The 71376-nt window shown below is 43.9% G+C and overlaps 2 protein-coding genes across 4 annotated transcripts in view; both read right to left on the reverse strand.

The window, feature by feature from the left end:
- Positions 1-32702: 32702 nt before the first annotated feature.
- TROAP (trophinin associated protein) lies at positions 32703-58283 on the reverse strand. 3 transcript variants are annotated; one of them, XM_081320393.1, is made up of 15 exons: positions 58202-58283; positions 57013-57214; positions 54829-54970; positions 53460-53617; positions 50068-50183; positions 48911-48954; positions 47469-47620; positions 46797-46890; positions 46534-46658; positions 44843-44902; positions 43815-43889; positions 41040-41138; positions 39801-40116; positions 37486-37658; positions 32703-35660 (listed from the first exon to the last, which is right to left on the reverse strand). In XM_081320393.1, exons 2-15 carry the CDS (start codon positions 57184-57186, stop codon positions 35589-35591), a joined length of 1800 nt encoding a protein of 599 aa, XP_081176519.1. In that variant the 5' UTR covers positions 57187-57214; positions 58202-58283; the 3' UTR covers positions 32703-35588. The 3 variants fall into 3 exon arrangements, with proteins under 3 accessions (XP_081176519.1, XP_081176518.1, XP_081176517.1); XM_081320392.1 differs by having other exon boundaries at positions 48911-48951; positions 54808-54970; XM_081320391.1 differs by having other exon boundaries at positions 54808-54970.
- Positions 58284-68268: 9985 nt separating this feature from the next.
- Positions 68269-71376, reverse strand: part of PRPH (peripherin) — a gene marked incomplete at its 5' end in the record, with an annotated part of 11167 nt that continues 8059 nt past the window's right edge. Inside the window, 4 exons of the mRNA XM_081319956.1 lie at positions 68269-68413; positions 68669-68748; positions 69263-69312; positions 69981-70201. Of these exons, the coding sequence (XP_081176082.1) occupies positions 68366-68413; positions 68669-68748; positions 69263-69312; positions 69981-70201 (399 nt within the window). The 3' untranslated portion in view covers positions 68269-68365. The remainder of the gene's footprint in view (positions 68414-68668; positions 68749-69262; positions 69313-69980; positions 70202-71376) is intronic.

The raw sequence follows: 71376 nt of genomic DNA on the forward strand, positions 1-71376 counted from the left end.
TTTTGTGCCCAGGGGGTGAAATTTTTTTTTTGACCCAAATGTAAAAATGGACACTAGAATTAGTTTCGGGGTTGAATTTCGTCCTTAAAAATGGTGCTTTTTATAGTTTTTAAAAATCAAGAATTTTTTGGTGTCCGGGCAAGAAAATTCCTGATGCCGGGGTCAGGGATTTTTGTGCCCAGCGGGTGAAATTTTTTTTTTTGACCCAAATGTAAAAACTGACACCAGAATTAGATTCAGGGTTGAATTTCATCCTTGAAAATGGTGTTTTTCATAGATTTTAAAAATCAAGATTTTTTTGTGTCCGGGGAAGAAAATTCCTGATGCCGGAGTCAGGGATTTTTGTGCCCAGGAGGTGAATTTTTTTTTTTGACCCAAATGTAAAAACGGACACCAGAATTACATTCGGGGTTTAATTTCACGCTTAAAAATGGTGTTTTTTATACTTTTTAAAAATCAAGCATTTTTTGGTGTCCGGGCAAGTAAATTTCTGATGCCGGGGTCAGGGATTTTTGTGCCCAGGGGGTGAAATTTTTTTTTTGACCCAAATGTAAAAATGGACACTAGAATTAGTTTCGGGGTTGAATTTCGTACTTAAAAAGGGTGCTTTTTATAGTTTTTAAAAATCAAGAATTTTTTGGTGTCCGGGCAAGAAAATTCCTGATGCCGGGGTCAGGGATTTTTGTGCCCAGGAGGTGAAAAAGATTTTTTGACACAAATGTAAAAACCGAGGCCAGTATGAGATTCGGGGTTGAATTTCATCCTTAGAAATGGTGTTTTTTATAGATTTTAAAAATCAAGATTTTTTTGTGTCCGGGGAAGAAAATTCGTGATGCCAGGGATTTTTATGCCCAGCAGGTAAATTGTTTTTTGACCCAAATGTAAAAACAGACACCAGAATTAGATTCGAGGTTTAATTGCATCCTTAAAAATGGTGTTTTTTATACTTTTTGTAAATGAAGATATTTTTAGTGTCCGGGGAAGGAAATTCCTGATGCCGGGGTCAGGGATTTTTGTGCCCAGGAGGTGAAAAAGATTTTTTGACACAAATGTAAAAACCCAGGCCAGTATGAGATTCGGGGTTGAATTTCATCCTTAGAAATGGTGTTTTTTATAGATTTTAAAAATCAAGCATTTTTTGGTGTCCGGGGAAGAAAATTCGTGATGCTAGGGTCAGGGATTTTTGTGCCCAGGAGGTAATTTTTTTTTGACACAAATGTAAAAACCGAGGCCAGTATGAGATTCGGGGTTGAATTTCATCCTTAAAAATGGTTTTTTTCATAGTTTTTAAAAACCAAGAATTTTTTAGTGTCCGGGGAAGAAAATTCGTGATGCCGGGGTCAGGGATTTTTGTGCCCAGGAAGTGAAATTTTTTTTTGACCCAAATGTAAAAACGGACGCCAGAATTACATTCGGGGTTGAATTTCACGCTTAAAAATGGTTTTTTTTATAGTTTTTAAAAATCAAGCATTTTTGGTGTCCGGGGAAGAAAATTCCTGTTGCCGGGTTCAGGGATTTTTGTGCCCAGCGGGTGAAATTTTTTTTTGACCCAAATGTAAAAATGGACACTAGAATTAGTTTCGGGGTTGAATTTCGTCCTTAAAAATGGTGCTTTTTATAGTTTTTAAAATCAAGAATTTTTTGGTGTCCGGGCAAGAAAATTCCTGATGCCGGAGTCAGGGATTTCTGTGCCCAGGAGGTGAAAAAGATTTTTTGACACAAATGTAAAAACCGAGGCCAGTATGAGATTCGGGGTTAAATTTCATCCTTAGAAATGGTGTTTTTTATAGATTTTAAAAATCAACATTTTTTTGTGTCCAGGGAAGAAAATTCGTGATGCTGGGGTCAGGGATTTTTTTGCCCAGGAGGTGAAATATTTTTTTCTGACCCAAATGTAAAAACGGACTCTAGAATTAGATTTGGGGTTGAATTTCATCCTTGAAAATGGTGTTTTTCATAGAATTTAAAAATCAAGATTTTTTTGTGTTCGGGGAAGAAAATTCGTGATGCCAGGGATTTTTATGCCCAGCAGGTAAATTGTTTTTTGACCCAAATGTAAAAACAGACACCAGAATTAGATTCGAGGTTTAATTGCATCCTTAAAAATGGTGTTTTTTATACTTTTTGTAAATGAAGATATTTTTGGTGTCCGGGGAAGGAAATTCCTGATGCCGGGGTCAGGGATTTTTGTGCCCAGGAGGTGAAAATTTTATTTGACCCAAATGTAAAAACCGATTCCAGAATGAGGTTCGGGGTTGAATTTCATCCTTAAAAATGGTGTTTTTTATAGTTTTTGTAAATGAACATTTTTGGAATGTCCGGGGGACAAAATTCCTGATGCCGGTGTCAGGGATTTTTGTGCCCTGGAGGTGAAATTTTTTTTTGACCCAAATGTAAAAACGGACACCAGAATTACATTCAGGGTTGAATTTCATCCTTGAAAATGGTGTTTTTCATAGATTTTAAAAATCAAGATTTTTTGGTGTCCGGGGAAGAAAATTCGTGATGCCGGGGTCAGGGATTTTTGTGCCCAGGAGGTAATTTTTTTTGACACAAATGTAAAAACCGAGGCCAGTATGAGATTCGGGGTTGAATTTCATCCTTAAAAATGTTTTTTTTCATAGTTTTTAAAAACCAAGAATTTTTTAGTGTCCGGGGAAGAAAATTCGTGATGCCGGGGTCAGGGATTTTTGTGCCCAGGGGGTGAAAATTTTTTTTTGACCCAAATGTAAAAATGGACACTAGAATTAGTTTCAGGGTTGAATTTCGTCCTTAAAAATGGTGCTTTTTATAGTTTTAATAAATGAAGAATTATTTGGTGTCCGGGCAAGAAAATTCCTGATGCCGGGGTCAGGGATTTTTGTGCCCAGGAGGTGAAATTTTTTTTTGACACAAATGTAAAAACCGAGGCCAGTATGAGATTCGGGGTTGAATTTCATCCTTAGAAATGGTGTTTTTTTATAGATTTTAAAAATCAAGATTTTTTGGTGTCCGGGGAAGAAAATTCGTGATGCCAGGGATTTTTGTGCCCAGCAGGTAATTTTTTTTTTACCCAAATGTAAAAACAGACACCAGAATTAGATTCGAGGTTTAATTGCATCCTTAAAAATGGTGTTTTTTATACTTTTTGTAAATGAAGATATTTTTGGTGTCCGGGGAAGGAAATTCCTGATGCCGGGGTCAGGGATATTTCTGCCCAGGAAGTGAAATTTTTTTTTGACCCAAATGTAAAAACGGACGCCAGAATTACATTCGGGGTTGAATTTCACGCTTAAAAATGGTTTTTTTTATAGTTTTTAAAAATCAAGCATTTTTGGTGTCCGGGGAAGAAAATTCCTGTTGCCGGGTTCAGGGATTTTTGTGCCCAGCGGGTGAAAATTTTTTTTTTGACCCAAATGTAAAAACTGACGCCAGAATTAGATTCAGGGTTGAATTTCATCCTTGAAAATGGTGTTTTTCATAGATTTTAAAAATCAAGATTTTTTGGTGTCCGGGGAAGAAAATTCGTGATGCCGGGGTCAGGGATTTTTGTGCCCAGGAGGTAATTTTTTTTGACACAAATGTAAAAACCGAGGCCAGTATGAGATTCGGGGTTGAATTTCATCCTTAAAAATGGTTTTTTTCATAGTTTTTAAAAACCAAGAATTTTTTAGTGTCCGGGGAAGAAAATTCGTGATGCCGGGGTCAGGGATTTTTGTGCCCAGGGGGTGAAATTTTTTTTTTGACCCAAATGTAAAAATGGACACTAGAATTAGTTTCAGGGTTGAATTTCGTCCTTAAAAATGGTGCTTTTTATAGTTTTAATAAATGAAGAATTTTTTGGTGTCTGGGCAAGAAAATTCCTGATGCCGGGGTCAGGGATTTTTGTGCCCAGGAGGTGAAAAAGATTTTTTGACACAAATGTAAAAACCCAGGCCAGTATGAGATTCGGGGTTGAATTTCATCCTTAGAAATGGTGTTTTTTATAGATTTTAAAAATCAAGCATTTTTTGGTGTCCGGGGAAGAAAATTCGTGATGCTAGGGTCAGGGATTTTTGTGCCCAGGAGGTGAAATTTTTTTTTGACACAAATGTAAAAACCGAGGCCAGTATGAGATTCGGGGTTGAATTTCATCCTTAGAAATGGTGTTTTTTATAGATTTTAAAAATCAAGATTTTTTGGTGTCCGGGGAAGAAAATTCGTGATGCCAGGGATTTTTGTGCCCAGCAGGTAATTTTTTTTTTACCCAAATGTAAAAACAGACACCAGAATTAGATTCGAGGTTTAATTGCATCCTTAAAAATGGTGTTTTTTATACTTTTTGTAAATGAAGATATTTTTGGTGTCCGGGGAAGGAAATTCCTGATGCCGGGGTCAGCGATATTTCTGCCCAGGAAGTGAAATTTTTTTTTCACCCAAATGTAAAAACGGACGCCAGAATTACATTCGGGGTTGAATTTCACGCTTAAAAATGTTTTTTTTTATAGTTTTTAAAAATCAAGCATTTTTGGTGTCCGGTGAAGAAAATTCCTGTTGCCGGGTTCAGGGATTTTTGTGCCCAGCGGGTGAAAATTTTTTTTTGACCCAAATGTAAAAACGGACACCAGAATTGGATTCGGGGTTGAATTTCTTCCTTAAAAATGGTGTTTTTCATAGATTTTAAAAATCAAGATTTTTTTGTGTCCGGGGAAGAAAATTCCTGTTGCCGGGGTCAGGGATTTTTGTGCCCAGGGGGTGAAATTTTTTGTTTGACCCAAATGTAAAAATGGACACTAGAATTAGTTTCGGGGTTGAATTTCGTCCTTAAAAATGGTGCTTTTTATAGTTTTTAAAAATCAAGAATTTTTTGGTGTCCGGGCAAGTAAATTTCTGATGCCGGGGTCAGGGATTTTTGTGCCCAGGAGGTGAAAAAGATTTTTTGACACAAATGTAAAAACCCAGGCCAGTATGAGATTCGGGGTTGAATTTCATCCTTAGAAATGGAGTTTTTTATAGATTTTAAAAATCAAGCATTTTTTGGTGTCCGGGGAAGAAAATTCGTGATGCCAGGGATTTTTATGCCCAGCAGGTAAATTGTTTTTTGACCCAAATGTAAAAACAGACACCAGAATTAGATTCGAGGTTTAATTGCATCTTTAAAAATGGTGTTTTTTATACTTTTTGTAAATGAAGATATTTTTGGTGTCCGGGGAAGGAAATTCCTGATGTCGGGGTCAGGGATATTTCTGCCCAGGAAGTGAATTTTTTTTTGACCCAAATGTAAAAACGGACGCCAGAATTACATTCGGGGTTGAATTTCACGCTTACAAATGGTGTTTTTTATAGTTTTTAAAAATCAAGCATTTTTTGGTGTCCGGGGAAGAAAATTCGTGATGCCGGGGTCAGGGATTTTTGTGCCCAGGAGGTAATTTTTTTTGACACAAATGTAAAAACCGAGGCCAGTATGAGATTCGGGGTTGAATTTCATCCTTAAAAATGGTTTTTTTCATAGTTTTTAAAAACCAAGAATTTTTTAGTGTCCGGGGAAGAAAATTCGTGATGCCGGGGTCAGGGATTTTTGTGCCCAGGGGGTGAAATTTTTTTTTTGACCCAAATGTATAAATGGACACTAGAATTAGTTTCGGGGTTGAATTTCGTCCTTAAAAATGGTGCTTTTTATAGTTTTTAAAAATCAAGAATTTTTTGGTGTCCGGGGAAGAAAATTCGTGATGCCGGGGTCAGGGATTTTTGTGCCCAGGAGGTAAATTATTTTTTTTACACAAATGTAAAAACTGAGGCCAGTATGAGATTCGGGGTTGAATTTCATCCTTAGAAATGGTGTTATTTATAGTTTTTAAAAATCAAGAATTTTTTGGTGTCCGGGCAAGAACATTCGTGATGCCGGGGTCAGGGATTTTTGTGCCCAGCAGGTAAATTTTTTTTGACCCAAATGTAAAAACAGACACCAGAATTAGATTCGAGTTTTAATTTCATCCTTAAAAATGGTTTTTTTCATAGATTTTAAAAATCAAGTTTTTTTGGTGTCCGGGGAAGAAAATTCGTGATGCCGGGGTCAGGGATTTTTGTGCCCAGGAGGTAAATTTTTTTTGACCCAAATGTAAAAACGGACACCAGAATTACATTCAGGGTTGAATTTCATCCTTGAAAATGGTGTTTTTCATAGATTTTAAAAATCAAGATTTTTTGGTGTCCGGGGAAGAAAATTCCTGATGCCGGAGTCAGGGATTTTTGTGCCCAGGAGGTGAAATTTTTTTTTGACCCAAATGTAAAAATGGACACTAGAATTAGTTTCGGGGTTGAATTTCGTCCTTAAAAATGGTGCTTTTTATAGTTTTTAAAAATCAAGAATTTTTTGGTGTCCGGGCAAGAAAATTCCTGATGCCGGAGTCAGGGATTTTTGTGCCCAGGAGGTGAAAAAGATTTTTTGACACAAATGTAAAAACCGAGGCCAGTATGAGATTCGGGGTTGAATTTCATCCTTAGAAATGGTGTTTTTTATAGATTTTAAAAATCAAGATTTTTTTGTGTCCAGGGAAGAAAATTCGTGATGCCAGGGATTTTTATGCCCAGCAGGTAAATTGTTTTTTGACCCAAATGTAAAAACAGACACCAGAATTAGATTCGAGGTTTAATTGCATCCTTAAAAATTGTGTTTTTTATACTTTTTGTAAATGAAGATATTTTTGGTGTCCGGGGAAGGAAATTCCTGATGCCGGGGTCAGGGATTTTTGTGCCCAGGAGGTGAAAATTTTATTTGACCCAAATGTAAAAACCGATTCCAGAATGAGGTTCGGGGTTGAATTTCATCCTTAAAAATGGTGTTTTTTATAGTTTTTGTAAATGAACATTTTTGGGGTGTCCGGGGGACAAAATTCCTGATGCCGGTGTCAGGGATTTTTGTGCCCAGGAGGTGAAATTTTTTTTTGACCCAAATGTAAAAACGGACACCAGAATTGGATTCGGGGTTGAATTTCTTCCTTAAAAATGGTGTTTTTCATAGATTTTAAAAATCAAGATTTTTTTGTGTCCGGGGAAGAAAATTCCTGTTGCCGGGGTCAGGGATTTTTGTGCCCAGGGGGTGAAATTTTTTTTTTGACCCAAATGTAAAAATGGACACTAGAATTAGTTTCGGGGTTGAATTTCGTCCTTAAAAATGGTGCTTTTTATAGTTTTTAAAAATCAAGAATTTTTTGGTGTCCGGGCAAGAAAATTCCTGATGCCGGGGTCAGGGATTTTTGTGCCCAGCGGGTGAAAATTTTTTTTTTGACCCAAATGTAAAAACTGACACCAGAATTAGATTCAGGGTTGAATTTCATCCTTGAAAATGGTGTTTTTCATAGATTTTAAAAATCAAGAATTTTTTGGTGTCCGGGCAAGAAAATTCCTGATGCCGGGGTCAGGGATTTTTGTGCCCAGGAGGTGAATTTTTTTTTTTGACCCAAATGTAAAAACGGACACCAGAATTACATTCGGGGTTTAATTTCACGTTTAAAAATGGTGTTTTTTATACTTTTTAAAAATCAAGCATTTTTTGGTGTCCGGGGAAGAAAATTCGTGATGCCGGGGTCAGGGATTTTTGTGCCCAGGAGGTAATTTTTTTTTTTACACAAATGTAAAAACCGAGGCCAGTATGAGATTCGGGGTTGAATTTCATCCTTAAAAATGGTTTTTTTCATAGTTTTTAAAAACCAAGAATTTTTTAGTGTCCGGGGAAGAAAATTCGTGATGCCGGGGTCAGGGATTTTTGTGCCCAGGGGGTGAAATTTTTTTTTTGACCCAAATGTAAAAATGGACACCAGAATTAGTTTCAGGGTTGAATTTCGTCCTTAAAAATGGTGCTTTTTATAGTTTTAATAAATCAAGAATTTTTTGGTGTCCGGGCAAGAAAATTCGTGATGCCGGGGTCAGGGATTTTTGTGCCCAGGAGGTGAAAAAGATTTTTTGACACAAATGTAAAAACCCAGGCCAGTATGAGATTCGGGGTTGAATTTCATCCTTAGAAATGGAGTTTTTTATAGATTTTAAAAATCAAGCATTTTTTGGTGTCCGGGGAAGAAAATTCGTGATGCTAGGGTCAGGGATTTTTGTGCCCAGGAGGTGAAATTTTTTTTTGACACAAATGTAAAAACCGAGGCCAGTATGAGATTCGGGGTTGAATTTCATCCTTAGAAATGGTGTTTTTTATAGATTTTAAAAATCAAGATTTTTTGGTGTCCGGGGAAGAAAATTCGTGATGCCAGGGATTTTTGTGCCCAGGGGGTGAAATTTTTTTTTTGACCCAAATGTAAAAACAGACACCAGAATTAGATTCGAGGTTTAATTGCATCCTTAAAAATGGTATTTTTTATACTTTTTGTAAATGAAGATATTTTTGGTGTCCGGGGAAGGAAATTCCTGATGCCGGGGTCAGGGATATTTCTGCCCAGGAAGTGAATTTTTTTTTTGACCCAAATGTAAAAACGGACGCCAGAATTACATTCGGGGTTGAATTTCACACTTAAAAATGGTTTTTTTATAGTTTTTAAAAATCAAGCATTTTTGGTGTCTGGGGAACAAAATTCCTGTTGCCGGGTTCAGGGATTTTTGTGCCCAGCGGGTGAAAATTTTTTTTTTGACCCAAATGTAAAAACTGACACCAGAATTAGATTCAGGGTTGAATTTCATCCTTGAAAATGGTGTTTTTCATAGATTTTAAAAATCAAGATTTTTTTGTGTCCAGGGAAGAAAATTCGTGATGCCGGGGTCAGGGATTTTTGTGCCCAGGAGGTGAAAAAGATTTTTTGACACAAATGTAAAAACCGAGGCCAGTATGAGATTCGGGGTTGAATTTCATCCTTAGAAATGGTGTTTTTTATAGATTTTAAAAATCAACATTTTTTTGTGTCCAGGGAAGAAAATTCGTGATGCTGGGGTCAGGGATTTTTGTGCCCAGGAGGTGAAATATTTTTTTCTGACCCAAATGTAAAAACGGACTCCAGAATTAGATTTGGGGTTGAATTTCATCCTTGAAAATGGTGTTTTTCATAGAATTTAAAAATCAAGATTTTTTTGTGTTCGGGGAAGAAAATTCGTGATGCCAGGGATTTTTATGCCCAGCAGGTAAATTGTTTTTTGACCCAAATGTAAAAACAGACACCAGAATTAGATTCGAGGTTTAATTGCATCCTTAAAAATGGTGTTTTTTATACTTTTTGTAAATGAAGATATTTTTGGTGTCCGGGGAAGGAAATTCCTGATGCCGGGGTCAGGGATTTTTGTGCCCAGGAGGTGAAAATTTTATTTGACCCAAATGTAAAAACCGATTCCAGAATGAGGTTCGGGGTTGAATTTCATCCTTAAAAATGGTGTTTTTTATTGTTTTTCTAAATGAACATTTTTTGAATGTCCGGGGGACAAAATTCCTGATGCCGGTGTCAGGGATTTTTGTGCCCTGGAGGTGAAATTTTTTTTTGACCCAAATGTAAAAACGGACACCAGAATTACATTCAGGGTTGAATTTCATCCTTGAAAATGGTGTTTTTCATAGATTTTAAAAATCAAGATTTTTTGGTGTCCGGGGAAGAAAATTCGTGATGCCGGGGTCAGGGATTTTTGTGCCCAGGAGGTAAATTATTTTTTTTACACAAATGTAAAAACTGAGGCCAGTATGAGATTCGGGGTTGAATTTCATCCTTAGAAATGGTGTTTTTTATAGTTTTTAAAAATCAAGAATTTTTTGGTGTCCGGGCAAGAAAATTCGTGATGCCGGGGTCAGGGATTTTTGTGCCCAGCAGGTAAATTTTTTTTGACCCAAATGTAAAAACAGACACCAGAATTAGATTCGAGTTTTAATTTCATCCTTAAAAATGGTTTTTTTCATAGATTTTAAAAATCAAGTTTTTTTGGTGTCCGGGGAAGAAAATTCGTGATGCCGGGGTCAGGGATTTTTGTGCCCAGGAGGTAAATTTTTTTTGACCCAAATGTAAAAACGGACACCAGAATTACATTCAGGGTTGAATTTCATCCTTGAAAATGGTGTTTTTCATAGATTTTAAAAATCAAGATTTTTTGGTGTCCGGGGAAGAAAATTCGTGATGCCGGAGTCAGGGATTTTTGTGCCCAGGAGGTGAAATTTTTTTTTGACCCAAATGTAAAAATGGACACTAGAATTAGTTTCGGGGTTGAATTTCGTCCTTAAAAATGGTGCTTTTTATAGTTTTTAAAAATCAAGAATTTTTTGGTGTCCGGGCAAGAAAATTCCTGATGCCGGAGTCAGGGATTTTTGTGCCCAGGAGGTGAAAAAGATTTTTTGACACAAATGTAAAAACCGAGGCCAGTATGAGATTCGGGGTTGAATTTCATCCTTAGAAATGGTGTTTTTTATAGATTTTAAAAATCAAGATTTTTTTGTGTCCAGGGAAGAAAATTCGTGATGCCAGGGATTTTTATGCCCAGCAGGTAAATTGTTTTTTGACCCAAATGTAAAAACAGACACCAGAATTAGATTCGAGGTTTAATTGCATCCTTAAAAATTGTGTTTTTTATACTTTTTGTAAATGAAGATATTTTTGGTGTCCGGGGAAGGAAATTCCTGATGCCGGGGTCAGGGATTTTTGTGCCCAGGAGGTGAAAATTTTATTTGACCCAAATGTAAAAACCGATTCCAGAATGAGGTTCGGGGTTGAATTTCATCCTTAAAAATGGTGTTTTTTATAGTTTTTGTAAATGAACATTTTTGGGGTGTCCGGGGGACAAAATTCCTGATGCCGGTGTCAGGGATTTTTGTGCCCAGGAGGTGAAATTTTTTTTTGACCCAAATGTAAAAACGGACACCAGAATTGGATTCGGGGTTGAATTTCTTCCTTAAAAATGGTGTTTTTTATAGATTTTAAAAATCAAGGTTTTTTGGTTTCCGGGGAAGAAAATTCCTGATGCCGGGGTCAGGGATTTTTGTGCCCAGGAGGTGAAAAAGATTTTTTGACACAAATGTAAAAACCGAGGCCAGTATGAGATTCGGGGTTGAATTTCATCCTTAGAAATGCTGTTTTTTATAGATTTTAAAAATCAACATTTTTTTGTGTCCAGGGAAGAAAATTCGTGATGCTGGGGTCAGGGATTTTTGTGCCCAGGAGGTGAAATATTTTTTTCTGACCCAAATGTAAAAACGGACTCCAGAATTAGATTTGGGGTTGAATTTCATCCTTGAAAATGGTGTTTTTCATAGAATTTAAAAATCAAGATTTTTTTGTGTTCGGGGAAGAAAATTCGTGATGCCAGGGATTTTTATGCCCAGCAGGTAAATTGTTTTTTGACCCAAATGTAAAAACAGACACCAGAATTAGATTCAAGGTTTAATTGCATCCTTAAACATGGTGTTTTTTATACTTTTTGTAAATGAAGATATTTTTGGTGTCCGGGGAAGGAAATTCCTGATGCCGGGGTCAGGGATTTTTGTGCCCAGGAGGTGAAAATTTTATTTGACCCAAATGTAAAAACCGATTCCAGAATGAGGTTCGGGGTTGAATTTCATCCTTAAAAATGGTGTTTTTTATAGTTTTTGTAAATGAACATTTTTGGAATGTCCGGGGGACAAAATTCCTGATGCCGGTGTCAGGGATTTTTGTGCCCAGGAGGTGAAATTTTTTTTTGACCCAAATGTAAAAACGGACACCAGAATTGGATTCGGGGTTGAATTTCTTCCTTAAAAATGGTGTTTTTTATTGATTTTAAAAATCAAGGTTTTTTGGTTTCCGGGGAAGAAAATTCCTGATGCCGGGGTCAGGGATTTTTGTGCCCAGGAGGTGAAAAAGATTTTTTGACACAAATGTAAAAACCGAGGCCAGTATGAGATTCGGGGTTGAATTTCATCCTTAGAAATGGTGTTTTTTATAGATTTTAAAAATCAACATTTTTTTGTGTCCAGGGAAGAAAATTCGTGATGCTGGGGTCAGGGATTTTTGTGCCCAGGAGGTGAAATATTTTTTTCTGACCCAAATGTAAAAACGGACTCCAGAATTAGATTTGGGGTTGAATTTCATCCTTGAAAATGGTGTTTTTCATAGAATTTAAAAATCAAGATTTTTTTGTGTTCGGGGAAGAAAATTCGTGATGCCAGGGATTTTTATGCCCAGCAGGTAAATTGTTTTTTGACCCAAATGTAAAAACAGACACCAGAATTAGATTCAAGGTTTAATTGCATCCTTAAACATGGTGTTTTTTATACTTTTTGTAAATGAAGATATTTTTGGTGTCCGGGGAAGGAAATTCCTGATGCCGGGGTCAGGGATTTTTGTGCCCAGGAGGTGAAAATTTTATTTGACCCAAATGTAAAAACCGATTCCAGAATGAGGTTCGGGGTTGAATTTCATCCTTAAAAATGGTGTTTTTTATAGTTTTTGTAAATGAACATTTTTGGGGTGTCCGGGGGACAAAATTCCTGATGCCGGTGTCAGGGATTTTTGTGCCCAGGAGGTGAAATTTTTTTTTGACCCAAATGTAAAAACGGACACCAGAATTGGATTCGGGGTTGAATTTCTTCCTTAAAAATGGTGTTTTTTATAGATTTTAAAAATCAAGGTTTTTTGGTTTCCGGGGAAGAAAATTCCTGATGCCGGGGTCAGGGATTTTTGTGCCCAGGAGGTGAAAAAGATTTTTTGACACAAATGTAAAAACCGAGGCCAGTATGAGATTCGGGGTTGAATTTCATCCTTAGAAATGGTGTTTTTTATAGATTTTAAAAATCAACATTTTTTTGTGTCCAGGGAAGAAAATTCGTGATGCTGGGGTCAGGGATTTTTGTGCCAAGGAGGTGAAATATTTTTTTTTGACCCAAATGTAAAAACGGACTCCAGAATTAGATTTGGGGTTGAATTTCATCCTTGAAAATGGTGTTTTTCATAGATTTTAAAAATCAAGGTTTTTTGGTTTCCGGGCAAGAAAATTCCTGATGCCGGGGTCAGGGATTTTTGTGCCCAGGAGGTGAATTTTTTTTTTGACACAAATGTAAAAACCGAGGACAGTATGAGATTCGGGGTTGAATTTCATCCTTAGAAATGGTGTTTTTTATTGACTTTAAAAATCAAGATTTTTTAGTGTCCGGGGAAGAAAATTCGTGATGCCAGGGATTTTTGTGCCCAGCAGGTAAAGTTTTTTTTTGACCCAAATGTAAAAACAGACACCAGAATTAGATTCGAGGTTTAATTGCATCCTTAAAAATTGTGTTTTTTATACTTTTTGTAAATGAAGATATTTTTGGTGTCCGGGGAAGAATATTCCTGATGCCGGGGTCAGGGATTTTTGTGCCCAGGAGGTGAATTTTTTTTTGACCCAAATGTAAAAACGGACGCCAGAATTACATTCGGGGATGAATTTCATCCTTGAAAATGGTGTTTTTTATAGATTTTAAAAATCAAGGTTTTTTGGTTTCCGGGGAAGAAAATTCCTGATGCCGGGGTCAGGGATTTTTGTGCCCAGGAGGTGAAATTTTTTTTTTGACCCAAATGTAAAAATGGACACTAGAATTAGTTTCGGGGTTGAATTTCGTCCTTAAAAATGGTGCTTTTTATAGTTTTTAAAAATCAAGAATTTTTTGGTGTCCGGGCAAGAAAATTCCTGATGCCGGGGCCAGGGATTTTTGTGCCCAGGAGGTGAATTTTTTTTTTTTGACCCAAATGTAAAAACGGATGCCAGAATTACATTCGGGATTGAATTTCACGCTTACAAATGGTGTTTTTTATAGTTTTTAAAAATCAAGCATTTTTTGGTGTCCGGGCAAGTAAATTTCTGATGCTGGGGTCAGGGATTTTTGTGCCCAGGGGGTGAAATTTTTTTTTTTGACCCAAATGTAAAAACCGAGGCCAGTATGAGATTCGGGGTTGAATTTCATCCTTAGAAATGGTGTTTTTTATAGATTTTAAAAATCAACATTTTTTTGTGTCCAGGGAAGAAAATTCATGATGCTGGGGTCAGGGATTTTTGTGCCCAGGAGGTGAAATATTTTTTTTTGACCCAAATGTAAAAACGGACTCCAGAATTAGATTTGGGGTTGAATTTCATCCTTGAAAATGGTGTTTTTCATAGAATTTAAAATCAAGATTTTTTGGTGTCCGGGGAAGAAAATTACTGATGCCGGGGTCAGGGATTTTATTTGCCTAGGAGGTGAACATTTTTTTTTTTTACCCAAATGTAAAAACGGACACCAGAATTAGATTCGAGGTTTAATTGCATCCTTAAAACTTGTGTTTTTTATACTTTTTTTAAATGAAGATATTTTTGGTGTCCGGGGAAGGAAATTCATGATGCCGGGGTCAGGGATTTTTGTGCCCAGGAGGTGAAAATTTTATTTGACCCAAATGTAAAAACCGATTCCAGAATGAGGTTCGGGGTTGAATTTCATCCTTAAAAATGGTGTTTTTCATAGCTTTTAAAAATCAAGAAATTTTTGGTGTCCAGGGAAGAAAATTCGAGATGCTGGGGTCAGGGATTTTTGTCCCCAGGAGGTGAAATTTTTTTTCACCTAAATCTAAAAACGGACACCAGAATGAGATTCGGGGTTGGATTTCATTCTTAAAAATGGTGTTTTTCATAGCTTTCAAAAATCAAGAATTTTTTGATGTCCGGGGAAGAAAATTCCTGATGAGGCAGCAAAACCAACTGAATGGTAATAGGGAACATATGTTTCACTTAGTGACGTGTTTCACTTAGTGATGGTCAGACCATGTCAATGGTAACAGCCAGTGCATGTTTAGCTCACTCAGATGTGGCAAGACCAACTCAATGGTAACAGACAACACGTGTTTCACTTAGTGACGTGTTTCACTTAGTGGCGGGAAGGCCAAGTCAATGGTAACAGCCAGTGCACGTGTAGGTCACTTAGAGACCGCAAGATCAACTCAATGGTAACAGACAACACATGTGTTTCACTTAGTGACGTGTTTCACCTAGTGACGGTCAGACCAAGTCAATGGTAACAGCCAGTGCACGTGTAGGTCACTTAGAGACGGCAAGATCAACTCAATGGTAACAGACAACACATGTGTTTCACTTAGTGACGTGTTTCACTTAGTGACAAACAGACCAAGTCAATGGTAACAGCCAGTGCACGTGTAGGTCACTTGGAGGCGGCAAGAACAACTCAATGGTAACAGAAAACACATGTGTTTCACTTAGTGACGTGTTTCACTTAGTGGTGGACAGGGCAAGTCAATGGTAACAGCCAGTGCACGTGTAGGTCACTTAGAGATGGCAAGATCAACTCAATGGTAATAGACAACACGTGTTTCACTTAGTGATGTGTTTCACTTAGTGACGGTCATACCAAGTCAATGGTAACAGCCAGTGCACGTGTAGGTCACTTGGAGGCGGCAAGATCAACTCAATGGTAACAGACAACACATGTGTTTCACTTAGTGATGTGTTTCACTTAGTGACGGTTATACCAAGTCAATGGTAACAGCCAGTGCACGTGTAGGTCACTTGGAGGCGGCAAGAACAACTTAATGGTAACAGACAACTCATGTGTTTCACTTAGTGACGTGTTTCACTTAGTGGCGGACAGGGCAAGTCAATGGTAACAGCCAGTGCACGTGTAGGTCACTTAGAGACGGCAAGATCAACTCAATGGTAATAGACAACACATGTGTTTCACTTAGTGACGTGTTTCACTTAGTGACGGTCATACCAAGTCAATGGTAACAGCCAGTGCACGTGTAGGTCACTTGGAGGCGGCAAGAACAACTCAATGGTAACAGAAAACACATGTGTTTCACTTAGTGACGTGTTTCACTTAGTGGCGGACAGGGCAAGTCAATGGTAACAGCCAGTGCACGTGTAGGTCACTTAGAGACGGCAAGATCAACTCAATGGTAATAGACAACACATGTGTTTCACTTAGTGATGTGTTTCACTTAGTGACGTGTTTCACTTAGTGACAGTCATACCAAGTCAATGGTAACAGCCAGTGCACATGTAGGTCACTTGGAGGCGGCAAGAACAACTCAATGGTAACAGAAAACACATGTGTTTCACTTAGTGACGTGTTTCACTTAGTGGCGGGAAGGCCAAGTCAATGGTAACAGCCAGTGCACGTGTAGGTCACTTAGACGCGGCAAGACCACCTCAATGATAATTGCTTCAGATGTACCAGAAGAAAAAGCGGGTCACGGGAGGCAACAGGAGACTTGAGTCTTTGCAGAGTCTGGCTTGCAATTTTGCTAATTCCTCCCAGTCGCAGGTGCCTTCACTGATCTATTGGGTGTGGCCCAGGTAGAAGGGCGGGGCCAGTCCTATAAAAGCCTGCTGGCTGAGCTGAGCGCTTCAGTCTTTTGGAACCAGCTCTGGGGAAAGAAGCACTGCTGGATGGTGACCTGTCCTGCAGGCTGTTACAAAGGAGCTCAGGAAACCGGATAAGTAGTCAATGGGGAATTTGGGGTGTCTTTCTTTCTTTCCCAGTTTTATTGAGGTTCAGGCTTTTTCCTTTTAAAGTGGTGGGGATGGAAATTGAATATGTTTGGGAGCCAACTAAAAGCTGTAGCAGGCAGGTAACTGTATTTCCCACTGCCTGTTGCAGCTTTTAGTTGGCTCCCAAACATACTCAATTTCCACTCTAAATATTGCAGTTTGGGTGGGAAATAGCAGGATGGACCTTTTGAAATGTCTTCCCACACCCCAGGTCCAGAGTTTTGCAGTCTACTGCAAAGGGCCCTTTAGCTTGCCTGCCAGGTGGTGCTTGTGGGCCCCACTTTCCAGGTATTTAGAGATAAGGTAGGAATGCATCTCTTGCCGAGCTTTTGATTTCTGAACGATTCTCTTGTGTAATTTTAAGAGCAATTTTAATTGCATTATTTATAGATTACCTGTTAGTATTTTTTGAGGCACTTAGATGGTAGAAGAAACAAAAGCTGGATAGACATAAAGCAACTTAGAAATGTACAAATGTAAAATTAGAAATAACTCTAAACCTAGGTTATACCTTAAACCTTAGTCTACTAAACAATAGGAATCAATGTAACCTAAACTTTTAAAGTAGCTAAGGTTAATTGCTGCCCACAGTTATAACATAAAAAAACAGAAATGTAACCATCACTGTGCCTGCAGCACCAGTACTTTTGTTTTTTTAAATCATCAAGGTGCCTACCATGATAAAAAAAAAATACCAATTGAAAATTGGAGCAATGTTATGCCATTGAAATTAGTTCAAATTAAGCTTTGGGAATAAGTTTCAGATTGAAGCTCGGTCAAAGAGATGTACGATTATCCTATTCTCAAATCCTCTGAGGGTTGGGCAAAGAGGAGAGATTTAGAAAGACCTCCAGGGGCCATCTTAGCAACAAAATCCAAAACAAAGTGATAGGACAAGGTAGTCGAGTAGCTTTGCGGCAAGCTAGTGGCTGGTGAAACGCAGAATTGTTCCAATATTTTGGGTCCTATTCAGTTCACACTCTTTTTTCTGAGCATAGATAGGGTCAACTTCAGTAGCTGTTTTGCATTAAGCAATTTAGCAATTTGCATTTAGCCCTCTTTTGGGACAAGAAGCAGTCTTTAACCACCTGTTTCTCCCTCTTTCTAGAATTAGCCTGCTCGATGGATGGACGTAGAGCCCTTCTGTGAAGACCCTTCATCAGCCTGCCTTTTGGAGAAGAGAGATACCAAGATGACCACATTTTCCTTTGTGTGGCGGGACAGCGAGAGCTTGGAGTTTACAGGTAAGGAGCGGGTGATTTGAGTCATATTTCTTAATGGGCACTACTGGGTTGGGTGATGTAAATACTGGCCCCTCAAACCCATTGAAAGCTTTACTTATTTAGGCTTTTTTTGCAGAGTATTCAGCTGGAGTCATCCTGCTCAGAAGACATTGCACCTGCATGTTTCCGGATGAAGGAAGGGGGGCCCCCCATGTCGTCGCAGATGGAGTTACTTGTATGCTGCTGCAGCTGCTGCTACGAAGGAACCCTGGGAAAGAGCTTTGACACGTGCCCAGAACGATTGAGATGGAGGAGAACAGAGCAGAGATTGGGTGGGGTGATGGGTGGGGTGGTTTTTTTGAATGGAAAGCTGGCACAGCTTCCCTTAAGTGTAATGTTTTTTTCTTTCATTCCCTTCCTTGACTTTGGTGCCGCCATTGCTTTAACTTGCTGCCAGCATACCCGCTGTATCTTTTCTTCTTCTGATCTTCAGAGGGCCTGCGTGCCTCGCTTCTGGCACTACCACCCTCTGATGCTTTCATTCCCTTCCTTGACTTTGGTGCCGCCATTGCTTTAACTTGCCGCCAGCATACCCGCCGTATCTTCTCTTCTTCTGATCTTCAGAGGGCCTGCGTGCCTCGCTTCTGGCACTACACCTCTCTGATGCTTTCATTCCCTTCCTTGACTTTGGTGCCGCCATTGCTTTAACTTGCCGCCAGCTTACCCGCCGTATCTTCTCTTCTTCTGATCTTCAGAGGGCCTGCGTGCCTCGCTTCTGGCACTACACCTCTCTGATGCTTTCATTCCCTTCCTTGACTTTGGTGCCGCCATTGCTTTAACTTGCCGCCAGCTTACCCGCCGTATCTTCTCTTCTTCTGATCTTCAGAGGGCCTGCGTGCCTCGCTTCTGGCACTACACCTCTCTGATGCTTTCATTCCCTTCCTTGACTTTGGTGCCGCCATTGCTTTAACTTGCCGCCAGCTTACCCGCCGTATCTTCTCTTCTTCTGATCTTCAGAGGGCCTGCGTGCCTCGCTTCTGGCACTACACCTCTCTGATGCTTTCATTCCCTTCCTTGACTTTGGTGCCGCCATTGCTTTAACTTGCCGCCAGCATACCTGCCGTATCTTCTCTTCTTCTGATCTTCAGAGGGCCTGCGTGCCTCGCTTCAAGTGTAGCCTGCATTTTGTTTGCTTTGCATGGAGGAGTGCATCTGCTTTCTGGAGGCCCGGCCTATTCCAAGGGGGGCTAGACTCACGCATACACTCAGCTTCTTATAAAAACCATAGAAGGCAAGGCAAGGCAAGGCAAGGCAAGGCAAGGCAAGGCAAGGCAAGGCAAGGCAAGGCAAGGCAAGGCAAGGCAAGGCAAGGCAAGGCAAGGCAAGGCAAGGCAAGGCAAGGCAAGGCAAGGCAAGGCAAGGCAAGGCAAGGCAAGGCAAGGCAAGGCAAGGCAAGGCAAGGCAAGGCAAGGCAAGGCAAGGCAAGGCAAGGCAAGGCAAGGCAAGGCAAGGCAAGGCAAGGCAAGGCAAGGCAAGGCAAGGCAAGGCAAGGCAAGGCAAGGCAAGGCAAGGCAAGGCAAGGCAAGGCAAGGCAAGGCAAGGCAAGGCAAGGCAAGGCAAGGCAAGGCAAGGCAAGGCAAGGCAAGGCAAGGCAAGGCAAGGCAAGGCAAGGCAAGGCAAGGCAAGGCAAGGCAAGGCAAGGCAAGGCAAGGCAAGGCAAGGCAAGGCAAGGCAAGGCAAGGCAAGGCAAGGCAAGGCAAGGCAAGGCAAGGCAAGGCAAGGCAAGGCAAGGCAAGGCAAGGCAAGGCAAGGCAAGGCAAGGCAAGGCAAGGCAAGGCAAGGCAAGGCAAGGCAAGGCAAGGCAAGGCAAGGCAAGGCAAGGCAAGGCAAGGCAAGGCAAGGCAAGGCAAGGCAAGGCAAGGCAAGGCAAGGCAAGGCAAGGCAAGGCAAGGCAAGGCAAGGCAAGGCAAGGCAAGGCAAGGCAAGGCAAGGCAAGGCAAGGCAAGGCAAGGCAAGGCAAGGCAAGGCAAGGCAAGGCAAGGCAAGGCAAGGCAAGGCAAGGCAAGGCAAGGCAAGGCAAGGCAAGGCAAGGCAAGGCAAGGCAAGGCAAGGCAAGGCAAGGCAAGGCAAGGCAAGGCGTGGCGTGTTTTTCATAGCTTTTAAAAATTTGATTTTTGTCTTGAGGTGAATTTTTTTTTGACCCAAATGTAAAAACGGATGCCAGACTTAAATTCGGGGTTGCTTTTTGTCCTTAAAAATGTCATTTTTCATAGTTTTCACAAATGAAATTTTTTTTGGTGTCCGGGGAAGAAAATTCCTGATGCCGGTGGTCAGGGATTTTTGTGCCCAGGAGGTGAATATTTTTTTCCCCGCCCAAATCTAAAAACGGACACCAGAATGAGATTCCGGGTTGAATTTCGTCCTTAAAAATGTCATTTTTCATAGTTTTCAAAAATTCAGATTTTTTTGGTGTCCGGGGAAGAAAATTCCTGATGCCGGTGGTCAGGCATTTTTGTGCCCAGGAGGTGAAAAATTATTTTTTTCCCGCCCAAATCTAAAAACGAAGGCCAGAATGAGATTCGGCGTTGAATTTCATCCTTAGAAACTGTGTTTTTCATAGCATTTAAAAATGAAGATTTTTTTGGTGTCCGGGGAAGGAAATTCCTGATGCCGGTGGTCAGGGATTTTTGTGCCCAGGAGGTGAAAACTATTTTTTGACCCAAATGTAAAAATACACGCCAGAATGAGATTCGGGGTTGAATTTCATTTCTGCTCATTTCTCAAGAGGGCTGGTAACATGTCTCCATTAACTGTGGCACCTGTGGAGCCCGTGGCTGCATTTTTATGCATAACAGAAGGAAAAGACAGTCAAACGGTAAATGTTATACAGGTAGTCCTCAACCTGCGACCACAACTGAGCCCAAAATCTCTGTTGTTAAGTGAGACATGTATTAAGTGAATTTTGCCCAAATTTATGACCTTTCTTGCCACAATTGTTAAATGAATCACTGCAGTGGATAAGTTAGTAACCTGGGTTATTAAGTGAATCTCGCTTCCTTATTGACTTTGCTTGTGAGGTCACAAAAGTGTCCCCCATGAACGTGGGACACTGCAACCATCATCAATATGAGTCAGTTGTCAACATCTGAATAATAATAATAATAATAATAATAATAATAATAATAATAATAATAATAATAATAATAATAATAATAATAATAATAATAGAGTTGGAAGGGACCTTGGAGATTTTCTAGTCCAACTCCTGCTCAGGCAGGAAACCCTAAACCAGGGGTGGCAAACTCACTGCGTCATGTGACGTGTCACGACGTATTGCAATATTTTTCCCCTTGCCAGAGCGGGGGTAGGCGATGCATCCTGCCCGAGGGCCAGCAGTTTGACACCCCTGCCCTATACCATTTCAGACAAATGGCTGTCCAGTCCCTTCTTAAAAACTTCCAGTGTTGGACTATTCACCGCTTTTGGAGGCAGGTTGTTCTACTGGTTGTTCTAACTGTCAGGAAGTTTCTCCTTAGTTCTAGGTTGCTTCTCTCCTTGGTTAGTTTCCATCTGTCGCTTCTTGTTCTGCCTTCAGGCGCTTTGGAGAATAGCTTGACACCCTCTTCTTTCTGACAGCTCCTGAGATATTGGAACACTGCTATCATGTCACCCCTAGTCCTTCTCTTCATTAAACACCCAATTCCAGCAACCATTCCCTATATGTTTTAGCCTCCAGTCCCCTAATCATTGTTGTTGGTCTTCTCCGTACTCTTTCTAGAGTCTCAACATTTTTTTACTGTACTTGGATACAGTATTCCAAGTGTGGCCTTACCAAAGCATTGTAAAGTGGTATTAACACTTCATGTGATCTTGATTCTATCCCTCTGTTAATGCAGCCTAGCACTGTGTTGGCTTTTTTTGGCAGCTGCAGCACACTGTTGGCTCATATTGAAGTGATTGTCCGCTAGGACTCCGAGATCCCTCTCACAGTTACTACTATTGAGCAAGGTACCTGTTATGTACATAGAGTTTATAGCATTGAGCCACTGACACCACCAGGTGGTGACATACTCTATCCAGATTGGCTGGGAAGTCCACGGTGGGAAATCCAGACAAGGAAATTGGTCCCAGGGTCACCTGGCTAGGTGTATATGTAGGACCAACAGAGGCCTTTGTTTCAGTCTGGTATGTCCATCCAATAAAGAGTGATCTGATGCTGTAACCTGTTGTCCGAGTCATCCATGCGGTCCACGTGGTCCAGTCTAGCTATATAGCAGTGGCGATGAGGATGGGATGCTGTTCCCATCTGCGCTGACTCAATAGCAGAAGTCTACGAAGTAGCATTGCTGGACTGTACGCATCATGGCAAAATTTGGACAAACAAGCGAATTCCGCTTCAACATTGATGAGCCCGAAAGATGGGAAGCGCACCTGGGTCAGATCGAAGGGTTCCTGCTGATCAACCGGGTCACGGAGGACTGGATGAAAGCGGCAGCCCTGCTGTGCCTCAGCGGGCAGGATGTTTACAACATAGCCATTGGATTGTGCGCTCCGACACCCGTCGCGACCCTTCCATACGCGGAACTTATGGAAAAACTGGCTGGCCACTTCATGCCAATGAGGGCTCCAATCTACTGGCGTTTCCAGTTTAACCAACGCATCCAGCGTCCAGGGGAGACAACAGCACAATACGTAGCGGCGCTGAGACAGGCTGTCCATTCTTGTAAGTTCACTGATCTCGAAGATAGAATTCGAGATCAGGTTGTATTCGGGCTATGCTATGAGATCATCAGCTCCATCAGAAAATCCTAGGAAAACCTCCAATGAACCTGCGAGAGGTCCTAGATGAAGTAATGGCCCACGAGACGGCCACCAGCCCCGGCAAGCCAACACACAGTTCCAGCAGCAGCCCAGGTGGGACAGTCCATTGGGAGTCCGTTGTGTTCAGTGGAAGTGAACAGATGGACGAAGAGGCAGAAGTAGATGCGGTGCATCATAAGCCAGGAAGACAATCAATGTGGCAGGACATTGACGGAAGCCATTGAAAAACCCCAGCAGCCAGCAAAAGCAGAGAACAAAGACCTTCCAGCGCCTCCAACCAAAAATGTGCCAGCTGCGGAGGGAACCATCACCGAGCAACATGCAGATTCCGCTCCGCGAAGTGTCGCTCCTGCGGCAAGATGGGGCACATCGCAGCCATCTGCCGGAATCGCAACAGGGACAGCCTGAACGAACTCCAAGGTATGGCATCGGCATTAGAAGGTACTGGGCCCCCGCGGTGTTGGTCACCAAAGTCAGGGGGGAGCCGAGGAACCGTATCGCACATGGACATCCTTCATTTGCTCAAACCAAAAATCACGATAGAGGTCCATCTGCAAGGTGTTCCTTGCACGATGGAGCTAGACTCAGACTCCGCTGTCTCAATAATCTTGTATGAGACATTTAAAGGCATTTGCAACCGGAACAAGCAGAGGGTTCCTTTAAAGCCCACAAATGTACAATTGTCGGATTTCCAGCATACACCCATAAGACTCAGGGGAAAAGCCACCTTGCTAGTGGGGTTCAAAGAGTTCCAGGGTCCCTTGGACATCCTGGTAACAAGGGCAAAGGACTAGTCTAGTGGGGCTGGATTGGTTCGATGCTCTGGGCATTCCGAGGTAGGTAAAATGAGGACCCAGATTGTTGGGGGCAATTAAGCTGACTTTGTAATAATGCCGCTTGGGGTGTGTGTGAAAGCCCTAATAAGCAGGCATATACATAGAATGAAGGCTACTGCTAAGCTTGTAAGCCGCCCTGAGTCTTCGGAGAAGGGCGGGATATAAATGGAATTAAAATAAAAAAAATAAATAAAAATTTGGCTGGGGGGTGTAAATAGCATCCAAACTAAAAGCCTTGAATCCGTCTGCAAAACGTTTGCAGATGTATTCGAGGACAAGCTGGGCAAATACACAGGCCCCCCCCCTTAACTTCAAGCTAAATCCCAGTGTCCTACCGGTGCGAATCAAGCCCCGAAGAGTCCCATTTGCTCTCAAACATAAAATTGAGAGTGAATTGGACAGACTCGTACAACAAGGGGTGCTAGAGCCCGTGGAAGGGGGAGAATGGGAGACCCCTATTGTAACCCCACTGAAGACTAATGGAGAGGTAAGAATTTGCGCAGATTATAAGGCCACGGTAAACCGGGCCTTGAATCCGCATGCTTATCCCGTCCCGACGGTCCGACACGTCCTCTCTGCAGTTCAGGGCAGCGCCATTTTTGCCAAGTTAGATTTGGCACAGGCGTATCAGCAGCTCCCCATTACCAAGGAAACAGCAGATGCTCAGATTTATTGAGATTTAGATTTATTGAGATTTTTATACCGCCCTTCTCCCAAAGGGACTCAGGGCGGTTCACAGGGCATAAATATAAACAACAGTACAAACATTAAAAGATAATTAAATTAATGCCCAAGTTAAAACCAGAATAATAAAACAAACCTATAAACAACCCAAGTACCCCCATCAGGCCAGACCCGCTAGTTCGAATAAATGGGTCTTCAACCCGCGACGGAAGGATCGGAGGTCTGATGCCATCCGGAGCTCAACCGGCAGTTGGTTCCATAACGCCGGAGCACCCACAGAGAAGGCCCTCCCCCTGGGGGCCACCAGTCGACATTCCTTGACAGGAGGCACCCTGAGGAGGCCCTCTCTGTGGGCGCGCACAGGGCGGAGGGGAGTCGACGCCGGCAGCAGGTGGTCCTCGAGGTATCGCGGACCCATGCCATGTAGGGACTTAAAGATCATAACCAAAACCTTGAACCTTACCCGGAAGACAACTGGTAACCAATGCAGCTCACGGAGCAAAGGTGTAACATGGGAGTACCGGGAAACTCCCAAGACAACTCTCGCGGCCGCATTCTGTACCAGTTGGAGCCTCCGAGTAGTCTTCAAGGGAAGTCCCATGTAGAGAGCGTTACAGTAGTCTAGGCGAGAGGTCACGAGCGCATGAGTGACCGTACACAAGGCCTCCCGGTCCAGATAGGGCCGCAACTGGCGCACCAGGCGAACCTGGGCAAAAGCCCCCCTAGTCACGGCCACTATGTGATCCTCCAAAGTGAGTCGTGAATCTAGGAGGACTCCCAAGTTGCGAGCCCTATCCACAGGGGGTAAAAGCTCACCCCCCATAGAAAGAGGTGGAACATCCCAGGTGTCTCGGGAAGCCGGAATGTACAGCCACTCAGTCTTGTCAGGGTTGAGTTGAAGTCTGTTCCTCCCCATCCAGACCCGAACCGCCTCCAGGCAACGGGACATCACAGCGAGGGCATCACTGGGGTGGTTTGGGGTCGAAATAAAAAGTTGGGTATCATCAGCATATTGATGATACCCAACTCCAAAACCACGAATGATCTCACCCAGCGGTTTCATATAGATGTTGAACAGGAGAGGCGAGAGGACTGACCCCTGAGGAACTCCACAAGCGAGAGTCCTAGGGGTCGACCTCTGCCCCCCTGCCAACACCGACTGCAAGCGTCCCAGGAGATAGGAGGAGAACCACTGAAAAACCGTGCCTCCCACTCCCAATCCCCTGAGACGCTGCAGCAGGATACCATGGTCGATGGTATCGAAAGCCGCCGAGAGGTCTAATAGGACTAGGACAGAGGAATACCCCCTATCCCGAGCCCTCCAGAGATCATTCACCAGAGCGACCAATGCCGTCTCCGTGCTGTGCCCGGGCCTGAAACCCGATTGGTAAGGGTCCAGATAATCCGCTTCATCCAGGACCAGAGGGAGCTGATGCGCCACCACACTCTCAACAACCTTCGCAAGAAAGCGAAGGTTGGAGACTGGACGAAAGTTGTTCAATACAGCTGGGTCCAAGGCAGGCTTCTTGAGGAGAGGTCTCACCACCGCCTCCTTCAAGATGGTGGGGAAACAACCCTCACTCAAAGAAGCAGATATAACCGCCTGGAGCCAGCCTCGTGTCCTCTCCCTAGCTGCATAAACCAGCCAAGAAGGGCACGGGTCCAATAAACATGTGGTGGAACTCAGCTTCCCCATAATCCTGTCCACTTCATCAGGGGTCACAGAATCAAACTCCTCCCAGATAACATACAATAGTGACACATAGAGGAGCTTTTAGAGTCAAGCGCTTGCAGTTTGGCATCTCTGTAGCACCTGGGATTTTCCAAGAAGTGATGGAAAGGACTCTGAAGGGAATTCCTGGGGTATGTCCTTATTTTGATGATGTCCTGATTGCTGGAGAATCTGAGGAGATCTTGGCTGACAGGCTGCAGGCTGTTTTAAGCAGATTCCGCTCTGCTGGCCTCAAACTAAAAAGGGGTAATTTCAGTATAGGAGTGGCATCCACTGAATTCTTAGGGTTCAGGATTGATGTCAAGGGAATTCACCCTACAGACTCTAAGGTGAGAGCAATAAAAATGGCTCCAACCCCAAAGAACAAGGCTGAATTGCAAGCTTTCCTGGGGTTACTTAATTTTTACCATGCATTTTTGCCCCACAAAGCAGCATTTGCAGAGCCCTTACACAGATTATTAGATAAGAAATCCCCATAGAACTGGACAGCAATCCATGAACAGAGTTTCAGGAATCTTAAACAGCTATTGTCCAGTGATTCAACTGTTACACATTTTATGGAAAATAAGCCCATATGCATTGCTTGTGATGCATCCCCTTATGGCATGGGTGCTGTACTGAGCCACATTGAAGAAAATGGGGAGCAAAGGCAATTGGAAGCGTATTACTCCAGAACTCTGTCAAGGGCAGAAAGGAACTATGCCCAAATTGACAAGGAGGCCTTAGCAATCATGACAGGAGTCAAGAAATTCCATGATTATCTGTACGGCAGAGAATTCACTATTTTTACAGATCACAAACCATTGTTGGGGTTGTTCACCACGGATAAACAAACACCACAAATTCTTTCCCCAAGAATTTTTATTTTTATTTTTATTTTAATCCCATTTATATCCCGCCCTTCTCCGAAGCCTCAGGGCGGCTTACAAGCTTAGCAGTAGCCTTCATTCTATGTATATGCCTGCTTATTAGGGCTTTCACACACACCCCAAGCGGCATTATTACAAAGTCAGCTTAATTGCCCCCAACAATCTGGGTCCTCATTTTACCTACCTCGGAAGGATGGAAGGCTGAGTCAACCTTGAGCCTGGTGGGATGCGAACCTGCACTAATTGCAGGCAGCTAGTGTTATGAAGCTAATTAAGAAAACTAAACACATACACCCCACCCAAAGGCTTATTTACTAATGCTAAGGTGGTCTATATTCTTATCTGCCTATACTTCCAAACTGGTCTATAGACCAGGGAAGGATATGGGCCATGCCGATGCATTAAGCACATTACCATTAATGATCACGGATCCGGACCCAGCACCTGCGGAACAGATCCTAGCCATCCAAGATCTACCAGATTGCCCACTTCAAGACATTGCTGCTGGCACCATGGTGGACAAGGTACTATGCAGAGTCCTCACATGGGTGGCATCCGGGTGGCAAGAAAAGAGTCCTGGCCCAGAGTTTCAGGCATATTTCATGAGAAGGCATGAGTTGTCTTCTCATAAGGGATGCCTATTGTGGGGTAGTAGAGTTATCATCCCAGAGAAACTGCAGGAAAGAGTCTTGCAGTCTCTACATGAGGGTCACCCAGGCATAGTCAGGATGAAGGCTCTAGCTCGAAGTTACTTATGGTGGCCTGGTCTTGACAAAGCCATAGAGGAGCAGGTAGCCGGGTGCTATACGTGTCAAAGGTCAAGGCCGGAACAGCCGCAAAGCCCCGTACACAAGTGGGAAACAACTCATACTCTGTGGTCAAGGGTACACATCGATTATGCAGGCCCTTTTCAAGGTCAGCTATTTTTGGTAGTAGTGGACAGTCAATCAAAATGGCTAGAAGTAGTTCCTGTCGCTAGTATGACTACAGCTAAGACTATACAAGTGCTCAGGGGACTATTTGCAACTCATGGGTTACCTGATGTGTTGGTCTCTGACAATGGCCCACAATTCACATCTGCTGATTTCCAGGCATTCACCAGGGCCAACTTGATTAGGCATGTTACATCCGCGCCCTTCCACCCGCCGACTAACGGCTTAGCTGAACGAATGTGAGAACGACTAAGGACGCGTTGAGGTGCATCGTCAGTGGAGACTGGCACCAAAGGTTGGCTCAATTCCTCTTAGCACAATACACCACACTGCACATCAACGGGCAAGAGTCCTGCTGAGTTACGGTGGGGACATCGCCTCATCACTAAGTTGGACAGACTGCATCCGGACAGAGTGGCTGCTCAAACGGAGCAACCCGACACTCCTAGAGAACTGCACATAGGTGATATGGTTTGGGTCAGGAACTATGGTCCTGGGCATGTGTGGATTCAAGGGGTGGTGGTTGATAAAATGGGCCCTGTATCATATATTGTAGAGGTGGAGGAGGGCTGCCAGGTCAGAAAACATCTAGATCAATTGAGGAGGTGGGGCCCTGAGAAATCGCAGGCAGCTCAACATGACCATCTTCATCTGCCTCATTTCCTTCGGGTCGGGGGGAGGCGGAAGAACACTCTGACAGTAGACATTTACCCAGAAATGTTGGTGGGGCTGAGCAACAACAGGCCCTGGTCCAAAATGACGAGGGGGTCAAGAGGGCATGGGATCAGGGCGAAACAGGCGACCAAATGGTGGACCCGATGGACATGAACAAGGATCAAACACCGAAACGGTCCGCCAGGACTCATAGGCCACCGGCGTATTTAGAGAAGTTTGTGAGGGATTGAGGAAAAGGGTTTTTGTAGGGTCCAAATAATCAGTTATACACTGTTGTTGTCAATTGTGTGTCTTTATTACATATGGGGGGGAAGGGTGTTATGTACAGAGTTTACAGCATTGAGCCACTGACACCACCAGGTGGAGACATATTCTATAGGGATTGGCTGGGAAGTCCACAGTGGGAAATCCAGACAAGGAGATTGGTCCCAGGGTCACCTGGCTAGGTGTATATGTAGGACCAACAGTGGCCTTTGTTTCAGTCCAGTGTGTCCATCCAATAATCTGATCTGATGTGTAACCTGTTGTCCAAGTCGTCCATGCGGTCCACGTGGTCCAGTCTAGCTATATAGCAGTACCCCCTATACTATACCTGTGCATTTGGTTTTTCTTGCCTAAATGTAGAACCTTAACTGTTTTCACCATTGAATTTCATTTTGTTAGATAGCGGCCAGTGTTCAAATCTATCCAGATCCTCCTGTATCTTAAGCCTGTCTTCTGGATTGTTGGCTATTCCTGCCAGCTTGGTGTCATCTGCAAATCTGATGAGTTCCCCATCCCCTCATCCAAATCGTTGATGAAGATGTTGCAAGAGCACTGGGCCCAGAACAGAGCCCTGGGGCACCCCACTACACACTTCCCTCCATGTAGATGCAGTGTATTACTGGTCAGCCAGCTGTGAATCCATCTGGTGGTGATGCTGTCTAACCTACATTTTCCTTAGAAAAACAGAGGGTTGGCTATTCCTGCCAGCTTGGTGTCGTCTGCAAATCTGATGAATTTTTGATGAGAATTTTGGTCACGCGACTTGGGGATGCTGCAATGGTCGTAAGTGTAAAAAATGGTCATAAGTAACATTTCAGTACCGTTGTAACTTTGTACGTTTAAACTATGGTTTAAACAAACCAAAACCAAATGTGAACTAATTATTTGGCAAGTTTATGTTTGGGAAATTTGTGGCTTTTGAGATAATTGGGATCTGTGGCTCCTGGTATTAGCCATGTCTCATAGGGCTGCTGGAATGATATTTGGTTCTTCCTCTGAACTATCTCAGAGGTCTTCAAGATGTTCAAAATGGCATCCAATCTGGCTGTGGTTGTGGTTGCATCTTCTGGGAGACCATTTGGAAAACTGTTAAGATATTTGGGTTTGGATGAACATTTGAGAAACCTGAAATGGGTGAATGTGTGTGCTGTGGGAACTGGGCCACCTGGATCTGATTGGTGACTAAGTTGCTTTGGATGAAGATTATACAGTAGATAATATTATTTTGTAAGATTGGAAAATGCATGAACATGAATGGTTCTGCCATCTTGCTTCCACCTGGGGTGCTTAGGTTAAGGGTGGAACTTGTAATTACTGATAATTTCCTGAGTTTAAATTGTGAGGTGGATAGATGTATCCTAGTAGTATTCAGTCGAGAGACAGCTGGTAAGATGCACCAGAATGAGTCCAGTTCAAATGCCCACAGACTGGGGTGGTCTTAGGCAGGCCACTGGTGATTTAGGGATAAGCTGCTGATAGTAAATGGCAGTCCACTGTTCAGGAGTCAACAAATATGTGGCTCTGGAATGTGTTACAGAGTCCCTTTAAGGCAGGGGTCCCCAATACTTGGTCCGTGGACTGGCACCGGGCTGCGGCATGCCAGAAACTGGTCCGCACAAACAAGCAAAGCCCCATCTGCGGGATGCAGGCAGTACATGAAACCACATCCCCTTCAGCCAACAGAAAAGCCTCTCTCCACGGAACCGGTCCCTGGTGTTCAAAAGTTTGGGGACCTCTGCCTTTAAGGTTTGCAATATTATCCTCTTGAAGATTTGTCCTCTCGGGATTTGGGTCTTCCGGTAGCCTAGAAACTAAAGATAGGGAAGAATAGTGATACTGATCTTTTGAGACCTCTTGACTGTGACCAGAGGACACGATTCCTGAGATAGTGGCATGTGAATGCTATGTATTGCATTTGGCTTTAGGGACAAGCTGGAAATCCTTCTGAGGTACTTGTGCCCTCCCTTGTGCTACTGAATCTGGTCTTGGGGGTGGCTTTGGAGTCCCCCACCTTTGGTCACTGGGAAGCTTCACTCTCCATCCCTTGGAAGCCAGGCTGGGAAGAAAAAAAAATCTGGACTCAGTAGTGATCATGGGCCCAATGCAGGTAAGCTTCTATACAGCTGACCTCACCTTTGCCTCAGAACAGTTTCATAACTGGTATGAGGAAATATCTTCATAAGGAGATATTTCCCTTTGCCATGGACAGAATACAGATAAAATCATTGGGATGAACATTTTAATTAAAATGGTCCACCCTAGGTAGCTCATGAACCTACAGAGGATGTGGTAGTTACATGGGGAATCCTCCAGTGATCTTACAGTGTCATTGAGTGCTGTGTTGCCATCTGGCAATGGAGGTAGTAGGCAATTGGTGGCTTAATATGGTTGTTCCTAAGCAACCAAGCCAATGAAGTTGCTCAGATTTGCCAATCTCATGACTCCTCATGGCTGGGATCAAAGACTAAGTCTGCATCTTACCAAGTTATCAGGGAGCCTCTTTGATCTATGGAAGCTAAAGAATAGGATGTTTTCCAATAGGCCCTCAACCATGGTTCTTTTATTATTATTATTATTATTATTATTATTATTATTATTATTATTATTATTGTTGTTGTTGTTGTTGTTGTTGTTGTTGTTGTTGTTGTTGTTATTATTATTATTAAAATTTATATGCTGCCCTTCTCCCTAAGGACTCAGGCTCACAACAATAAAAAATTAAAAAACATTGAATACAAAGATTAAAAAATTAAACAAAATAAAGAAATAAAGGACAATTTAAGCCGATAAAAACCAAATTTAAAAACCATGATCAGTCCAGGCCCGCTTGTTGGAACAGCCATGTCTTCAGGTCACAGCAGAAGGATCGAAGGTCAGGGGCCGTCTGCAGCTCGAGGGGCAGTTCATTCCAGAGGGTCGGCACACCCACAGAGAAGGCTCTCCCCCTGGGGGTCGCCAGCCGGCATTGCCTGCCCGACGGAACCCTGAGGCCGACTCTATGGGAGCGAACCAGGCGATGGGAGGTTGACATTGGCAGCAGGTGGTCTCGCAAGTACCCCGGGCCTAAGCCATGTAGGGCTTTAAAGGTAATTGCCAGCACCTTGAATCACACCCGGAGGGCAACCGGAAGCCAATGCAGCTCGCGCAGGAGTGATGTAACATGGGAGTATCGAGATACTCCCATAAGCACCCGCGCGGCCGCATTTTGCACCAGTTGAAGCCTCCGGGTGCATTTCAAGGGCAGCCCCATGTAGAGAGCATTGCAGTAATCCAGGCGAGAAGTGAAAAGGGCGTGGGTGACCGCGCATAGGGCATCTCAGTCCAAAAAGGGACGCAACTGGCGCACCAGGCGAACCTGTGCAAAGGCCCCCCTGGTCACAGCGGTTACATGATCCTCCAAATTAAGCCCTGAATCCAGGACACCCAAGTTGCGGGCCCTTTCTGAGGAGGGCAATAGCTTCCCCCCCCATCAAGAGATGGAACATGTTGGACAATACGAGATGCCGGTATCCACAGCCACTCGGTCTTGGAGGGGTTCAGCCTGAGCCTGTTCCATCCCATCCAGACCCGCACTGCCTCCAGGCACCAGGACATCACATCAAGGGCATCACTGGGTTGGCTCGGGGTGGAGATAAACAACTGGGTATCATCGGCATATTAAGCAAGCAAGGGGGTGTGGGTGGGCAGGGCATGAAAAGGTGAATCTTGGGAGTTTATCAATGCCTCACTATGGGAGGGGGTAGTTACTCCCACGTTGAAAGAGATAATGCAAGTAGTCCTTGACTTATGACAGTTGAACCCAAAATTTCTGTTGCTAAATGAGAGAGTTAAGTGAATTTTGCCGTTGTATGACTTTTCTTGCCATAGTTGCTAAATGATTAACTGTAGCTGTTAAATCATTAACACAGTTGTTAAGTGAATCTGGATTCCCCATTGACTTTACTTGTCAAAAGGTTGCAAAAAGTGATCAGGTGACACTGCAACCACCATAAATACAGATCAATCACCCAAATTTTGACCAAGTGACTATAGGGATGTTGCAACAGTTGTGTGAAAAATGGTCATGTCACTTTTTTCAGTGGCTTAACTTCAAACTGTCACTCAATGAACGGTTGTAAGTCAAGGACTACCTGTATATGCTGTCCTGAACAGATGGTTCCTGGAACCAGCAGTTGGTGACAACAATTGTCTGGTGTCCTGAAGGGAAAAGAATTAAGACGAAGGGAAAGGAATTCAGACCCGGGTCGATAGAGTTGTCCTGAACCAGTAGGGCAGCCTCGTCTCCAAAAGAACTCTGGAGAGTACACTGCCCACTGAACTTTTATTCACCTCCAATATTACAAAAATTACATCAGTCTCACACAAACAGGATACACAGAAATAATTGGATACTCAGGTGCTTATGAGATCACACAAAAACAAGATAGCATAAGATGTATGTGAAGTCTTTATCATAGCGTTTCCCAAACCTCCCACATGCCAGGCCACCCTCCCAGCCAGGAGAGTGTGCTCTGCACTGAAGCTACAGAGAGGCCCAACTAGGAAGGCACGGAAAGGCTGAAAGGTGAAAAACCAAATTCTTGGGAGACCAAATTCTGGCCGTTCCCACAGTGTCCAGCCTCCTTTCATAGAAAGCGTAGGGAATGGCCTTGAAGGCCAGGAGTAACAGCTGCTACCAAGTTTAACAACCAAAAAAACCTCTGCTTGAGCCCATTTCCAAGAAACTAATTTGAGTAAACATCTCCGACGGCCCCTCCCTAATTCACACAGAGCTAAAGTGAGAGAAGGGGGAAACACACTCAGATTTGTAAGATTCTGTTACTATCGCTGTTGCAATAAAAGTAGTTTTTGACCTATAATGGCACCAGTGTCTTAACCTGGTCAACCTTATAGAGCTGGCATCGCTAGGAGCATCCTGGAGGAAGAGGTTCATCTGGATTTTTTTCAGACATGCTTCACGCTTACTCATGTCAGATTTCTCAGCAGCCTTTTATATCAGAGGTCCCCAACCTTTTGGGCACCAGGGACCGGTTCTGTGGAGAGAGGGTTTTTTTCACCGACTGGAGGGGGTGTGGTTTTGCATGCTGCCTGCATCCCACAGATGGGGCTTCGCTTGTTTGCACGGACCAGTTTTTTGGCACGCTGCAGACCGGTGCCAGTCCACGGACCGGGGGTTGGGGACCCCTGTTTTATATCATTTATCACAGTATCTCCCTGGACCGTTTGTAGGAATTGGGAACTGGAGACACAGTGCCTCCACACTTCCTTTAAGAGGATAGTTCCAATCGGTGGAAGAAAGCAGTGATGTCAGCGCAAGACCTGGTGTACCTCCCTATGGGTCTTTTCTTTACAGAGCTGTTATGTACCATTTGTACTTAATATTTATTATTATTATTATTTATTGAACTTATATACCGCCCTTCTCCCGTAGGACCGAGCGCGGTTCACAAGGCAATTAAAACAACATTACAATACAAAAAGTTAATAACAATTAAAATAGATTAAATTATCCTTGATTAAAAATCTAAAACCCCTATAACTCTGATTAAAAACCCAATTACAATAAGTTAAAAATTAAAAATTAAAAGTTCTCAGTCCTGGCCGGAAAGCTCAAAGAGCCAAGTCCCGGAAGAACAAACAAAAATCAGGGGCAGTCCTGAGCTCTACGGGTAACTGGTTCCAAAGGGCAGGCGCACCCACAGAGAAGGCCTTCCCCCTGGGTGTTGCTCGCCGGCAATCCTTTGCCGGCGACACCCTGAGAAGGCCCTCCCTGTGGGAGCACACAGGACGAAGGGAACTTGATGCCGGCAACAGATGTTCCCTCAGATATCCTGGACCCAAGCCATTTAGGGCTTTATAGGTCATCACCAGCACCTTGAATCTCACCCGGAGGGCAACCAGAAGCCAATGCAGCTCGCGGAGCAGAGGTGTTACATGGGAGTATCGGGAAGCCCCCATCACAACTCGCGCGGCTGCATTCTGCACCAGCTGAAGCCTCCGAGTGGTCCTCAAGGCCAGCCCCATGTAGAGAGCGTTGCAGTAGTCTAACCGGGAGGTCACGAGCGCATGAGTGACTGTGCGCAAGACATCTCAGTCCAGATAGGGCCGCAACTGGCACACCAGGCGAACCTGGGCAAAAGCCCCCCTGGTCACGGCTCCTATATGATCTTCAAGACTGAGCCGCAAGTCCAGGAGGACACCCAAGCTACTGAAGCTACAGTAGCTACAGTACCTGAAGCTACTGGGAGAAGTCAGCTACCTGGCCAGACTACAATACCGTATCATCACTATCCGAGCCACATAAATGCCTTTGTTTTGTTGAGCACTTGGAGCTTGGATGGGACAAACGGATGAATGATGAAGCAGCCATTTGTTGAATGGGGTTTCTTGACTTGGCTCCCATGAGGGACCAGATCCATGAGCTGAGGATCCTCAGCTAGGACTGGCAGGGCAGGTGGAAACCATTGCCCAGCTTTGGCTGGTGGATGACAGCAGCCCGACTGAGAAGGATTTGGCAACAACAAAATTTTGCCCTTGTCACTATGCAATTGGTCTGCAGGTGGTCCTCACTTACCAACTGTTTCACTCAGCGACTGTTCAAAAGTACGACAGTGCTGAAAAAAAATAACTTTACAACCAATGAAGAAGAAAAAAATGGAGGTAGAAAGATTGGCTATCGGCCCTTTATTTTTTCTACGTATTTCAGTACAAGTAATAGTATTAGTCCACAAAATGTGTAAACCAAATTTCTTACTCCCTTCATACAGCAGTTACCTGTGATCAGGCTCTCTCCCCCTTACAAACACAGCATGAGGCATGTGAATAAAAAGCACCTGTAATAAAATCTGGCAAGGCTATTTCACAGGAAGGCAAACTTGGAACAAATTCCGTGTTTTCTTCTCATTCCATTTTTTTGTGGGGGTGGGGAAAAAAAAACAGGGCAACTCTTTTATGGTTAGTTTATTTTTTAAAAAAACCTGTTTATATACCATTTACATTAAAAAAACCTGTTTATATAGTATTAGTGTATCCTTGACAGAATGGCTTTTGCAGCTGTTTCTCCTCCCTTTTCACAACTGCCCAAGCACTTCCGCCTCCCTCAACCAACCCCAAAACAGTGGCACGGCTCCTTTTTTTCAGAAGAGTGGAGTCCTTTCTTCCTCTGAAGGTGGGGAAAGAGGTGCCGAGGCAGAGATGGGTGTAAAGTGCTAAATGAAAAGAGAGAGAGCAAAAGTATTAACAAAGATATATGTTCATTGGCCATTATCAAGCTTCTAACGATGTCTGATCAAGAACATCTCCTGAAGTGGGATAACAACTGCTACATCTCTAAGAACTAAGTTTATTCCTTAGCCCAGGGGTGTCAAACTTGCAATGTCACGTGACGTGTCACAACTGTTTTTCCATTGCCGGCAATGGGATGGGTGCGGTTTTGGCATGAGGCATCCGGCCCGTGGGCCGGCAGTTTGACACCCCTTGCTTAGCCTCAGGGGAAAAGCAGATAACTTCTTGAAAGTGCTACATTACCAAAAATTACATATAAGTGGTAATTGCTATGGCATACAAAAGTGTTTCTAAAAATTGTAAAAGGAAAAATCCACAAGTGTGTCTCATGAAAAAAAAACTGTTAGAAAATTCAAACCACCATTATTATTTTTACTCAAAGGGGAGAACATAGCCAACCTATCTCGTTCTCATATTTTTCCCACAACCACCACCTTGTGAAGGGTGACAGGCCCAAGATTCCCCCAGCCAGCTTTCATGCCTAAGGCAAGACTTGAACTCATGGTCCCTTGCTTTCTAGCCTGGTGCCCTGACCACTAGGCCAAACTGGCTCTCTTGCTTGCCCTCTGTCCAAAAAAACCCCAAACTAATTCTGAATAAATAAAGACACGGCACCAAATCAGCTACAGATTTTAGACACTTAAAACACAACCTACGTGAATAGCCCACTCAATGCCTTGGTAAGCTTCAAATAAAGGGGATACAGACAAGAAAAAGATGGACAATCCTGACCAAAAGCAAGCTGAACAACAATGCCAGTGGCCACCATTTCAGTCAGGCAAACACAAGCAATTAAAATGTCAGCAGTTTAATAGCAATCTGGTCTAAACAGAAAAGAGCAAGCATATACCCTTTTGTCTGAAGAATGAGCCTGTCTTCAAATAAAGGTTAATATGAAGTTATTGGTTGCCACAGAAAACATCTCAGAACATGCCTTCCCCCATCCATGCCAAGGATGTTCTGGTATGCACTTGCTCTGCCCTCTGCACACACCTGTACGCTTTGGAGCCCCTAATTCTGCAAAACAGGCATACTTTTGGCATCTCACTTTTTTTCTCAGAAATAGATCCTTTTCACACTAAAAAAACCTATTATTGTATTTTATTAAATTTTTATGGCACAGTTAAGTGACTCTGGATAGCTTACAATAAAAAAGGAAAGGTACAAAACAACAAAACAAATATTAAATAGGCAGAGATTAAACAAGTTTTTTTAAAAAAAAAATACCACAGGGTGCAGTAGGGATCTTCTTCCTAATCCAATGATTCCCTCAAACATGGAGCATTCCCATTAGGAAGAGCCAGGTTTTGAGGCTCTCACAATAGGGCAAGAAGTGTGGGAGGGGGGGCGGAAATCTCATCTCATGGGTAAAATACCTCATGTTAAGCAGCACATTCAATCCAAAATTGTGGGAACAGGCATAAAATGTTCAGCCCTCTGTATATGCATCCCACTGCAAACCCTCTGAATTTGAGCACTGGAGGGCAAACAGACTCACACATTGCAAACCACACAGAGAGAGAACATTTTGTCATAACGGAAAAATGGCAGCATAGCCCATAATTCACAATTGCACCAAGGGGAAAGATCGGCATCCCTTGAGCTACAGCCTACTTTCAAAAAAGGGCCCAACACGGAGTCTTCTGTCAAACCAAATATTTCGTGTGAACATCAGTAGCTGCTTTTGGCTCATGTAACCTTGGCTTGCCACCCGCCCAGCGCACATTGACAAAGCTAACTCCATCTTACCATGGTATCGTGAGCATTCAGCATTTTTGCCACCGGCTCTTGGCACCGATGCGCTGAGGGCTGAGTCAGGGAGGCAAGGCGAGAAGTGTAGAAGGCACATTCGTCATTGAGGCAGGCTTCGTGGAAGCGAAGGGGGGCGGTGCGGAGGTGATCCAACCGTTGTTTTGCAAGACCTGCAGGGGCAAACAGGAGGAGGCATGGACCCAGGCTGATTAGAGACGGGTTTTTTGGCCCTTCCTAACCCTTTTATGCTCCTGGTAAATTGCAGGTTGCTGGATCACTGTTCTTCAGGCTACTTTCTGGTCTGTCATTTCTCTCTCATGGGGATCCATTTAAAAGCCACCCCACCCCCACCAGCACCCCCCGCCAGATTAGATTTGTAAGACACTTTCCCAATACATCCTTCCTGGTTCTCATAAGGAACAAAATATCCCTTGCCAGGAATCCATTTCAGAAAAAAAACATCCCATTTTCAAGCATTCCTGTTGTCCTTGCATACACAACTACAGTTGCTCACTTCCAGAAGTTTCTCCTCTTTTCCTGGGCCAGGTCTTTTGAGAAAATCACCTTCTGTGCCCTCAATTCCTTTCGTAACGCTTCAGAGTCCCTTGCAGTGACTTCAAGGATCTTTCTGGCCTTGTGATTTGTTCCCACAGGGAGCCGTGGAGACAGGCAACCTGTCAGAAGGCCTAAGGGCTCTAAGGGAGCCAAATGTATGCCACAGAAGGCAGCCTGCTCTTCCTGTCAAGACTGTGCAGCCGGCACTGCTTCGGTACTCTCAGCTGGTTTCTCCAGTCACCAGTGGAAAGGGGGTGCTTGGTTGGCAGTCTGTAATCTTTAGTTTAAACTTTGTTTTTAACCTGTGGACCTGGCTCTAATCGTCTCTGGCCGACCCCACTTGTTCTGAAAGTAGACCTTGAGATGTAAACTGAAGACCTATGGCCCATCTGCAGGGGTTTTGCTGTCCATGGACCGTGGTCAAGTCAGGACATTTCTTAAATAGCAAGTCTCAGACATTGAAAAGTGCTATGAGAAGCTCTAGAGCAGAGGTCTCCAAACTTGGCAACATGAAGACTTGTGGACTTCAACTCCCAGAATTCCTCAACTACCGTATTTTCCGGCGTATAAGACGACCCGGCGTATAAGACGACCCCCTACTTTTAAGAAGTTTTTCAAGGTTTTTTGTCTTATACGCCGGAAAATACTCACATGCCCTGCCCTCCCTGTCTGTCGCAGAGGAGGCGAAGGCCCGACTGGCCCCGCTGGCCCTCCCACTGCTCCCGCGCTTCTGCTGGCCCCCGAGATGCAGTGTTTCCCGGGCGGCAGGCAGCGCCGGAGGGCAGCTGCCACCCCGCCACGGCCAGCGCCCCTCCTGCTTTCCTCCCCCCCAGGCCTTGAACTTCTCCCATTCGGCGCAGGGCGGGGCAGCTCCGCCCGCAGCCTCTTTTTCATGTGCCGCTTCCCTCTCACCGTCGGCCGAGGTGCGCTCGGCCCGGGCTCCCGGTCCCTCTTCCCAGCCGGCTTCCCGCCCTGCCCCTCATGGAGCTGAACTGGGCGTGCAGCCTCTTGGTGTGGCTGCTTTTCCTGGGCAGCCTGGCGGTGCGGCTCCTGCGCTCGGACCTGTTGCTGCTGCCCCTCAGCGCCGTGCTCACGACGGCTGCCTGCTGGCTCGTCTCGGCCAGCACCGCCCGGCGGAAGCGCAGCGTCGGACGGGAGCAGGACTTCCCTGCCGGCTCCCGTCCGACGCTCTTCCCTCTTGAGGCAGCTGCTGCCTCAAGAGGGAAGAGCGAGCCGGCAGGGAAGTCCTGCAAACGCACGCGCACGCGCACGCAGGACTTCCCTGCCGGCTCCACGCTCTTCCCTCTTGAGGCAGCTGCTGCCTCAAGAGGGAAGAGCGAGCCGGCTCTTCCCTCCTGAGGCAGCAGCTGCCTCAAGAGGGAAGAGCGTCGGACGGGAGTCGGCAGGGCAGTCCTGCACACGCGCGCACTCCCCAGCTGCTAAGGAGCAGCCGGGGAGTTCGTGCGTGCGCAGGACTGCCCTGCCGGCTCCCGCCAGACGCCACCCACTGATTTTCCGGCGTATAAGGCGACTGGGCGTATAAGACGACCCCCCCAACTTTTGAGGTGATTTTCATGGGTTAAAAAGTCGTCTTATACGCCGGAAGAGACGGTAGCCATTTTGGAGACCCCCTTGCTCTAGGGCTTCTTGTTGTGGCGGATGAAAGTCTGGAGCCACCAAAATATCTCACTTCCTTAAAAGTGCCTGAACACCACTAGTACAGAGCCCTTTTTTTCAAACTGTCTCTCCTGCCTCACCTGTACTCGTTGCACTGGATGAGGGGCAGCTGACTTCCTGCAGGGAGGGGCTGGGGCAGACGTGCAGCTGGCTGGAAGTGGTGTGGGTGGAGGTAGGCGCAGAGGTAACAGTCACAGTTAAGTCTGGAGCCTCTTCAGGCAAGCTTGGCTTAGGATCCTGGGCAGGCGTAGGAGATAGTTCGGGCTTGGAAGCCTGCAGGGTTGGTGAGCCATGAACTCTCAAGCACTTGTGCAATTTCTTTAGTGAAAGGGCCTCCTCATAATCAATGTGACCGTCCATCTCCTGCTGCAAGAGCTGGGCAAGGTACTCAATACGCTGGAGGGAGAAGTGCGCAAAGAATTGTGAGGAAAAAGTTGAATTATATGGGGGGGAAAATTAGTAAAAAATTTACCAAAAAAAAAAAAGAATTGTGAGGAAAAAGGTAGCCCCAGCCAGAATCCACAGGAGACATCGGCTCACCTAGCAAGCAACATGGCTCTACCTCATCCTCACTGGACTCGCCTTCTCTGTCTCAGAGGCGGACGAGCTGCAGTTCTCTACAGAGGACCTCCAGAACATGATACTATGCAATATAGCAGCCCCAACCACCCTCTGCCATTCCTGCCATCGCAACCGCCCATTGCTTTCAGAGAGTTGACTCCTGGTGACTCAGCAGGTGAGCCCATGGAGCCTTCACGGAAACAGCACAGAAGTGTTCGTTGATGTCTTCTCCTGGGAAATTTGTTCAAGTTCCATATCTGCCCTACAGCCCTGTAGGCATTAGGCAGGTGTTGACAAGGTCCATCCCTGCCTAGATTTTTAAGATCGGCCAAGGCTGGTGAGGCTGCCATTGCTTGCTTCCCATCTCCTTAATAACCACCTTCTTCTACAAGCTACAACAGGGGGTCTTCAAACCTGGCCCTTTTATGACTTGTGGACTTCAACTCCCAGAATTCCTCAGCCAGCGTGCCTGGCTGAGGAGTTCTGGGAGTTGAAGTCCACTAGTCATAAAAGGGCCAGGTTTGAAGAACCCTGAGCTACAACATAACCACTGAGCATCAATTTTGGGAGCCATTCTGTGGGCCTGGGGTCCAAGCCTTTGGAGAAAGGCCACAGGCTTACAACCTCCAGTAGCCACTCCTGTAATCTCAGACTTTACTTGCAATCGCCACACAGCACGCTCCCCATTTAAGACTCCTTCCTACAAAAAAAAAGCAACCACCAATTTGACTCCCACTCTTTAAGACTCCTTTGCCTACCTGAAGCTTTTCCATTTCTTTGGTAATCGCAGGAACAGTTGGCACTTTCTTCACCGATGCTGCCATTTCCTCATCAAAAAGACGCACGGCTATTTTCGCCTGTGTGTGTGGATAGGGAAATGTCACATCACTTCCTCTGAAACACATCCCCACCAAAAGGCTGTCAAGAACAGGCAGAAACATGAAGATTTTTCTGTCTGGTCCATTTTTGGCTGGGCAATGATTTCCCAGCCCCAGCAAGCTTCCTAGCGTGGCTGCTACACTTTTGCCAGGCCTGCCAAAAGAACCGGTTCTGTTTGTATTATTTCTGGTTTTACAAAAAAATGCAGTTTTTAGGAACACAATCTTTTTTTAAGCCAGGAAGGTCTTCAAAATAAATTATTGTAGAGCAAACTTAGCTTATAAAAATGTGCATTACCGAGCAAATTTACAGGCTAAAATTCTACATTTAACAAGTTTAGTTTCCTAGGAGAAATTCAGAAATCATGTTTACCAAGAATTTCATAACTTGCAACACCAGTAAAGTGGAAAGAACAAACAACAGGTGGTGAACCACAAAACACAAGCAATGCTGTACTAGCCTCCTACCATATCTGACAGCTCTACAGTAATCACATGATTATTTCTAAGTAAAATGAACTAACTAACCCTAATCAAGAGTTATCTGGTCGAGCTTTCAGCAAAACATAAATGAACATCTATGTATCTAGTATCTGTGACATATTTTATAATAATAAAGCTGTGCAGGTAGTCCTCGACGTATGACAATTAAGCCCACAATATCTGTTTTTAAGTCAGCTTTGCCCCATTTTATGACTTTTCTTGCCACAGTTGTTAAGTGAATCACTGCAGTTGATAAGCTAATAATACGGCTGTTAAGTGAATCGGACTTCATTGACTTTGTCAGAAGGGCGCAAAAGGTGATCACATGACCTTGGGCACGGGTCGGCAACCCGTGGATCCGGAGCCACATGCGGCTCTTTCAGCCGTCTCCTGCGGCTCCCAGTCCTCCGCCATGTGCAGTCCAAAAAAAAAAAGTGGGACTAAAAAAGTTCAACCAATCAATTCAAACTTCTCATGGAAAAGAAAAAACTTGTAAAGTTTGAATTGATTGGTTGAAGTTCTTTGGTTTCTGGGACTGCCCACAAACCTCTTCTTCTTTCAACTGCACATGGCGGCAGCGGAGGAAGAGATGGGAGGACTGCTGGAAAGGTAAGTAGTGGGTTGGTCGGATGGGGCGTGTGGGTATGGTGGTGGTGTTTCTGAGCAGCATATGGAGTCTCGGGTGCTGCCAGATCCCCTCCTTCTTTTCCCCCTTTTCTTTCTTTCTTTCTCTTTCTCTCTCTCTCTCTCTCTCTCTCTCTCTCTGTGTCTGTGTGTGTCGGACCCGCGGGGAACAGCTGATAGGGAGGCGGCAGTCCGGCATTTTTCCCCTCTCGTTTGTGTGTGTGTGTCGGACCCGCGGGGAACGGCTGGTAGGGAGGCAGCAATCCGGCATTTTTCCCCCTCTCGTTTGTGTGTGTGTGTGTGGGACCCGTGGGGAACAGCTGGTAGAGGCGGCAGCAGTCTGGTGTTTGCATCTCTCTGTGTGTCGAGCCCGTGGGCCCGACACACACACAGGAGGGGGGGAAACGCCGGACGGCCACCTCTACCAGCTGTTCCCTGCGGGTCTGACACACACACACAGGAGGGAGGTAAATGCCGGACCACCGCCTCCCTAACAGACCTCTCCTGCACGCGGAGAAATGCCCATTCCCTCTGCTGAGCCGTCCCAGTTGCTTGTGTTGCAGAAGGCAAGTATTTGGGATGAAGACTCGAGATTCAGCGTTTCTCAGTCCGCGCTGATCTCGCCCTCCTTACAGTCTCCGTCTCTCGAGTCTTCATCCCAAATGCAGAAAGCAAGCTGAAACAAAGAGAGGGACTGTAAGGAGGGCAAGAACAGCGCGGGCTGAGAAACGCCGAATCTCGGTCTTCATCCCAAATACTTGCCTTCTGCAACACAAGCAACTGAATGGGCATTTCTCCGCGCAGAGAAACGCAGATTCCCTGTGCACCCTTGCGAGATATGGAGGTGCTCCAGGGAAGTAACTGGGATGGCTCAGCAGAGGGAATGGGCGTTTCTCCGCACGCACTGATCAGCGGGCACGGAGAAACGCCGAATCTCAAGTCTTCGTCCCACATGCAGAAAGCAAACTGAAACAAAGAGAGGGAGACTGTAAGGAGCACGAGATCAGTGCAGGCTGAGAAACACCGATCTCAGAGGGGGCAGGGCGGCTGTGTGTCTCCCCTTAGGCTCCCCTGTTCTGTCAAGCCTCTTGTTTTGCGCATGCGCGTGTATGCGCGCCCTTCTTTGCGGCTCCCAGTTTTTTCTTTCGTGAGGGAACCGGTTCCGAGTGGCTCTTTCACTGTTTCAGGTTGCCGACCCCCGACCTTGGGACACAGCAGCAGTCATAAATATGAACCAGTTGCCAAGCCTCTGAATTTTGATCACGTGACCGTGGGGATGTGCCGCAAAGGTCGTAACTGTGAAAAACGGTCGTAAGTCACATTTTTCAATGCCGCTGTAACTTTGAACGGTCACTAAACAAACTGTTGTAAGTCGAGGACTACCTGTACTTGTGGCAGATACAAATAAGAAAAACTGCTGAACTCTTCAATGAACTTTGGGCCATCTGGTAGAAGGATTGGACGCCCTGAGACCTGAGAAACCCAAGACCTCATTATAGGCATATTTTCCACTTGTGCAACACCATTATTTGCCACAGGTACACTTACCCAGGGCACAGGTGCATCTTCTTCCTTGGAACCAACAGCTCCCATCGGCCCAGTGACTCTGTCTAAAACTTTGACCTGAAAAGAACAAATTCAAGGACAGAAATGAATGGCTCATTACAACCAGTTCTTAGTAAGAAATGACAACTTACTAAAATTTCTTTAAAACCAAAATTTTGAAAGCATATTCATAGTCAGAATGCTTACATTTGCCAAAAGGTGAAGCGCCCAAATAGAAAATAGATGCAGAGCGGTTTTATTAACTCTGAACCAAGCAACAGTAATGAGAATCAAATTTTGGAAGCAATTATTTGATGTGGAAAATATATAGAGGCAGGTAATTATTGATTTGATAAAGCTTGTGTTTTTTTAAAAAAACTTGTGAGACAACCAGAGTCACTGGAAATAGTCTGGCATACAAATTTAAATGATAAATAAAGTAATAAAAATGCTACTTCCCCAAAGAACAAAAAACTAATTCTTCTTACAGAAACATGTGCCAGCTGATACAATATACTGCCACAAGATCAAGCACACCAACACATGAGCATCCATCCATAGGTATGTGCCAGGGTACCAATGACATACGCATCTGACACACACATCAGAAAAGTGATGTAGCTTATATGCTTGTATCAAATATTATGACGCAAGTTGGTAATTGTAAAATTTATATGGTGAGGTCATGATGCACCTTCATTTTGATTCTGTGGCATGTAATGGATGCCCCAATTCAGAAAAAAATGCTAAATTGTGTTTTGTGAGGTCAAGATTAATCTAAGGTTTGCCTCCTCTCTAACGTATGGAATAGAGCAAGGGTGTCAAACTGGCGGCCGCGGGCTTGATGCATCACGTGCAGGCCACACCCACCCCGGCTCCGCAAAGGCAAAAAAACGCCACGATACATCATGCGACACAATCAAGTTTGGCACCTGTGGAACAGAGGAAGCCGGACCAGCTTTGTAAGAAGCAGAATTAGACAGTTGCCTAGTTTTTCATTGCACTGCCTTTTTAAAGTGATGGGTACCCACCCTTTTGTTCGTCATACAGGAAGTAAGAGGTGTACGGTGGCGTATCCAGGGTGTGCGACGCTGATCCAAGACAAGAGAAAAGTATTCAGAGACGGATTGAATGGAATCACAGAGAACTGCAAGACAATACTCCAAAAGGGGCAGATCTAACAAATGATAACAGCACATTGAGCATGCATCCAATTATGGCACTGCAGAAATGCTGCTAGTCAGAGGAAACAGTTCTGAGCCAGACAGACCTTCTTACTGTAGGATAGCTTACTATGTTTAAGTCTCTCCTGCCTTTCCCTTTAGAGAGGATAGCTTCAACAGTAAAAGATTTAGCATATCACTTTCCAGTGATTTACAGGTAATCTTTGACCTAAAAATCACAATCTGGACTGGAATTTCTGTTGCAAGTCGAGTCAGATCTAATTTTATGATATTTTCATAAGAATTAAGCTGACTTTGTAATAATGCCGCTTGGGGGTGTGTGAAAGCCCTAATAAGCAGGCATATACATAGAATGAAGGCTACTGCTAAGCTTGTAAGCCGCCCTGAGTCTTCGGAGAAGGGCGGGATATAAATGGTATTAAAATAAAAAAAATAAAAAATAAAAAACTGTGAAGCTACTCGTGTGGTTGTAAACCAAATCCATCAATTTTTAAGCAAACCCAGCTTCTCCAATGGGCACTTTTTGCCAGAAATTGGCAAAAAAAAAAAGGTTGCAAATCATGATCTAACAACCACAGGACACCGCAACCAATCGTAAATGCGAGTCTGTTGCCAAGCGATCACATGATCGTGGGAGTGGTGCAAGAGTCATAAGGACGAGTACAGGTTGTAAGTCACTTTTCCCAAGTTCATTGTAACTTGGAACCATCATTAATCTGGACGGTCATAAATTGGGTATGAGCTGTACACAGCTAATTGAAAATATTATAGACTTTCCCGTGAAGAAACTGAAATACTTGGGCCTGTCACTAAAAGCAGCGGTGCTAGCTTAATATCACCAAGCAAGTGACCTAACTAGAACGTCATCATCCGCCATCTGCTGACGCCTGCACACCTTTTAAAGGCAAGTGTAAATGAAGGAGAACCCAAAGATAATTCTACAGATAAGCCTATACAGAATGGGGCGATGCATACCTGGGATGTGAACTACAAATCCCAGCAGTCTCACTCAGCATAGTAAGTAATAAGGCGTGGGTCTTCAAACTCGGCCCTTTTATGACTCATGGACTTCAACTCCCAGAATTTCTCAGCCAGGCATGCTGGCTGAGGAATTCTGGGAGTTGAAGTCCATGAGTCATAAAAGGGCCGAGTTTGAAGACCCCTGTAATAAGGGATGGTGGGACCTACAGTTCAGCAAACTCTAATGGGCCACAAGTTCCCGCCCACAATAGAGAAACAGACAAACATATTCAAGAGAAAAAGGCTTTATGGATTAAAAGCCATCGATGTTGAATTGTAGCTGAACTAACAACAACAAAAACAGCAAACATTCTTTCAGCTTTCATAAAATATGGGCCGGGTGTGAAGATGCACATCTTACATGTGAACCAAAGTAATAAAGGGATATCTTTGTCTCCAAGATCCCAACAGTGCTAAATATATCTGGATTTATCAAGCATCGAGATATTATCAAGAACTGGCTAGATTTTTAGGGATACAGTTCAGATATTCTCAAGTGCATTGCCTCAAGTACGAACCAAGGATTGAGAGCTGGCAATAGGAACTCTTCTGGCTAGTCCATAAGGTGAACATTCAGCTTTGGAACAGCTCTTAAGCGATGGGTTAGTTTGCTGAGCTCCAGAAGCTTCCCCCTTCTCTAGACCTGCAAAACAGGCAAAGAGAGAAGTTAGAAATGAGAGAGAGAGAGAGAGAGAGAGAGAGAGAGAGAGAGAGAGAGAGAGACGCAGTCATGAAAAGCTCCAAAATTGAAATGAAGTCCCAACTCCTCTGTAAATGGTACCTTTAGGGCCTGGAGTAGTACGGCAGAGCACACGGCCATACTTCCCTGCCGACATAACACTCATGCGGGGCTGGAACGGAGAGGCACCTTCCCCCTAAGGACAGGAAACAAAGTCAGTGCCCAACGGTCACCACAGTCTGAAGCCCCTCCTCGTAGGTTGAAACCTACTTAGCAACCTATCAACAATGACAGGTATTCCTTGATTTACAACCCTAACTGAGCCCAAAATTTCCATCCTTAAGTGAGACATTTGTTAAGTGAGCTTTGCCCCATTTTACAACTTTTCTTGCCACGGCTGTAACGCGGCTGTAAAGTGAATCTGGCTTCCCCATTGACTTTTGCTTCTCAGATGACCTCAAAAAAAAGGTCATCGCGTGACCCCCCAAGGACTCTGCAATCATCATACGTATCAGTTGTCAAGCGTCTGAATTTTGATCACGTGACCACGGCGAGACTGCGACGGTCGTAAAGTGGAGAAAAATGGTCATTAGCCGCTAGTCCCTTTTTTCTGTGCCACTGTTAACTTTGAATAGTCACTAAATGAACTGTTGTAAGTCGAGGACTACCTGCAGACAACAGGATTAGGAGAAGGTGAAGGTGTACACATGCAAGACAGGTGATCTGCTGCATCTAGGATTACCAAGGGAAGCCAAGAAATCTGATGTTGCTCACCTGCATGTTGTCACACATTACTGACGGTTTCCGAGCATCCTTCAACGGGACCCGCCGGGCCAGGCTCATTTTGCCCGCGGCTCCAAGGGCAGAGTGGCTCAAGCCTACGTTCAAAAGGATGCTTGCTTTCGCTGCTGGGTCTGGTGTGAACTCTGCAGGGACAAAAGATAAGGGGTGCCTTCAAATCAGCTTGAGCTGAACTACAGAATAATCCTTGCATCATGACCTAATTTGTACCACTTGCTAAGCAAAGTGGTCATTAAGCAAAACAGTATGTGGCTCCACTTTTTTTTAGTGACAGCATTCCTGGCAGCCCCCACTGTGGCTGTTAGGCAAGGACCTCAGGCTTCTCTTATCCCCTGCAGAGACAGGCAGGGAAATAGGCAGAGGGTTGCTGAATGACTGGGCATAAACCTGAGGACTACCTGCAGTCCTATTTTATAACAGTTTTCCCTAAACAGGTACCATGGGAATCAAGGCCCCGCTGGAGGGAAATTAAGGGAGCTAAAATCCAATGCATTTGAGTGGTACCGGGTTGGGAAAAGCTGGTCTCCATCAAGAAGAAGCAAATCTTGCCTGAAATAAAGGGAGTCCTCGACTTATGAAACATTGTTAAGTGAGTTTTGCCCCATTTTTACAATCTTTCTTGCCACAGGTGTTAAGTGAAACACTGAAGTTTTTAATTTAGTAACACGGCTCTTAACTGAATCTGACTTCTTCACTGACCGTGTCAGAAAGTCACAAAAGGTAATCACATGACCCTGGGATACTGCAACTGCCATAATTATGAGGTGATTGTGAGGCAATTGTCTGAATTTCGATCACACAACCATGGGATGCTGCAAGGTCATAAGCGTGAAAAACTGCCATGTCACTTTTCTCACTGCCACTGTAAAGTGACTCTGAACGGTCACTAAATGAATTACTGTAAGTCAAGGACTACCTTTATCTAATTCTGAAGAATGTAATTCCATATGAATGCTTTGTGCGCTGAGCAGGACAGATTTTTTTTTTAATATGGTGACAAAATGGGCCATAAAACAAGTGTCAGATGAAGGTAAGAACTGGGTCAAACCCACTGTTGACAAAAGATAAATGAACTATACTGTTTGATCTACACTGATTGATTTGCGCTATCTCACTGGTATTGTTAGACATAGAAGGCAAATCTAGCTGTACTCCAAAACAAAAAAAAGAGAAGAGAATCTTGCCCATGGTTCTAGATCAGAGGTCCCCAACCTTTGGGGCACCAGGGACCAGTTATATGGTGAGAGGTTTTTCCGGGGTGGACCGGAGGGGGGGTGTTTTTATGTGCTGCCTGCATCCCGCGGATGGGGCTTTGCTTATTTGTGTGGACCGGTTGCTGGCATGCCGCGGCCCGGTACTGGTCCATGGGTTAGGGACCCCTGCTCTAGATCATAGAGAAGAAAGCAGTCACTCACCTTTCCCAGAGGTTCCTGTGATTTCCTTCCTCCCAACTGAGCTGCTGTTTAAGAGCAAAAGCAACAGAGAGTTACAAGCATCGGAGCTACTGTGGATTTACATGGTAATTCATAATGCGAGGAAGGAGGAGGCAGAGGTAGGAATCTAAAAACCTGTTTTTCCCCTTTACTGAAAAGGTGGAAATGCCTTCCTCCTGTCCGAGGAGCAAAAAACCCTGATTTAAAAACCTGGAGTGAAAAAAATTATGTAATTCAGAATAAATTATTCCATAGGTAAAGGTAAAGGTAAAGGTAAAGGTTCCCCCACATGTGTGCTAGTTGTTTCCAACTCTAGGGGCCGGTGTTCATCTCCGTTTCCTTGTCCGAGGACGTCTCCGTGGACATGTGGCCGGCATGACTAGACGCCAAAGGCGCACGGAGCGCTGTTACCTTCCCACCGTAGTGGTCCCTATTTTTCTACTTGCATTTTTATGTGCTTTCGAACTGCTAGGTTGGCAGAAGCTGGGACGAGCTTCTGCCAACCTAGCGGCACTCTGTTACGTGGCACTCGGGATTTGACCCGCCAAACTGCCAACCTCCTGATCAACAAGCTCAGCGTCCTAACCCACTGAACCACCGCGTCCCTATAATTATTCCATACTCAAGATTTAATTAAGCCAGGCTGCACCCAGCGTGGTAACTCAAGTCACCAAGAAACCACCTAGGTATTCCTCGACTTGCAATCACAATGGGGACCAAAATTTCAGATGTACGTTGGGATAGTCGTTAAGCCAAGGCATTCAAATGACCAGTCCTGATTTTACAAATCATTTTTATAGCAACAGTTAAGCAGATGAGATGGCTGAAAGTCTGAATCCATTCTCCTGACATCACCACCACTCAAAAATGTGAGCCGGTTGCCAAGTGCCCAAAATGCGGTCATGTGACTGGTTGAGGAGTACACAGCATGTCATTTTTAGGATAGCCAGAAGTACTTTACGAGCTGTAAAGTACAATGGCTGAGGCCACGGTAACTGCGAATGGATAACGCACGGACAAAACTCGAGGACTATCTGTAGCAAGTAGAACTACCGAGATTATTATAAATCATAATCCACCTACCCAAACTCCAACAAATTGCAAGGGAACAGCTTCCAATGCAATTGGGTCTTTCTCACCTTTGCGTTGACAGATTGCCCCCAGCAACATTGTTCGGATGTTTTGCCTCCAGACTGGATGTTGAATTGTCCCCTTTCACGGTCTTTGTGGGTTGGCTGGCCTTTGCCATCTCCACCTGACACAAATAACAAATGCTAGAGCCACACGGCAACACCTCCTCAGCGCTACTCCGTTAGGTGGTAGGAAACCCAACGCGGACAAGAAAATGAGCAAGTAGATCAAGACCACGCACTGCAGATAGACAGAACTAGGGAAAAGAAACCTAGATATAAACATGGCAGTTCCCATAATAATGTCCAGAACACATACATGGTGGATTTGTGTGTGCCCACACAGGGTTCGTTTACACAAACACATACAAAGTATGTATATAGGAATGTGTGCAGGTGCATACACATATAGGTAGTCCTTGCTTAATGACTATTTGTTTCATGATCTTTTGAAGTTATGACAGCTCTGTGAAAAAGTGACTCACAAGTAGTCCTCGTATTTATGATCAATGCAGCTTCCCCATTGTTATATGATTGTGATCTGGGCATTTGGCAGTTGGCTTGCAGAAAGAAGAGTAACTAAGATGATTAAAGGCCTGGGGACTAAATATATGAAGAACGGTTGTGGGATTTGGGTTTGGCTAGTCTAGAGAAAAGAAGGACTAGGAGAGACACGACAGCAGTATTTCAGTATTTGAGGGGCTGCCACAAAGAAGAGGGGGGGGGGTGTCAACTTATTCTCCAAAGCACCAGAGGGCAGGACAAGAAACAATAGTTGGAAACTAATCAAGGAAAGAAGCAACCTGGAATTAAGGAGAAACTATGAGGTTACTTGCCAGGCAACAGGGCAAACATTCTGACTAGCAATAGCTCGCTGCAGAGACTTGGTGACCTCTGTTCTCTTTGCTGGAAACAAGGTCTGGCTTGTGTGTGATTCCTCGTGTAGGAATTTAATTCTAGAACTTCAGACCCTTGAAATGGCCAACAACCTTGACCCAGCTCCAGTCTTGGACCAACTTTGACCAGCTCTTCTGTATGCTCCTCTTTGAAAACACACTTTGCAGGCAAATCTTTGCCTGTTTTTGACATTCCTGGCTACACTGCTAACTCTGTTGCCTGAAAACGAAACTGATAATTTCAGCCTGAGGCTGAACCCTAAAAGGACAGTGGGTATATGTATGTGTATATATATATATATATATATATATATATATATATATATATATATATATATATATGCAAATTATTCAAATTGCTAATAAAGAATTTTGGGAGGCTGAGATGATCATTTCGAACTCTTTATGTTCTCATCAGTCAGTCATACCCTTTATCTGAGATTCGAACCTGGGCTGATTATATATTAGGCAGTTGTTTTAACTTCCTGAGCCACAGGTTCTTTCTCTCTTTTTATTAGCTAGGAGGCAAGGCAAATGTGTGTTAAGTATTTGTCAAGGCTTTTTGAATGTACCTTGCTAATTAACTCTTTCATTCCTGCTTTGGCCTGACTCAAGGCTTATCCACAGGATATAGTCAACTTATGACAGCTCATTATTTGTGCAAATTATTCAAATTGCTAATAAAGAATTTTGGGAGGCTGAGATGATATATATATATATATATATATATACACACACACACACACACACACACACACACACACACATATATATATATATATATATATATATGGTATATACTGTATGTATAGGTTATATACTGTATACTGTATATATATATGGTATATACTGTATTTTTGTTTTTGTTTGTAAGCTGCCCAGAGTTGCTGAGAGTGAGTGGGCAGTCGTATCTCTGTGGAATGCTGTTCTAGAGGGCAGGGGCTGTGGCACAGAGGGCAGATTCCCTCGGTCCCATAAAGAGACGTTGAATAAAGGGGACCTGAAGCGTACCCAGTCTGTGTGAAAATTCCAGGCAGGCAAAATACCAGACAAACAACTGGAGACAGGCAGATCCCTCAGATAGCCAGGCCCCAGGCCGGATGCAAACGAAGGGCTGTATAGGTAATAAAACAATGCCTTGAATTGCCCCTACAAGCCAACGGAGGAAGAATAGTGAGAAGTGCTCGTTACTGCTCATACCGCTCCATTTTGAACCGGTAAATTCTTCAAGGATAGCCCTGGGTACAATGCATTAGAAATAGTTCAGTCATAAGGTGAGCAAGGCTGCCGCATCGGTGAATGTGCTGAACTAGAAACCCAGGTGACGATGAATTCTAGCCCCTCTTTAGGTGTGAAAGCCTGCTGGGTGACCAGCCCAACTCACTTCACAGGGTTATTGTGGGGAAAATAGGAGGAGAAAGAATGTTAAATACCTTCACGGCCTTGAGTTACCAATAAAAGTAATAAAGCCAGGATAAAAAAAATATTTTTTTAAAAAAAATCAATGGCTGTTCTAAGGGGCCTCCAACTTGAAGAAAGGATTCAACCAGGGCACACGATAAACCTGTGAAAAGGTGCTCCTGCTTACGGATCCTGATCTTTGAGCGGTAGCTACAAGTCCAGGAATACTTCCAAACTGTGCACCAGTCTTGAATGGGGAAGTGCTGTCCCATCTAAAACTATTGGTGAAAACCCACACACACACAATTGGGAGAGGGGGAGGGCAAACAGTCACAGCCATTCCACCTTTTCAGGAGTGAGCTCCCATCCAGATCTAAACAACCTCCGGACAGAACATTGACAGCTTCAGTTTTGCAATCCAAGGTTGAAATGTAACCCTGGAGGTGTGGGTTTGTGTGTGTTACTGTGTTAATTTTAGAGTTACACATGCATAACTGGGTTCACACACTACGCTTTATTAAAATAAAATTTGTTTGGCTTTAGCATTACATGTTATGAAAACCAAGCTGATGGTTTATCAATCATCGTAACAATGTATGAACCCAGTTAGGAATTCTTGCATATGTACACCATTCCCAACTGACATTATGCTGGAACTAGAACTTTTGTAAACATCCCACACAATAAACCCAAATGGGGGGAAAAAAGGATAGTTAAGGTAATATATCTTCAGAGGCTCGTCCCAAAAGTGCTTCTTCAAAAGGCAACTGGACATTTGTTTTTTCCTTGAAGATGTTTCGCTTCTCATCCAAGAAGCTTCTTCAGTTCTGAAGTCTTCTGAAGTCAGAACTGAAGAAGCTTCTTGGATGAGAAGTGAAATGTCTTCAACGAAAAACAAAGCCTAGTTGCCTTTTGAAAAAGCACCTTGGGAACAACCATGACTTGGATGACTGAGAATCGCCAAGGACATCTCCAGATGATGATGTTCATAAAGAAGTAAGAGGTGCCTGGCTGGATATCTGCACTGCTCCATTTTAACCCAGTAGACCAGAACACAGAAGACAAATGAGCCCAGCAGAATTCTTGCCCGTGATGGAGACTTACCCCAATGCTGGTTAACCGTACTCTCTTCCCCGTCAGAGGAACTCGCTGGGCTAGGCTGGGCTTGTGAGCTGCACTCACCGTCTGGTGAGTCAGCCCTGTGTTGGATAGTATGCTGGCAAGAGCTTCTAGGTCAGGCACAAACTCAGCTGTGTTCACTTCTGCAAGGAAAATTGGGATTTGCATTAGCCACAAAGTTAAGGTATTGTGTTTTGGGGGCCGGGGGGGGGGGAGCCTCTAATAATTAATTATACCAGATACCAAGAAAAGAGTCCCTGGAAGTCTGCACCATTTTTCCCAAGCCGGACTTAAATGAAGAGTTAGAAAGAACTATTTTTTTAAAAAAATATTTCATCTCCAATTGAAAACAGGCTCCATGTGAACCACATATAGCCTACCATAAGAGCTACATAATCCAAGTGTGCTCTGTCACAACGGAAGGGGGTCAAATCAAATCATATCAAATCAAACCAGTTAAAGAGCAGCATAAAGCAGAAAAGGAGATAATTTATCCATGCAAAAAAAAAACAACTAATTTCAAGACCAATCTGGATAATTTAAAGCAGTTGACACACAGCAGCTGTGGATTCATCCATAACAAGCCATATGTAAAGTTACCATTATCACTTAGTGTTAATTACAAATCAGTGCTCATTAAAAAAAAATCCTAGTACTGCATTATAGGCTGTTGATTCAGACTATTACCACCTGTCATTGTTATGATTAACCACAATTCCAGGCAACCCAACAAGCCATGGATTACCAAGCCCAAGGACAAAGATCCTAAGACCTGGCTCTTCTTGAAATATTCAGGTATGGTTTGGCACTGCAAGAGGACATCTGTGACTCACAAAACTTTGCTGAGGATATAACTGCCAGGCATCAGCAACATTGCCTGTATCAGTGGGAGTCAAAATTTAACAATACCATCCCCTAAGTTAAAGTTACTAATCCATCACATCCAAAGTTAGCTGCCTACAATGCCTAAACAGACAGCCAGAATTCTATCAAGTGACAGCTCATTCAATCAAGTTATAATGGGGTACAAAAACGGATCCATTTCAATAAATAAATAGACTTGTTTGCCACTCACCTCACCTAGAGCCAGCTCCAGGTGGCTTACAAACATTAAAAGCCAATACAACATTGCAGCAATAAATAATAATGGTAATATTTTACAATTAAAATGATGGGGAGGAAGGGAGCAGGATGCACATGAGGGTGAGGTGGAATCTCGTCTTAATCCATTAGCCACCTCCAGCATGATGCGCTTCCATTGCGGCTCACAACTGGCAGAGCCAGATCTTCATGCCATTACAGGAGGATGGGTGTGGAACAATCATCATTATACCTTTGCCATGAGACACATCACCTTCATTCCTACAACCGGAGGTGGTTAACTGCATCTCTGATAAGGCTTCTCTGGTAGAGGTCTTCGAGGCCAACCCAACTGCCAGTTCCAGAACTGGATTGGAATGAGACATCTCGCAAGTCCTCCCTTTGAAAGAACATGGCTGCAAAGAAAACAGGAGGATTAAACTCAGGCTACGACTGTCTTCCTATAAAAACGTGCCCTAGTAGTAATCCTAGTTAGAGAAGAGCAAAATCAGGTTCCCCGCTCCTCTATTGGTGGCTCTTCTACTCTGACCACATTATTCTTCAGTGAACAACTGGGGCCTGAAACAGAACCCCAAAGGACAGTGTCCCATGGACCATTTATTTATTTTACTACCTTTATAGCCCACCCCATTCACAGCAGACTCTAGTTCATCTATGACTATAGAGTAAAAGTGTCTGTGTGTACACGGAGATGAAATTATTTTGTATAAATTACTCAGCTGGAAAAAAAATATCCAAAACCATTAGCAATGTACAGCAACACTAACGATGTACGAGGTAGCATTATTTTGCTTAACACAGTCACACCAGTCTAAATGTTGTACAGAAACAGCACCACGATGTTGAAAAAAAAGCACTCTGCATGAAGGCCATTGAGCAAGTCATCAAGGCTGGCAGTTTGCTTCATAGAAATATCACTGGTACATGCTTCCCTTCGGGGAGCCACAAGCTCAGTTGAAGCAAGGCACCCCTTCATAGCTTCACATCAGTTCTGACAGACGGGGAGAGAGATGGTGGGGAACTGGGCCAGGCTATTCATAAGGAAGGTTGAGCTGTTGTTTGAAACCAGTTGAGCCAGGGCCCAGCATTCAAACGGTAGATAACAATGGTATAGGATTGATTGCTTTATGTAATCTCTCTTGGGGTTCCCTGAATTTCTAAGAAGCTCCGGGGAATGAAATGACAAGGCACGCCTAGAGAACCACTGAAGAAAAATGAAGTAAAAACCAAGGGTAAGAGCCCATATTAAAGCTCCATGCAAACTGACTGGGCCCCCATTCTGTCCCGTTTACTTGGATGTTTCACCCAGTAACTCCTGAAGAAAGTAACAGGATTCTCCAGACTGTTAACTCATCTACCTGGCATTTAGGTCAATGCCTGTCCTGATAGACAAGGGTGTCTGGAAGGTGGTGTGGAATCAGGTTCATGAGATAGTGAACGAACCTTTGAGTGAGATGGTAATTACACTGCTACCTCCTCAAGAAGCCATCTCTGTCCCAATGATAGATGTGTGTCCAAACCTGTTTCTAGAGAAGGCTATTGAGAAGGCAGATTGCAACTTCCAGGTGCAATTCAAGGTATTCATTTTGGTCTATAAACACCTTCAAGGCACACAGCCTAGCTGAGGAATTGCCTTTCTCCAACTCCTTCTGCCCCCATTTTAAAATCAGTTCCATCATGTGCCCTGTCTGTTGTTGAACCTGCTCAATAGAATAGCATGCCCCTGAAAGTTTGAGCCCCAATCCTGCTGTCTTGGAGACCTGGCTTTTTATCCAGACCCTGGATTAAAATGATATGTGTTTTCTGGAAGAACTGCGTATGAGTTGAGTGGTCCTTAGTTCTCTCTGAGTTTGCTACTTTTCTTGCAGACATTTATAGATAAACTATGCAAAAGAGACAACCAACAAGGAAACAAAAAGACCAATACACCTCCCCACCAACAATCAGCACCCAGATGAGTATAGATTAACTCCAAAATTTATCAGAACAACAATCAAGTAAACAATACCCTAGTCAAGGAACTGCCAAACAAGCCCAACATTATAAACACCACAAACCACCTCTAAGACCACCACCCCCCACCAACACTGACAGGGCAAGCCACTAGATTATAAAGTGAGAACAAAGCCAACTCCTTACTCCGGTAGCACTGATCATGTTACCTAATTTGGGGTACAAAATGTCTGCAAGAAAACCACTAAGGATCCTTCATTTCAGCCCTGAGCTACAAATATTCTCCTTTATTGTGGATTAGTTTCTGGGTTATCACTTTGTAAAATTATGTCAGTTTATAATATGTACAATTCCCAGAATTGTTTTGAACAGGGCAGCCTCGTAGAATAAAATTCATAAAGAAACATACAGCCAAGTACCAAAACAAACATGAGAAACTCAAAGCCACACAGGCTTAAGTCAAAAATGACCCCATCATGTTCACCTGTGGCTGGGATTGTCTCCACTCTGGAGGGTGTCTGCTTTTGGAAAGCACCGGGATCTTACTGCTACTCGAAGTGCCTGCAGCCCGCAAAGTGTTTTCCTTCCAACCTGGTTTGTCAAGGGTCTTCGGAAAGGGCAAAGGTACTTGCTGGTTTTCCTTTCCTACTGGAGCCATTTAGGATCCCGTCTGCCCGGGTTTGCACCTACATCAAAAGCAAGCAAGCACTGTAGCAATTACCAGGGTGGAATACAATGTGACTTGTCCAATATGCTTTTTCCCCACAATCGTGGTTTCTCATTTATTCATTGTACATTTGTGTTTACATCCGCTGTCATTAGCACTTGATTGTCAATTACACTTTCCCCCCCAATTCCAGCACTTTTACCCCAGTCCACATAACAGACTAAATTAAAAGAACCTGATTCGCTTAGAGCTCGACGCTGTTACAGTAACTGATATTTCAGAGGTAATACAGGGAACTGGGTTAACTCACATCTTTATTGTCATTTTTTTTACTGTGGGCACAATGGCGCACATCAAAAATGAAATTTAGTTGCCCGCTCTCAAAGTGAAACACATACATGATACACACCTAAAACATACTACATACAACATACGTATAGACCCACACCCCTACATATACATAACAATAAAATATTAAATACTGTCCAACTTGAATATATAACGGAAGGAGGAAGCCTGAGTGTTCACAAGGTTAATGCTGTATGGAATGAAACTATGGTTGAAACTGGATGTTCTGCTACGTATGTAACGCTTTGTAGGAATAACCCACAAACCCGACATGGCGTTTATCATGAAAAGGCATAATCCTCGTTACTCCGACAGATAAATCCGCCCCCTCGCCCCACTCTCGCCAACACCGAGTGACCGCTGACCCGTTTGCAGCTAAAAGGTGTCAGCGTAACGTTTGAAAACGGCGTAACGTTCTCCCTAGCGACCGTCGTTGGTAGCTCCCGTTCATAAGACCGCCTTCTGCTCTGCACCGTTTCCCGAGAGAGAGAGAGAGAGAGAGAGAGAGAGAGAGAGAGAGAGAGAGAGAGAGAGAGAGAGAGAGAGAGAGAGAGAGAGAGAGAGAGGGAGGCCTTCTCAGGTAAGCTCTGCTTATGGTTCGTCATCACCCCGGTCAGTTTCGGCCGGACGGATCAAGCCCTCACCCCCTGTTGCTCACCTGCTCCGGACCATCCCCTCCGCTTAGCAAGGCAAGCGAGGCGCAGTTCATAAAGAAGCAGAAGGCGCCGATTGGCCCTTCCCAGAGATCACGTGATCTGCCAGGAGGCGAGGCTAGAATGCTGAGGGGAGTTTTGGAGCCGGCAAGGACCGGAAGAGGACAAAGGGCGTGCCTTGATTGGCTAGAATTACGCCCCGAGGAAAGGGGTGGGGCGATCCTCAGTACTGGAGCTGAGATAGGATTGAGGTTCTCAAGCCCGGCTTACTGAGAGTGGGGCTTGTTCGTTGGTGACGTTTTACTTGCTTTCCTTTCAAGGAAGTCTCGACTGCCGGCTGCTATCTGGATAAGACCCTGCAGTTTTCTTGGCAAGATTTCAGAAGTGGTTGTCTGACAAGTGCCGTTGCCTGCTCCTTTCTGGAGCTGAGAGAGAGAGAGAGAGACTAGCCCAGGGGTAGGCAACCTTGGCTCTTTTATGACTCGTGGACTTCAATTCCCAGAATTCCTTAGCTAGCACGGCTGGTTCAGGAATTCTGGGAGTTGAAGTCCACGAGTCATAAAAGAACCAAGGTTGCCTATCTCTGCTGTAGCCCAAGGTCGGCCAGCTAGCTTTGGGCCTAAGGCAGGACTACAACTCCTGGTCTCCCTGTTTATAGGCTGGTGCCTTAGCCACCATACGAGGTTAGCTGGGGGTTTTTTGGGGGGGTGGGGGGTGATATGAAACCTAGCAAATAGCAGCTCAGTGACTTGTGTGAACCTAACCAGTTTTGATGTTAAAATCCCAAAGTCAGAAGGATTGTTCATGGTCTATTTCTACTGAAATCAAGATCAAGCAAGTTTTTGCCCTTCTGCTCCAATGGTGGCTTCTGTCCTTCCTGAGCTTGTCTTAGAACATTTGCCTTACATGTTTGATAGGCATACCTTCCCAAACTCCCCATCTGATCCTGTTCTTGGAGCAGATTGTGCTTAGCCAGTGCCAGGCTCTTGAATCCGGAAGCAAGAGCCATTGGGGCTTACCCCGCCCCACCCCAGATAAGTGAAAAAACAGTGAATGAACAGTCCCAACACTTGGTGAATTCTGCTTCACAATGATAGGAAGAGTGAACATCATAGGCTGCTACAAGCCAGTTATCAGTGTGGTAACTTTTTGAACATCTGCTTAAAACCCAAAAAGTCAGAAGACTTCTCTAAACTCTCATTAACTGATCCTTGGTTTAGCTTCTTTGGTCTGCTTTTTCTTTTTTTCCCTACCAATTTGTGTTTCTGTCGTTGGTTGCTGACTCAGAGGAAGGTGAGCTGGAACAGGGGCCATCAAACACAGGGATCCAGGGTCCCAGGAGCACACAGAGAGCCTAGGAGTGGAGGAGGATGCAGTCCCAGATCCATCAGGCATGAGGGGGACATGATCAACAGGATGGACAGCCACCCACTCAGCAACAGAAAGGAGAGGCATGGCTGCCAAGGATGTTAACAACAGGCTGCCTCTGATAATGAACAGTTGTTACACACACAACACACACACACCTGATCCTGCCAATCTGAAGAGCTGAAAGATGACAAGCTCAAAGGAGGTCAGAGAGAGGCTGCTTTTCGCAAAGAAATGGGAAGCTCAGACAAGGTCAGGGAGGCTGTTCGTGAAGAAACAACCTTGCTCTTTCTAATCAGGGACACCAAGTTGTGGATTAGTTAGGAGCAGGCAGGTGGGAGTGGTTGGTAAAGAAAATCATTAGTCTTCCTGAGTGTTGTCTTTGGCTCTGTGCTTCCTCTATCCTGATTTTGCACGGTGATCCTTGGGTTTATCTTTTTTTGGAGCTGGACTTGGCTTTGCATCTGGATTTGGTGTTACCTCGGGGAGTTTTCTTGTGGGGGACATTTACCTGAGAACTTATTGTTTTAATTTCCTTCTCTGTGTGCTTGGACTTACTCATTAAACTGCTTGGGAGGGGAGTTTGTAACCTGGGGGATATTGCTATAACAAATGTGCAATAGACATACTCTACTTTCACCTATTGCTGTGTGTGTGACTTGAATCAGAACATTTTCTTTCAGATGCACCTTATGGTTAATAAGCGAGAATAAAATCTGGGCTTCTAAGAGGTTATACCTGAGGACCAAGCATACTACTGATCACTTTTCACTAGGTTTTGGCTGCTTATCAAGTGTGCTTTAACAGTTTTTGCCAAGCAAAAGTACCAATGACACATAATCCTGCAGCTGGACCACTGAGCCCAACCCTTGCTTCATACAAAACTGTTAAAAAGGCCATCACATTTTCTTCAGGTGGGCTTCAATCTCTCTTTGAATCAGATGCATGTTGACCTTTCAGGTTGCCCATAAGATGAGGATGAAATTCTGGTACCTTGTCTAAAGCACAGGATAAAGCCAAAGCTTTTATACCTTCACTGTTTTGCATAATTCATATGTTTGATTTTTTTTAACTGTTACACTTTTGATGCTTTTGGAGCTTTACAGGCCACAGTCAACTTTTGCTAATTCAGTGTTTACAGAAAGTAGTTTAGCTAGTATTTAATCATAGAATTAAACCAACTTATTGGATTGGTTGCCTTGAGGCCATATGTACTGCTCAAGGTCTTTTTTGTGCAACTATGTGAACTACTGAACTGAAAGACAGTTCTTCACTATTATATAAAACCATGGTTTTTTAATTACAGTTTATTAACTAAAATGCAGTTGATTGAGTTCACATGTGCAACCATTAGAAGCTAGGGCTTAGTACAAGGGTCTTCAAACTTGACCCTTTTATGATTTGTGGACTTCAGCTCCCAGAATTCCAAGCTGGCTGAGGAATTCTGGGAGTTGAAAGTCCACAAGTCATAAAAGGGCCAAGTTTGAAGACCCCTGCCTTAGTACAATGCATGAATGAGGTCACAGAAAAGTTTTAAATGGTAGAGAAAATTAATGTCCTTGCTTGACAAATCTAAGCAAAGTTAGTAGAGGTTTTCAGCAGCCTCCTGGCTTTAACAAAATCAAACAGGACCAGAACTTGGAATTCTCTGGGGAAGTTTCTGTTGACATTCAAAGCGTGCACGTGCACACACACACACCAAAAAAATGCAGCAAGGCACTCTTCACATTAAATTTATTGGCTGGTTCAAAGCATACGTGGCCTATTCCACACACTGACCATGGGCATCACAAAACCAAGATTATTCAGCGGAGGTCAGGAAGCATCAGGAACAGAATGACTGCCACCACTCCCAGTCTTCATGTATCCTGTTTCTTCATGGGAGTATGTTCTATAATAGGTTGAGTTGTTACCTGGGCAAACTACATCGTCTTTCCCCAAGCTAGATATTTAATAAAGCAAGCCTAATTGCAAAGAGAGGTGTTCTGGAAAGCCAATTGATGTGGATATCCAAGGGCAGGAATTGGGGTCGACAGAATTAGCATAGCAGGAGAGATGCAGAGATCCATTGGCATGGGAAGGGTTAGCACCAGGAATCTCTGCTAGCTCTGCAAGGAACATGGAAATTGAAAGCTATCAAAAGCAGAAATCAGTACCAAAGCCCATTAAGGGTCAGTCCCAGAGGTTTTCAAAACCTATCATTCTTTTTTGGGGGGGAGGGGGGATAAAGGGGAGAAGGTGCAAAGTATCAGAAATTCAAACTGGAATTCTGAAATGTGCCAGAGCCATTTATAAGGGACTGATCACAGGAAATACTATTTAGGTCCCTCCACCCTGTACAGAAATGAGTACTGTATGCTGATCTCTACAAGGGAATGCACGCTGGGAGGCCAAGAAGTAACACTCAGTAAAACGTGGCAAAGTCAAAGTTTGTTGAAGCTCTGACACTGTTCCCACCTTGCCAGAAATTTCAAACTTGGAACACATCCTGACATCACAGAATAGCCACGTTCAAGCATAAGTGTTTTAAAGCTGGCAAGATTTACGCATCTGTGCAAGGAAACAATGCTGTTTTCTCAACGTTTTAAAGCCATCTTGCTTACTATCAAAGGATGCTTTTATTTTCCTAGTTAATCTGCAGGATTAGCCTGGCTAGGAAAAGGGGAAAATGCTGTGGTCTCCATGGGGAAAAGTTCTTGTATTTTACAGTGAAGGCCAACTTCAATAATGGTATAAAAATTTAAACAGTATATAATAAAATTGTTTCAAATTACGTGCTCACAAAAAAAAGCTAAACTATCTCCTATGAAAAGCAAAAGTTGGACAAAATGCGAGTGAGGTTCTGCCTGGATATAGCTTGAGGATCCAGACTTGTGGTGGGAAGGTCCATTAGATGGCATGACATTGTGTACTTCCTGTGTCATCAACTTGTTCCTTTCCTACTCTGGTGTACTGTAGCTACTGAGACTATAAAATTGTTCCTCAACTGGGAAGGAGAAGTATGGGTAAAAAGATAAAGTAGCCAGAAAGGTAGTGCCCTAGTTTCCCACAGAATCATTAAGTTGGGTTTGGCAGTTGGCAACTCTTATGACTAGAAACTTTTGTGCCTTAAGTCAGCTAGAAATTACTGATCCTGAAAGTGTGCAGCAGGTAGCATATTTGAAGTAAGCTGTTACTGAACTTGTTGCAAAATGGGATCAGAGAAACACAATCCTGAATCTTACAAGCAAACTTGAATAGTAGCGTAATTGGGTGTCAGATCAATTTCTGATTTTAACAACAGAAGGACAGAAAAATTACAAAATTGGCAGAAAGAAAAAAGTTACAAAGGATCTTGAAGACTGGAAATAAAAGCCTCTGGAATAATATGGAAGAAAACAGGAAAAGCTCTCTCAACAGCATTGAGGTTCTCAACTATTATTGGGCAAATATTTTGAAGACTTGTGAACCTCTGTTAACGTTTTCTGCAAAGCTACATACATTATTGCCTCTAGCTCAAACATGAGGAGGAGCAAGATGCATGAAAGCATTTATAATTACTAACAATAATATGTTTAGTCATGACTTTGGTTGATAGAAAGGACAGGATAGCACAGCTATGAAGTAAAATGATTTAAAGCACTATCCTAGTACTCTAATCCTTCAAGTTATAAATAATGAGGTCATTAGAAAAAGCTAGAAAAAGTTCTCAAAACAAGGTAAACAAAATCAATTGTATAATGAGAAAGTAATAGAGGCATAAAAATTGGTATTACTGGACTGGGGATAAAAGCTATGATCTTATTTCCATATGTACAATTTTTGGTGCTCAATTGGGCATTCTTTTCAGGAATACAGATGCGGTTGCTTCCCCTTTCAATTGTGAATACTTCAAAGTTTTTTTGCAATTAAGGTTGGCTGATTCAATGTTTGGCTGATTCTAACACTTAGCTATTGCCAGTTAAACCTCCTGCATCTTAACTTTGCATATTAAGCATTAGTTAGAAGCAGGCACTGAAGATCAATAGAAGTTAGCAACTCTAAGTGGTATTGATTAGCAAGATCCCAAATGGAGATTAATTCTGTAAATTCATTCTAAATCAGAAGCAGATACTTCCAGGAAATCAAGAGACCAGTTTTCCAAGTAGCTGTCCTGCATTATTTAGCTCTTGCATGGACTTTCATGGGAATAATGCAAATAAAAGCAGAGGAAATAATCCTACTTAAGAATTAGATGAAGATGCAGCTATCACCATCGATCTGATGCCTCGGTCGTGGTGAAATTAATAGGAAAGGTATAATCTTAAATGCATTAACAAACATCCTTTGGGTTAATGTCACTCATGGGTATGCAGGACCACAGGTTAAGGAACCTCAACTGAAAGGTACAAGTATCTCTTTTTGTTCAGATGAACTTCTATATTCAAACTCATAGAAGAAACTAAGTGGAAATGGAATCCCTCACAATGTCTCTTCTGAGCCACCATATATTACTGATGTCTCCATTTAAGTCTTTGATACTTGGTCTGCTATACAGCACTTTCTCTAACAAGCTCCAAGTCCTTTTGTGAATTTTCATCTTTCACATGAATTATTCTAAGAATTACTACATGGATTTGGAAGTATGACTTCCATTTAACATAATGTATTCTGCATTCATCATGTGCCTGCTTATTCCCTTCCTTAAGAGTACCAGGTCGCAGTAACTGTAGCAGTATTTTAAGAAACCAGTATATTCATGAGAAGTAATGTGTAAGGAAATCTGGCAACTCCAAAGATAGCAAGAAACCAAAGCAGCAGCAAAACAAAAGAACATGGCAAGCAACAGGGAAATGATGATCTAGTACAGGGGTCTCCAACCTTGGCAACTTTAAGACTTGTGGACTTCAACTCCCAGAATGGGAGCTTGGCTGGCTGAGGAATTCTGGGAGTTGAAGTCCACAAGTCTTAAAGTTGCCAAGGTTGGGGACCTCTGATCTAGTATACCAGTCGTCTTTTGGCTCTGATTGTAAGGGAAAATAGAGGAGGTGTGGGTTGGGACCTGGTCTGAAGTAATCTGGAATAACCAGTTAAGATATTGACATACAGACTGGCACCTGCAGGGGTAAAGAGCTCTTTAAACACAGTGTAGAGCTACACATAGGCCAAGGCACACGGACCACAAGCCAACACAATAGATAGAAGTGGAAAACTGACATGCAGCTCCTCTGTGTTTCAAATCTGTCTTGATTCAGACAAATTAGAGTTTTTATCAGAGGTGGGTAACCCTTTGGCCACTGAGGGGCGGCACCCAATGTTCCTTTGCATCAGGGGAAGTTGGGGGGTGTCTTTTTCCCCCCAATATGCTTATTTTGAAAATTTCCCTGGTCTTTTAATATCTCGAAATGGTGGGAAACTGGGCTGTCCACTGTAAGCATTTATGATCAGAAATGCTTCTATGTGGCAGAGGTCACCTAACCTCAACTAAGCAATTAAAGCTGATATTAAAGCAACTTCTATTATAGCCAGATTTCAAGAATTTCGGTAGCTATTGCTTTAATTGATTTTCAAGGAAAGAAGTAATACCCCTACTGGACCATTAATGAGGAGTAAGAAATTAAGAATAAATAACAGTGATTGGGGGGGGGTGTCACAGGAGGAAGCATAATCATAGAGACTACTTCAGCTGCTAACTCACTTAAGAAGTCATCAAGGTTAAGTGAGATTTACTGTTTCAGAAATTCCTATCTCCAAAGACAAGTATAATCACTCCATCCTATGCTCCATATGTAGATTATAAGCAGCTCAAGTACCATTTTATGACCCCCTTGCACTGTATGATTTGGTAGCAACTCAGACCATCAAAGATGGCACTTTGAGCCAAAATAATGCCTTCAAAAACCGGTTTCATCCACTCTATAATTGCCCTGCATTCCCTGTCCCCTAAAATAAAATAAGCATCAGCCCCACCCTTTAAAAAGTTGGCTGGTCCTGGTCTGAGAGAACTGAAGGGATGAACCAAACATCCACAGAGAAGCATCTCCCTGAAGTTTCCTTCTTTCTGGAATGAATCTGGAGAAATGAGAAGAAAAGACTTCTTGCTTATCAAGGTGACTCCTGAGTTTAAGGTAGAAAGCCTTTGTGGTAGCTTTCCTTCTTCCAGCAAGACAGGGAATGTACAGAAATATGAAAATAAAACTTGAAAAAGAAAAACAAGAATAGCAGAGTAAAGATCAACTTGTTTACTTAAAGATGAAAGGTGAGGTGAGGGGGGAAAAAACCCCAGGCCCGTGTAGATTCCCTTTGGTGCAAAAGAAGCAGAGGGGAAAACAAATCTGTCAGTCTTTCAAGAATCTGTTAATATATCTTAGTAAAGTTCCTGTAGTCTTGGTGGGCTCTGCTTCCTGCCCTGGCTTATCTCCAGGGTCTGACAAGAATGGAATTAGTAGCAGAAATGCAGTGGTTACCATATTCTATCTGAAAGGTACAAGGGCAAAAATGAGAGGAAAGAAAAGACGAGTCCTCAGATTGTTGGATAGAAAAGAAAATGTGTGAAAGAGGATGTCCAGCTGAGAAAAAGAAAGCTGGATTTGAGTAAAAAATGGACAGACTGGAAATAAGAGGTTGGTGGTTCCTCTTATGAGAAGTTACAGATCCCATGAAGGAATGAAGAGGCAGCAGTTTGAGGGCCACAAGAAGACAAGGATATGACATTATGACAACAGGGTGTCATAAATATAATCCCATTTGGAATTATAGTAAAAAAAAATCAAATGGAAGACATACTACTCCCATTTTGGCCATTTGGCACCCAACTGAGGTTGCATTCACACTGTCCCTAGGGTTCTCAAGACCATAGACAAGGGATTCAGGAGCTTCGGTGAGAACTTGGTGACCACTTCTGCTAAACAGGAGCCTTGGATGCCTTTCACACATGATGGAATCGCTGCTTATTAAGGCCATGAATCAGCACCACTGGTAGTAGGCAATTTTTGCTTTTTTATATCTGTAGTTTGTTTGACCCTGTTCTAGAAGTGTTCATCTGCTTTCTTTGCCTGCACAACACTTAATTACATGTCATGCAGATGAAGGGGAATTCCATGATGGTCTCAAACTGATCCTTTCTCCCAGAAAGGGAGCAGAAAAAGTTGGTTTTTTGACAGAGGACCATTAAAGAGCTGAACAGGAAAATATTTCAAGTGTAAGGCAGCTTTCTAGCCTCACTTTTGCCTTAGAAGGCAAAGTTGACATCATTTTTAGAAGTGCAGTAAAAATCATATTTGAATGAAAGGAAGTGAAATGGTTAAGAAAAAAATTGAGGCTTCTGAGTAAACATCTACTGCAGGGGTCCCCAATCCCCAGTCTGTGGACCGGTACCAGGCCATGGCATGCCAGCAACCAGTCTGCACAAACAAGCAAAACCCCATCCGTGAGATGCAGGCAGCACACAAAACCACATACCCTCCGGTCCATGGAAAAAACTCTCTCCACGGTACCAGTCACTGGTGCCCAAAAGGTTGGGGACCTCTGATCTACTGAATCAGTCTCTTAAAATTACCACTAAGCACCCTTCAATATTGGGAAACAACGCACTAATGGTCAAAAGGCTTACTTTAGAGGGGTTTTTTAAAGATTACCTTACAAAATTTGCTGTAAAAAAATAAAAGACAATAATCTGTTGTATACGCATTCATTTGGAAGCTCGTCTGAGAAGATCTGACGTAGTATTCTCCACTTGCACTCCCTTGATGCATTAAATTAATTCTCACAACCCCAGCCAGTATCATGCTGCTTAGGAATTATGAGAATTGGAGTCAACACATCTGGAGACCACCAGATTGCAGCTTGACAACTGAGGAAATTAACACTTGTTACTAATTAATATTTAAAATACTTCTGTTGCATTACCTTGTCAACCTTCAAACAGCCCTATAAAGTTGGCCAATGCTATTCTCCCTTTCAGTACAGATGGCGTGAAGCTAACCATGCACCTTCTCAAAGTAAGTTCACAGAAGTGAAAACTAGTTGGGAAGCCAAACCTACTGCATCTTGACAAAGCAAGTTTCTATCATGATTCTCTTGAGAAACTTTGTAAACCATGAGGGGTGTCTGTGGCCAGCATATAGAAATGCTTAGATTCAACAAAAGCAGTAAAATAAGGTTATGAGCAAGCTCCTGGCCTTCTTTGGTGCTTCCAAGTTGGTGTGCTTAGTGGCCCTTGCAAGTTGTCAGAGCTTGCCAATCTGCAGCCATCTAAGTGTTTGGCAGTGGTAGGGGACCTGGAACCTTCCCTCTGTTGCTGAACTACAAGTCCCAGCAACACTCTGTACGACTTGGGAGGCTGGGAGTTTTAATTCCACAACAGCTGGAAGGCCACAGCCTTTAAATTCAATCTAAACACACATGGCAAATTGGTTCCTAGGGTGGGCTGGCTTTGTGAGTGGTACTTTACAGGAAGGCAGCTTGGTTTGGGGGTGAGTGGTTGGAGAGGGGTCCTTGGCGGGGAGGGATGAGAAGGAATGCGGTATGAAGAGGTAGGAGGCGGTGAAAGAAAAGAGCAGGGTGAAGCCATCTCCACTCCCAAGACCATTGGTGGTTACTGTTGGGACTGCCACCAGGCTGTGAACAGAGTACGGTCCGAAGGGCAGAGAGGGATGTCTTAGGAAGCCCGGAACAGTGTGGGAAGGCTGCCAGTGGTAAGAGGTATCATCAACATCACCATTGTAAATAAGGCCAGTGTGGCTTAGTGAGGGAAAAAGGGGATCTGCGACTGGGACGTTTGCAAAGAGGTGAGCTTAGTGCCTCTCTCAGTGGCCCAGGGGACCCTGCTGGGGTGGCCAGCCTCATTTCTCTATCTCAGCTCTCTGCTCCTTCCTTGATTCGGTCACCACCTGCAGGAAGAGAAAAGGCCAAGCTGTGAGAGCAGCCCAGGGCAATCCTTCCCCAACCTGGCACCCCTCGGGACTTTGATGAGGTTAGGCTTCCTTTGGTTGGCTGAAATAACAGCAAAACCCTAATTAGGCCTCTGGAGTTCTTTGCTGTGTCCTAGGCTTAGGTACAATCTCCACAACTAAAAAAAAAATCACACCTCTGCCCCGAGTTCCTCTTTCACACAAATCTCCAGTAGGAACAGCTCATTGACTTACCTCTCCATCCTGGGTTTCAATGGTTTTGATCAGCACCGTCTTCCGGGTGTGGCTCTCTGCACTTGGATCTGGCTCTGAAACTAAGGAGGAGGCAGGCTTGAGGGAGAAAAGGCTCAGCATTCAAGGCCCCTTACTTTACTCCATCCAGGGTCACGCAGGGGACTGAGGACTACAGCTCCCAAACACCCAGCAGCCCAGCTATCTTCTTTCACTCATACGCCCATTGTGAAAGACCTCTGGCTACCAGCTGGGAGAAATTAGAAAGGAACATGGAAGGTGGGGAGAGCAAAGGAGCCTTTGGGTTTCATTCCAAGAAAAAGCAACTGAGGCTCAGGCATGATTGCCTGCACAACTTGAGATAAGGGAACCTCCAAAGCCGAGCTTGTTCCCGTCAAGCCAAAATGTTCCCCTCAAGTTGCTGCTTGCTAGAAACAAAGCATGTGCAAAATATAGCCAAAAAAGATGCTTGGGTCCACCTAGAGAATATTGCTGACTTCTATGCCACTGCTGCCATGTCTTTCAGAAGCCCATAATTTTGTCAAACAACACAAAGCATGTGGGTGCATTGAAGACCCATGCTGGCTATTGGCTCACCTGCAGTTCTGAAGCTGTAAGATGCCATGGATTGGACAGGCACTGCAATCCTGCAGGGAACATACAGGCCAGTGAGCATTACGGAAACTTCTACAGGTTAATCTCCAAACTTTCTCTTTAAAATGGCTTTTCTGCATCCCTCCCAGAAAAGAAGAAGGCCGCCTTCCTCCTCACATACTCCTATAAAATGTTATTTAGAACTAGGTAAAAATGCTGAAATGATAATCAAGACAGCTGCAGATCAACCTTCCGGGGCCCGCCAACCCTACCATCTGAAATATAAGAAACATGTGCCAGGCCTCCCACAAAGCAACATTGGTCTATATTATTCCAGAAACTTTCCTACATGCACCTGGTCTGATGGTCATGTGCCCGGATATGAAACTGCTGAAAGGAGAGGGAGGGGGGAGCGTTAGAGCAAGATTGGTGTAAACAGAGGGAAATGCCTAGCTATCAGGAAAGTTAGGAAAAGAAAAGATTGGACAATTTTAGGTGGAGCCCAATGAATAGCTTTGTGGCTCAGCAACCTTCAGGTCTGCTTCATGGCTCAGTTTCCTGGGTAAGTCCTTGTCTCCCCAAAACCAATTTACATTTTCCAGGGTTTTGTCCCTTACCATGCTGCCTGCACTAGCCACTCAGGGGTGGCACCCATGACATTCAAAATGTGCCCGTGAACCTAAAAGATGAGCAGGGCAGGACCTGACCACTGTTGACCTACCTACTTTCCTCTCCTTCCAACAGCTTGCGGTAAGTCGCAATTTCAATGTCAAGAGCCATCTTGACATTCAGCAGGTCCTGGTACTCCCGGAGGTGCCGAGCCATCTCTTCCTTCATGTGCTGGATCTCCTGCTCCAGCCGCGACACTGTCTCTTGGTAGGAGCCCACTTCGGCTCCATATTGGTCCTCAAGATCTCGCATCTGTCTCAGCAAGGCTTCATTCTAACACGATGAAGAGCAAGCAGCACCAAGACTGTAATTCATGAAATGGATACTGACCCCAAAAATCTCACTCATTCACAAGCAATTAAGGTGATCCTGGGGGCAGGGGTGTGTGCAGAGGCAACTTCTGGTCAAAGCAGACTATAAAAGCAGTTGAATCCAGATAGCTTGATAGCACTCCAGGTGGCTTCCCTTCTTCATTTTACCGTATTTATTGCCTTTCAACTATAAAGGGTTCTCAAGGCCACCAACAACCAAATATAAAAATCTGATTAAAATACATCAACTGAATTAGAAAATGAACAGCAGCTACTTATCCAAACCTGTTTCAGCTACTGACGAATCATCCCAAAGCCCCCCAAAACTGCCTGAAGAAGATCTTTGCCACCACCAGGAAGTTGCAGAAGACAAGAGTCAATTTAGTGATTCTAGAGCCTGGGAGGAGCCATCACCAAGTAGGCCCTTTTTGTATTCCTGTCAAACTTGCTCCAGTAGGGGTGAAGCAGAGCCAAGGTGATTTCCACCTGAAGATCTTAAAATCCAGGCAGGCTAAGGTGAAGGAAGGTGGCTCGATCCTGTATCATATAGGGTTTTTGCTGGTCGTAGACAGAATCTGCAAATGGCCCAGTAGGAGTGGTGGGATTCAGCCGGTTCGCACCGGTTCAGTAGAACTGGTAGCTATATTTTTGTTGGAGAACTGGCTGATGCCCTAGGCCAGGGGTGGGCAACCTTGGCTCTTTTATGACTCGTGGACTTCAACTCCCAGAATTCCTGAGCCAGCCATGCTGAGGGGGAGAGGTTTCCAACCTGAGCCATGCTGGCTCAGGAATACTGGGAGTTGAAGTCCACGAGTCATAAAAGAGCCCAGGCTGCCTACCTCTGCACCTAGCCCTTTTTCGCAAGACCCAGAATGGACCGCCGAAAGAGGCCACTTCCAGAAGTCCTTTCTGAGCCGGGAAAGCCTCCCAGGCCCAGAACGGCCCACCAGAAGTGGCGTCCACACACTTCTGGCAATCCATTCTGGGCCTGGGAGGCCTCCCTGGCTCAGAACGAACTTCTAGAAGTGGCGTCCACACAGAAAACTGGTTTCTAGGTATTTGAATCCCACCACTGCCCAGTAGCCAATGAAGTTGTCATAATTTGATTGCTGTCATCGATCTTTCTTCTGGGATTTC

Source organism: Vipera berus (genome assembly GCF_964194415.1).
Source record: "Vipera berus genome assembly, chromosome: 2".
Classification (NCBI taxonomy): domain Eukaryota; kingdom Metazoa; phylum Chordata; class Lepidosauria; order Squamata; family Viperidae; genus Vipera; species Vipera berus.

Coding starts and splice junctions, on each gene's coding strand:
- TROAP (XM_081320391.1), bottom strand. CDS start 57,186: ATGGCTCCAGTAGGAAAGGAAAACCAGCAAGTACCTTTGCCCTTTCCG. Junction 54,971..57,012: donor GGAGACAATCCCAGCCACAG/GTGAACATGATG, acceptor TTTTCTTTGCAG/CCATGTTCTTTCAAAGGGAG. Junction 46,891..47,468: donor TAATGTGTGACAACATGCAG/GTGAGCAACATC, acceptor TCCTGTCCTTAG/GGGGAAGGTGCCTCTCCGTT.